Genomic DNA, 72,089 nt, shown 5'->3' with positions numbered 1-72,089 from the left:
TGCTTTTTCTCTAAAGGTTTATCGTGCCTATCCTTGTCCTGACCCAATGTTCTGTTTCAGGCCTGTGATTGGTCAACATCATTGTCTTGCATACTCCATTTCTTGTGCATATGTTTCGGTCCTAGTTTCTATATATGTCTTTCAGATGTGCATTGGGTGCGTCCCCCTTGTCATGATCAATCACTAGAACTTTCGAATTGAAAAATGTCCTGAAATAAATCCAAAAAAAAATTGAAAAATGTCCTGAAATAAATCTAAAAAAAAATTGAAAAATGTCCTAAAATAAATCCAAAAAAATTGAAAATTGTCCTGAAATAAATCCAAAAAAAATTGAAAAATGTCCTAAAATAAATCCAAAAAAAATTGAAAAATGTCCTGAAATAATCCAAAAAAATTGAAAAATGTCTTGAAAAAAATGCACAAAAAAAAATTAAAATTGTAAACACTCGACAAGCAAAACACAAAATATCCCCTTTGTGCATAGACAGATTGCTGAGCATGCATCCAACAATAATTAATCACAAAATTGTGCTTTAATGAAATCATGCGTTAACAGATGAACTTTTTTCAATCAAACCAGACATTCAAACTGATCACAATTGTCATATCAATCGATCAACATCAATATCATTTGTCCTTGGCACACTATCATGGGTCTTATATAGGGTGTGGTATGCTTGAAACCAGAATATGTCCTATCTTAGACGGGGTACCACATTCCCTGAAACCAGACAGCATGATCGTCCTATCAACACTTTCAACTTTTGACAATAAAGATCAAGATGTTTGTTTGACTTGTTGGAATTAGCGAGTCTTATCATTTACTAATTTATCTTTGATCATGTTCCTATGTTGTTCGATGATGTCACTGAGTGATTTAGAGTGACCGAGATGGTTCATGGTCCCTTTCTTTTTTGTTGTGATTGCTGTTTGTGGAATGTTTGTCACAAACTGGGGCAACTATATCATTGGGTGTCAGTGATAAGTACGTTCGCTTTGTGAACGCCGCACATACCTTGACCCTTGATGTATGCACCCTAGGATGCCTCACTCATTCCTTGTGTGCGATGTGTCTATCTTTTGCAAAAAGGGTTGCGTTTCAGCTCTGGCCTTCAATGCCATGATGCTCTGCATCCGGTTTGCTACATTAAAATAAAGGTTCTCACCTACAAAGTGCATTAGTGAAAGCAAGTTTTTCTTCGTCTCTAACTATCCTTTGTCTCATTTCTTCTTACTAACATTTCTTCCATCAGTTTGGGTAGTCAATTTGGTCTTGTTCTCCGATCTCCACACACATAAGCTACATCCTGCATTCATTGGTTAGTACATTTGCCCATATCAAGCATTTTATCCATTTCATATTATAAATGCATCAAAAACTGCATAAAAATATATCCATACATGTTCCACACTGGTACATCAACAGTGCATAAGTCATCCATACATGGAAAAAAACCATAAGTCATAACACATTGCATCCCATCATATCGATGCATATCATATCATATATCAAAATAATATCGGAGTACAAAATTAGACTGTCTGTCCTCAGTATGGCCCGCAGGCTGACTACATAATGTCAACTGTATGTCATAAGGAGTACGTGCCTCTATCACTAGGTTCTCCCTCTGTCCTCCTCATCCCTACCATGTCTCGAGGATGATGTCCCTCCTGTCCTTGGTCCTGGCTGTGGTGGTCTCATAGGTCCACTCACCCCCATGCTGCTCACTGACCTCCGAGAACGTGCCCTCCTCTCTGTCCTCGATCGTGCCTGATATGAAGTTGCTCTCTGCTCTGGTGGAACTACACTCTCATAGAGTGTCCTCTAATGGTGTATCTCCTCTCTGGTCTCTACCAACATCTATGCCATCTCTCATGCACTGACATCCCTAATCGACCCAATATACTCGGTGACTCTTTGTTCTTCTCGTTGTGCTTGAGCTATTGTTGTATCTCAAGCTGCTGTAAGTCTAGCTATCTCCGCTCTGAACTGATCCTGCTCTATCCTCAAGATAGCATTCTGTCTCTCTAATGTCACAATGTGATCATGCTGACTCGCTATGGTAGCCCTGCACATCTCCATCTCCTCTATTCTAGCTATCTCTGGCTCTATGGGTATATCTTGCAATGACTCCTGATCGGCTGAGTCTGGCTCATAATCGTCATCCCCCTCATCATCATCTCCATCCTTGTCATCCCCCTCATCCTCATCACCGCCCTCATCTTCCTCATCCTCATCTCTATCCTCATCCTCTCCTGCGAGTGGGAAGTCCTCTTCTCTCCTAGGACCTGGAATATCAGGATCTGTCAATGGCACTGGCCGTCGTCATGCAAACCATCGCTCATACTCCTCTGTCGTCCCGGTGTCCACCACATCTGATCTCTAATCCCACTGTCTCCGTTGTAGCTATGTGAAGTCAGCATAGGCTATGTGTGGCTAAATCATCCTCCCCCACTGACTCATCTCTTTGTGAGATCGGGCAAAGTGTGCAGTCCCTCTAGGTACATCCTGCCTCTCTCCAAACTGTCGTCTGACTCTCTCTGGTGATTCACTAGTCGCCCAATCAGGTATCTCTCCTATCTGCAATACGGTAGCTCATCACTATCATCTGACCATCCAGGGCAATCAAGATATGGCCTCCATGTGAACTCTCTCAATCTGTCTAGCTCATGTCACCAATACAATATGTATCCAAAAGGACCTTGTCTCAGTGCTCCCCCATAGCAGTACACATATGGTTGGTGTGGTAATACCCGTCTCTTTGCAATCAGTCGACATATGGCTATGTGCTCAAATGCCCATACCTGTAAGAGTGTGACTCCACAGCTCAAAGTCTGAACTCCCTGATATGCTATCTGATGCAGCTGAAAATATAGCATGGCAAGCACACATGGTCCCCATGCGTATACCATCCCCTCTATCGCCATCTGCTCTAGCACTCTTCCCCATCCAATAGGGAAACCATGTCCTCATCTGTCCCCTACTAATAGGCATGCTATAACCACTGCTATCACTACATATCGTCGATCATACTCTGATGCCATGGTCTCCCAACCAATCTCCCTCTATACGATATCCAAATCATCTATGTCACACTCAAATAATCTGCACAATGCGTCTCTCCTTGTCACTGGGTCATACTCTATCATCTCCCCATGAATCAGAATGCGGAGGATATGCCATACATCCTCTAGTGTCACAGTCGCCTCTCCAGTCGCCAGATGGAATGAGGAAGTCTCCGAATGCCATCGCTTTGCCAATGTGGTAAGCAGTCCTGTGTTTGCCCTAATCTCGGGCATGAATGTGATATAGTATATTCCAAGTCCTGTTAATGTATCTGTGTCTGTGCTTCTGAGTCTATGTTGTAACATGAAGCAGTCAGGTCGGTTCTCCCACGTGATCAATGGATATTGTCGACTCTACATCACAATTGGGGCACATTTTGTCAGTTTTAGGGTTTGCTCCTACGGGCTGCATTTCCTTGTTTCATGTCCAAATTAGGGTGTTTTCTAATCTATTTTGACCTATCCTACCCTTCTACCCCCTTTTCAGATCATTCACATGCTGTTTTTGACCAAAATTGAGTTCCCAGTGAACAACTGCGCCTGTGTGTTGTATCCTACACCTGTGTTGCATCAACTTGCGCCTATGTACCCTACACAAGTATAGGATACCCTACACAAGCATAGGATGCGCTCACATGGGCACAGAAGTCACTTTCTGCATCCCCTGTGGGCCCCGCAATGTCTCGCAAGCAAGTCCAATTCATAAAATTGACAATATGGGTTTTCGAGATACATACCGCTGCTCCCGCGTCGTCCGATCATCTGTAGGTGCGTACATGTTCCCCGAGGTGATCTGCCATTGGAATGTTCACCATCTCTCTACAAGTGTCCTTTTCCAGAGCAACAAATTCTCCTCTTTGGCTAGTGCAAATGAGCTCTTTTCACTCTCTTTGTCTCATTTATAGATCTTTGTCAGTGCATAGATGGACGTGCACTCTTTCCATCTTATGTTGGTCACAGTCTTTTGCGTCTTCCTTTGCTTGTCATTTGTGCATCCGATCTCCAATTTTCAGTCTGTTTGCTCCTATCATTTTCTATCATTCTTATCAATCAATTGGCCTCTTTTCTGGATATTTCCAGCCAATTCCTCGAGGGGGCATGCATATGTCATCGTTATTGTTTGGGGCATTTTCATTATTGTTCTTTGAAACAACACTTAAATCGCATTGTCTCAAAGAGGGGCAAAATGTAGATGTCTAAAAATGGTCAACACTTGTGGAGTCGTACTTTAACATTTGTGCATTGCCTTATTTTAGGGTTTTTGCTTCGCATTAACATTTCTCCTATGTCACACACTTGGTTTTCATCATTTGCGAGCATCGAGTCCTTCTTCTGCATTCTTCATTTATCTCGCTTTCGAATTTGGTCTTGTCGACAACAATCTTCAGTCATGATTTTGGTCAATCTTATCCTGTCGCATCAATGTGCATGCTCATTTGTCATATTTTGGACATCATCAATCCTAATCGATGATGGAATTAGGGTTTTGTCCTCTTATCAATCTTGTCATCTTGCGATCAATTTGTCATCGATCGTGGTCATTTTCAATCTTGTCATTTTGCAATCTATTTTGTCATCGATCGTTGTTGTTTTTGTCATTTTGTGACTGATTTGACATCGATCGTCGTCCTTCTCAATCATGTCAATTTGGATCAATTTGTCATTGTTCCTCATTAATTGGCGCATTTATCAATCAAATCATTTATCAATTCAAAATCATGATCGAATCGACATCAAATCAATCTTACATCAAGACCTAATTGTCGTCCTTGCATTTCTAATTTATCTTCTAGGGTTTCATGATTTATTCATTTAACCTTGTTTGTCATTTTCTCTCCATTTTCTCTTTAGGATAAATGATTTATTTATTTATCCTAAGTCTTCTTGTCACAATTAAATGTTTATTTAATTGGCTAATTAATTCCTCCTATTTTTGTAAATTAATTAATGAATGAGAAATTATTAATTAATTTACCTAATTTTCATCAATTTCCTAATTTCCAAGTCATCATTTCTAACCTAATTTTCTAATTTCTCCTAAATTCCTAAATGTCTATTTCTATTTCAAATTCTTGTCATAAATCCTTGCATAGCAATTTGTCATAAATTGTCATAAATTGTCATAAATCCTTGCATAGCAATTTGTCATACACTTGTCATAATTTTGCTATTCTTGATTTGAATTTCCATTCGAATCACTTTCATGCTAATCTGATCTTTTCTCCAATTTGTCTATAAATTGGATGAACTTCTTCAATTAAAGGGTCGAATCAATCACACTTGTAGTACCCTTATGCTATCATGCTATCTTGTCAATCTTGCTTTCATCTCATGCGTATGCACTTGTAGGTGAGATCCACAAAACTAAGCAATTTGAAGGAGAAAGAAGGACAATGGAGCCACATGAAGGAGACATCTACATTTAGTTTGTTTAGATTTCATTTTGAAATGTCTTGTTTTCATGTTTCATTGAATGTTTTTAGGATTCTTGTCATTGCATTTAAGTTTTCGTGATTGAGCTAGTCTAATGTTTATCTACTTGCTCTGATGATTTCCAAATTCCTATCTACAGGATGCATGCCGCCTACTCCTAGGTAGGCATTGGCAATTTGATATGAAAGAAATACACCATGGGGAGAATAATTCATATACCTTTCAAAAAGATGGAGTTACCTATAAAATTCAGTCCATAGTGGATCAAGAAGAGAGCAGATCTAAAGGTTCCAATGTGCTACTAGTTGGTGAGAAGGAGTTAATAAAGACTCTCAAAGAAGGTGAAGGACTGGGGTTTGCACTTGTTGTGAAACCAAGAGAGGAAAAGAAGGACAAGAAGGTTTGTATCCCTATTGAAGTGCAACAAATACTCAATCAATTCAAGGAGATCATAAGTGATGGAACACCTGCTACTTTACCTCCTCAACGAGCCATGTCATCAAATTGACTTCATACCTGGAGCCTCACTGCCTAATAAAGAAGCCTACAAAATGACACCGGAGCAGAATAAAGAAGTGGTTAAACAAATCCAATAAATTTTGGACAATGGTCTGATAAGAAAGAGCATCAACCCATGTGCAGTTCCCACCATTTTGGTACCAAAGAAGGGAGTTACTTAGAGGCTTTTTACTGATTCAAGAGCCATCAACCGGATTACTATCAGGTATGATAACTCAATGATGAACTGATAGTACTAACCCGGTACTGAGAGGCGGGGGGTGAATCAGTACAGACAAAAATACAGTCCTAAACTGGTTTGATGGTAGACACTTCAAATGACTGACAAACAGTGACACTGGTTTGAAACAGAGTGCAACCAGTAAAGCTAAGAATGACTGAGACAAGCATTAACCGGTTACTCACTTAGCTTTTCACTCAACTCTAGATTACACTACCTTTTCACCCTTATGCATAAATAGGTAATCTATCATCAGATCATAATAACAGCTAGCTCAACATGTTTTATTGACAGGCATAAAACACAAAACCATCATATGCTTGACAGACATTAGCAAAGCATCACAAGATTAAAGCATCACACATGACACACATATTTTTCACATGGAAACCCAATTGGGAAAAACCACAGTCGGGATGAATACCCACAAGCTATTTTTGAACTCTTTAGAAGTCTACTCTGTTAGAAGCCTTGTCTAGTTAGAGACATTACAATAGGTTCTACTGGGAACCAATCCTATTAGAGATCACCCGGTTAAGGGATGGCTACAATACCCGATTAAGGGTTAAACCCTGTTAAAGGTTACCTTGTTAGAGGATTTCAAGAACTCAATAGCTAAAGGATTTCAAACTCAATAGCTTTGAATTACCCTGTTAAAGGATTTACAGCAAGCCGGTTAAGGCTACCCTGTTAAGGGATTTTCTAACTATTGAGGTGGTTAGAGATCAATAGGTATTACAATGATCTGGTAACATCACTCAATGCCAATGCAAATCCTCTTAAGCTCCTCTTCACCTTCTGCACTTACACTCTGCAGGTATCACTTCTCTCCTTTTGGTCTGGCAAGAATCACGTATCGCTTCTCTTGGATACTCACACACAACTTTTGCCAACAACCTCAGAAAGAGACACAACATCGACCTTATAGGAAAACAGATAGATTGGTAGCATAAACCCTAAACCCTAAACCTATTAGGTTAAGGAATTCAAACATTTCAATCCTGACCATTGATCACACTGCATTAAATGCAACAGTTCTTGATCCAATCTCAAGACATTCTCCATCGTCCATTTCCATCGATTTTATGGCGGTTGATAACCCATCACACGTTATCACCGTTTTACAGACTTCTCACATTCCTGAGGTAGATAGGAACAATCTCCTTCATGCAAGATCCTTCATGCACACAAGGCTTATGTGGAAACATGATCTGCTCTTTGTTATCATGCTAACTTATCACACAAAGTCACCGGTTGAGCCAGGCAGGCTTGAAGTACTTCAATTGGAAACCCTAAAGTTGAGACTACCAACCGGTAGTCATACAATGCTTCCATGTGCCGGTTCCCATAACCATATGTCGGTTCACCTTGAAAAAGCACACCACTTCACTTTGGCACACATGTCGGTTCATAGTGTTATACCGATTCTCTCATATGTCGGTTCTCACCTCTTCAACATATTGACATCAATGACAACATACAATGTCATTATGTCCTCATACCGGTTCACATAATGCGAACAAGGTATACATTTCCTATTCCAAGAATTGAAGATTTGATGGATTGTTTAGGGGGTGCTAATTATTTCACCAAGATAGACCTCAAGAGTGGCTATGACCAAATTAGAATCAAGGAGGGAGATGAATGGAAGATAACATTCAAAACCACAAAAGGTCTTTTATGAATGGCTTGTTATGCCATTTGGACTCACAAATGCCCCTAGAACATTCATGAGACTCATGAATGAAGTGCTCGAGTATTACATTGGTAAATTTTTTGTTGTTTATTTAGATGACATCTTGATTTTTAGTAAGTTTAAAGAAGAACATCTTAAGCATATAGAGACTGTATTGAAGCAATTATATGATGAGCAACTAACTATCAATTTGGAGAAATGTGAGTTCATGAAACAAGAGTTGGTATATCTTAGGTTTGTAATCTCAAGTGGTGATTTGAAGATGGATACTTCAAATGTGGAAGCCATAATCAGTTGGCCTACACCTAAAACATCAAGTGAAGTGAGGAGTTTTCATGGTTTGGCATAGTTTTATAGGAAGTTCATTAGAGGGTTCAGTGAGATATGTGCACCTATGCTTGATACAATCAAAGGAGGTGTAAAGACTAAATTCCAATGGAAAAAAGAGGCACAAAAAGGATTTGAACTCTTGAAGACAAAGGTGGCTACTCAACCCATCCTTGTTCTTCCAAGATTTGACAAACTTTTCACCATAGAATGTGATGCAAGCAACATAGCGGTTGGAGCAGTCCTCAGTCAAGAAAATAGACCAGTTGCATTTTTCAGTGAAAAGCTCAATGAAGCCAAGAAAAGGTATTCTTCCTATGATTTAGAGTTATATAAACTTGTTCAATTACTTAGGAAATGGAGGCATTACTTATTACCTAAATAATTTGTGGTTTATACTAACAACCAAGCTCTTAGTTTTCTCAACTCTCAAGAAAAGTTGAATCATAGGCATATCAAATGGGTAGAGTATTTGCAATCCTATACTTTTACCATTAAGCATAAGAAAGGTCAATGTAATAAGGTTGATGATGGATTAAGTAGAAGGTTGCTAACAGTTCAAGAAGTGCAGCTCAAAAGCATTGGAGTTGATAGTTTCAAAGGGCTATACCAAGACGATGAAGATTTTGCTGCCATCTACAAGGTTTGCCAAGAGTTTAGGAATCATTTTCATAGTGAATATGCAGATTTTACTCTACAAGATGGTCTTTTGTTTAAAGGAGGACAAATTTGTGTGCCAAGAGGGTCCATGAGAGAGAACTTGATGCAAGAGAAGCATAATGGTTGCTTAAGTGGTCATTTTGGGTTGAATAAGACTTTGGAACTTGTTCAAAGATTCTACTATTGGCCAAAGATGCAAAGGGATATTAGAAAGTATGTTGAAAAATGTGTTGTTTGTCAAAGAGAAAAGGGAACCTCTTCTAATGCTGGACTCTATCAGCCATTACCTATCCCAAACCGGCCATGGGAGTGTGTAAGTATGAATTTTGTTGTTGGTTTACCCAAGACCAAATTTGGATTTGATAGCATCTATGTTGTGGTAGATAGATTTAGTAAGATGGCCCATTTCATTCCATGTAAGGTGACTCATGATGCTATTCATATTGCTCATTTGTTTTTCAAGGAATTCATTAGGATTCACGGTTTACCAATCAGTATAGTGTCAGCTAGAGATACCAAATTCATTGGTCATTTTTGGAATACTTTATGGCAAAGATTGGGTACTAGTCTTTTAGCTCAGCCTATCATCCCCAAACGGATGGCCAAATAGAGGTGGTAAATAGGACACTTGGGAACCTTCTCAGATGTTTGACAAAGGAGTATGGAGAAACTTGAGATCAGATCATCCATCAAGCTGAATTTGCTTACAATGACAGTGTGAATAGATCAACCGGTAAGAGTCCTTTTGAAGTAGTTTATGGGATTCATCCAAGAGGTGTGTTGGAGCTTAGAGACATTGAAAGTATGGTGTAGAGGAGTGGGCATGTTGACATGGCTCAGTCCATGAAGGAGATTCATGAGCAAGTTAGGCAGGCTTTGCAAGAAAACTCTCAAAGAATCAAGGACAAAGTGGACGAAAAGAGGAAGAATGTACAATTTTTTGTTGGTGACTTGGTAATTGTTCACTTGAACAAAGCAATTTAACCATGCATACGTGTCATAATCATTACAACTCAACATTAGATCATAAACCAATATAACCAATTCACCAAACTTAATCGGTTAGGGTTTATCAAATGAATAGGTAGGGTTTATCGGTTTAAGTTTCCAATACTTAGCAATACTAGTTTACTCCACAAACTTACCTACCAGTTACAAAACAATATTATAACAATATCATTACCAGTTAATTAACATCAATTACAACATAACATATCATTAATGCAATCTAAACTGTCTAACACCCATAATATCTATCCACTGGCCAATTGAATAAATATTACAAGAGGGGCCTAAACATGCAGGAAAATACACTGCTCATCACAAAAGGATCCTCAATGACTACAGATCCAAATACTGGATTACAAATAAAAACTAAAATCAGAATGTGCATCTGCTATGCTCGATGAGTTCTAGTTAAAGAACTGTCTATATCGGTTATACTATAACCTCCCTTACCGATATCTTATATCGCTTCCCAATCCTGTAGACCAATAATCAAGACCGATTGCAGATCTTTACATTCACATTCTATAGATCAATATAACATCACAAAAACTTTCACATCACTTATATGTTGTATCTCCCATATAGCAACATCATACAAAATGACTTAACCTAGACTGACTTATATATACATTTACATGAATAAACACAAATGCCTTATGTCAGCTTACAAACATATCACAAAAGATAAGACACATGTCAGCCCAGATAAAATATAAACATAAAACAATATGATCGTTGCCACTTTCATGCTTGCTGGATCAATCTCTTATGTCGGCGTTAGAATACCAGTTCTAAGTTTGTCAGTTCCCTAAATGTTGACTCTCTGAATGTCAATTACCTTGATTGTTGGAACTCCAATGAAGTATGTTTCCATCAATGACAACACTTATAACCCGGATGAGCATTAATTGCCAACAAAAATGGAGGTCTTAAGCATCATGTGAGGGAAAAGGCCAATGCAAGAGCTGAAATGAGCCTACTCAGGTGCTAGGGGAATGGACACCAAAGTGGTTACAAAATATGTAGGTTGAATTACAAAGGGGTATGCAATTTTTGATACTACATTTTTTCCCCACTTTAGCAGACTTATGATTGAACATGAATATGCACACTAAAGGAAATCTATTGAACAAGAAATAACATCATGATACCTTAAGGATACTATAGAGGAAGTAGATAAATCTCCAAGCCAAGGAAGTATGCCCCCAAGCTAAAGACCTACAAAACAAATGCATTAGATAGAAAAACCTTCATGTGAGAACAAGGTTAGATAATAAGGGAATCCCAAGACAACATGATTAGAACATAAAAGCACAAAACAAAGAAACTACAATCTTGAGTCAGCAAAGTAAAATAGATCTCGATGTAAAAGGTTGTCTCAATACCATGCATTGTCCCCAAAATAGAAAGATGCAACAAATAGAGGAATTCTAAAACGAAGAGAAGAAAACAAGCATTGATCACCTTGAGGAAGAATGCATCCAGAAGTCAGAGAAGCAATCAATGTCAAAGAGATAGTACATGACCCAGACACTAGCTTGATGCATCACTAGCAGTCATGGTGGTGATAAAAAAGATAGATCTATAAAGTTGTGTTATGCTAGATGATCAAATATGAGTAGCACCAACCTCTCTCTGAAGGAAGGCCACTACCAAAAGATAAGATAAATAAGATAGTCACGATAGGGAGGCAGATTTTTCATTGATCAGACAAGGTTGCCCCTAGCGAGATGAAGCTGAGATTTGGAATAGATATTGTTACTCAATACATCACAAACACAGTAGTTGCAGACTAACATGTCAGATGATAAGATAAAGGATAGAGATAAATGATAGATAAGACAACATAATGGAAATGAGCCTCACTTTGGAGGAAGCCCCTTGTTACGAAAAGATACAAGATAAGTGGCCACCGTTGGTATGAGATACGTCAGTATGGATAGAAAAGTGCATTATGATAGACTTCCATATGATAGGGTGATGAGACATGCTGGTATAGATAACCATACAATAGGGCAATAGGATAGATAGATTTTATCGGCATGGGTATCGATATGATAGATAACCATGCGATTAGGAGATCAAAGATAGATTTTGTAAGTATTAGATTGGCCCCTACAAGGCAAACAAAAGAGATAGATCAAATGGTTTGGCCCCCATCTAGGCAAAGAAAATGATAAAGAAAAAGATCAGGTGGTTTGGCCCCCACCTAGGCAAACATGGAAAAGTGATAAAAGGGTAGCAACCATGCTAGGTGAGAGATAAACATGGACCTCTGTGGGTGAGAGATAGAGACATCATAAGAATTAAAAGTTCGTTGAAATATGATAAAGAACAAGATAGAGATTGGTGCAGGATCACCTAGTTTTCTTGGTGAATTTTCACAATTTTGGAGTGAATGATCCTCAATTGGATCAAGGAATGAATAAAAAACCATTGGTATGTCCAAAAGTGTGTTTTAAGGTTATTTTTGGTTTGTTTTTCTCTAGTGTTAACTTGTTTTCTCATTTTTGGCCAACATGCCTTTGTAAGCCTAAAATGGCATCATTTAGAAAAATTGGATAAAACTCCTTGTAAGGCCTCATAAGGATTTTGGACATGTTGGTTTGATGTTAGGGAACCATCCTAGGGGGTTTAGAGTGAGTAAATATGTACAATTTTCAAATATGCATGATGGAGCAAAAGTTGTCATGTTTGCTTAACAACTTTTTGCAACTTTTAGAACAATTTTTGAAAAAAATGATCAAATCGGTGGTTAGAGAACCGATGGGTGGTTGGTTATGAGTGAATAGGCATATATAATTCTTTTAAAATGATTATAAAAGGGTTGGAAGGTCCAAAAGAGAAAAAATTGAATAACAATTTGAAGCAATTTCCAGATTTTGCATAAAAACTTGTAATTTGCTTATAGCAATCCATACTAAATGGATTGATCTTGGTACTATTATTTCATGGTGACTTAGGATTCATTTTTGTGGTTCTATAGAAGTAATTTTACTCTTTCATTGTGCAGGTTTAGTGTTGTGTTTGAAAATTTTCTTGTTTGCACTGCTCTCAGCCTGAGCAAGGGGATTAAGTCCCCTAGGGATGGCTCCAACTTGAACTCCCATTGTGTTTTCTCAATGGCCCTCGGGATTAAAGTTGTGGATCCTATGTATAGTGTAAATATTCATTTTAATGTCCTGGAAGTTGCATTGAAGCAATTTTCTATCATGACCTACGTGATCTCTGCCATAGCCCGGCTAGGGAACATGACTTTTATTTGCATTATTACTTGCAGGGATGATCAAATGTGATTGAGCCAAATATTTGGCATGGAAGATGGTTGTGTATTAGAGCCTTAGTGTGATTATGTAGGTGTGATAGGTTGTGGATATAACTAAACCCTATTGGAGAAAACTCTTAATCTTTAAACCCTTAAAAAGAGCCTTTTTGGGGGTCGTACTAGTATGGACGTGTCAAAAAATATAACCTCCTAAAACTCAAAGAGTGTCCAAAAGGGTATTCATATCACTAAAGCTTTTAGGAGGTATTTTGTGAGTTTTCTGAGCAATTGAGCAAAAACCGTGAAGGTAGGGCTAAAAGGGGCTCATAGGGCTACTAGGCCTTGAAAATAGGAACTTGTGAAAGCGATGGAGAAATGAAGGGAAACAAGCCACAAAACCACATGTTAGGAGTTATTACACACGTCTCAGCATCCTCCTAGTCCCTTGCAAATGAAGGTTAAATATAGCATCTGGGTGGTTGAACTTACTCTAGTGAGTTCTAGCCTTGATCTTGAGTAATTTGAGCAAAATAGTTGGTAGAGAGTTTCCCAAAAGAGTTTAGGTGTTGGAATTGATTTAAGAGAAGAGAATTGTTAAAGAAAACATGAAATCCCACTATGACACCTCTTCCTAACTTTCTAACCTTCAAACCAAATTGCAACTCTTTTGTGAGAGCCTCCCTATCAGAGATACATTGCAGTATCACTTTCTATGCAAAGAAGAACAAGAAGGAATATCAATACATGAAAGATTGATGACACCTGATTGATGAAGTTGTTGAATCTTGTCATTTAAGGCCTTACATTCACTAGTGGAATTGCCAAGCACTTGATGGTACACACAAAAAGAATTATTCTTAAGAGATTTCTTATGTGTAGGAGGAGGAAGAGTAATCAAGTGAGCTTTAAGAAGCCGCAAAAAGACACGTTCTTGCTTAGATAAAGGATGAGGAACATGAAGTAACCCTTTCTCTTGAGGAGAAGAGTTCAATTTCTCATAAGAAGAAGACATAGTAACATTAGAGAATGAAGGGGATAAAGACAAAACAGAAGCTTTGTAACCTAAACCCAATGTAAAAGAGTGTGGTTTTGATTCCAAAGGGACCTTAACTCCTTGAACCATGTGCCCAAGACCTTCTCCTTTGTATCCATACTTGGAAGCAATATTGAATCCTAGACCATAATGTGACTGCAACTCCTCCAAAGGGGGAGGATCACCCATAATGGTGTAGTGAATGGTGTTCACATGATCCTGCAATGCAAAAGAATAATCATCTTTGGTAGCGGGTGTGAATAATACTTTTGTAAAGTTAAGGTGGATAGGGTCGACTTTATATTCTACAATGAAGGAGCTTGTCAAGTCTAAGGAGCCCCAATCATTACCAATAAATGAATTCGATTGAGAAGAAGTAGACTTAGGACTTTCTATTTTAGGAGAATCTTCTTGAGAGACAACCTTCTCATGGGCTTCCTCTTTAGGAGGGTCCATGGGAATAGTTGTTGGCATATTAGAAGATAAAGATGGATTATAGTTCTGAAAGGTAGGTGTAATTGAGGCATGACTAGCTGTTGCGATTTGACATAAGTGCATAGCCTCAGGATCAACCTTGATTTTAACTACTTGATTGTTAGCAACAAACTTAATGGAACCATGAAGGGTAGAACTGATTGCTCCTAAAGTATGAATCCAAGGTCTACCCAAGAGAAGATTGTACGATAAAGGTCCTGGCATAACATGCACCAGGATTGGAATAGTAACTGGTCCAACCTTTATAGGCAAAATAACAGTGCCTAAAGTGGTTTTACTAGTATTATCAAAACCACAGATGAACATAGAAGATGCAACAAGAGAATTAGAATCCACTTTGATTCTGGGCAATAGGTGTTGGCAATTTGGCATTAAGTTGTCATTGATGTCAACCAGTTTGGCAAGGTCACTGGTAAGTAAGAAGGGGTGCTTGATATGATGGAAATACACATGAGAGTGAGAAGACAAAAGGATGGCTACCTGTATAGATGACTTGGGTCATCTACTAGTAAAGAAGGCTTACCGGTAAGGTATAAACCGGGATGAAGGTTGTTTGTGTGTTATGAAGGCACAACAATCGGTGAACAAAAAATAAAGGATAGTTGATGGTCATACCAGTAAGATAAGCTAAACCGGTAGTCAACCTTGGTCGACAAAATATGTCAAACTGACATAGGAAGCCAAGAAAAGGTGGATATCGACAAGCATGTCAATTGGATGCTAGGTGGAGGTATTGCACAGGTCGGTGGAGTGTGCATCGAGGTAACAAATCTGCTGGTAGGTCAGATTTTATGAGGAACTCGCAAGTCATGGAGGATGCCAAAAGATTGCGGCTCGAGGAAGGCAAGATGGAAAAGCAATCACACTGATCTTGCAAGAATATTTGATCTTCGTCCCTATTAGGTGAAGGAAACAACAAAGCCATTAATGGCAAGTGACAAAGAAAAGCAGAAAAGCATGGTGCAAACCTCTCGATTTAGAAAACACACATTGGAATGCGAAGTTCTACTGATGATGGAACGTTGTCATAAAGATCATATCCCTGAAAAGAAGATCTAATCAAAGGGGATTCAGATTGAGATGGAAAAGGAAAACCTAACATGACAGTGTTTGAATTAATTCTTGGTGGGAATCCATGAATATAAATACATGAGCTCGAAATAGAAAATATTGATGCTTGAGGAGAAAAATAACATTGAAGAGAGCTTGAGTGCATAGAAGAAACATCTCCTGTAAAATCTATTCTAAGTAAGTTGCAGAGTGAATCAACAAGAAAACCAGTGAGAGGGTTTGCCTGGCAGTGATTGAGTATTGGTATAATTGTAGTAGGTTCAACAATTGAGAAAATCAGTGAGGTGTGGTTGAGAAAGGTAGAATCCAAGTGTGACACAGTGAGTTGTGAGACTATGTGAGAGAGAAAGAGAGAGAAGAGAGGCCAAGAATTAGAGAGAGTGATCTCATAACTGATAGTGTGAGATCCAGTAAAGAAGAGAAGACTGTCAACTATCAGTAACATTTTTGATCAAGAGTTGCAGAACTCATTTGCAACAAGAAGCCATAACTATATCAAAATAGTATTTCAATATACATCACCAATTTGGAGCTTGGTGCATGGGTTGGTGCCCTAAATCAGTAGGGGTTGGTGCTCCTTGGGTTGGTGCCCTAAATCTTTGTAATTCAGTGTTTCACTTGTGAGGCTTGATTGGAGTAGTAGTCTCTAGCAACATTTCTCACAGAGGTTTTTCCCATATTGGGTTTTCCTTGTACATCTGATGTTATGGGTGGTATTTGTGTAATTGTCTTGTTTGGTCTCCTCATTAGCTTTATTGGTTTGATTGATTAGTTCTTAAGAGAATAAACCATATTCTGATTTTGCCTTAAATGAGGAAAAAGTTTAGGAACCACTGATTCACCCCACTCTCAGTGGTACTTTATGTTTAACAATTGGTATTAGAGTCTAGGTTCCCTGTTATTTATAAACCTTGGGTAGATTCTAGACTAAGAACACAATGGAAAGAAATGAGTCTGCTTCCTCAAAAGCCCCCATGTTTGATGGATCCAACTATGCCTTTTGGAGTAGAAGAATGGAGACCTATATTTCCTCCCTTGGTTTTGATGTGTGGATGTCTGTCAAGAGTGGGTATGTTGTCCCTATTGTTCCTCCCACTGATCCAGATGCCAAGAAGGAGTATGAGAACAATGCAAAGGCCAAACATGATATTTTGAGTGGATTGTCTGATAATGAGTTTGTCAAGGTCATGCACTATGCATCTGCCAAGGAAACCTAGGATAAAATGCAGAGGTTATTTGAAGGAGATGCAAAAGTCAAAGAGGCCAAGCTACAAGCACTAAGGGGCCAACTTGAGGGCATCAAGATGAAGGATGATGAAAATATTGTAGACTACCTTCACAGATTTGATGAAACTGTGAATACCATCAAAGGACTCGGAGAAGATATTGTAGATGAGATCCTTGTCAAGAAGGTACTTAGGTCTCTTACACCTAAGTATGATACAAAGGTGTCTACCATAGAAGAAGCCAAGGATCTGAAGATCGTTTCAATGGATGAACTATTTGGCTCACTAACAACCTATGAGATGAGAATAGTCAGTGATGCTTCCTTAAGGAAAGAAGCAGTGTTCAACACCACGCAAAAGGGCAAAGTAGTAGCTGCTCATAAAGGATCTAGTGAAGACTCTAATGCAGAGGTAGCAAAATTTTTCAGAAATCTTAAAAGAGGATCCGACAAGTATAAAGGAAAGCTACCACTCAAATGTTTCAAATGTGGTAAGGTTGGACACTTTTCTGCAAAAAGTCCTTACAATGAAACTGGTGGAGATGTGTCAAGAGAGGTTAGCAAATTGGCTAGCAAAGACTGAGAAATAAATGTCTACCAACAAGGAAGAAGAGGCTACTAGAAGCAGAACAACCTCTATACTATTAAGGATGATGACACAGATGAAGGAAGTGCATCAAAAGATGACTACCATAAGAATGACAAAAATTAATCTCTTTATGGCACTTGATGAATCAGTTGGTGAAGATGAGGAAGAAGAGGATATTGAGGCTGAAGTGGATTTAGAAACAGATCTTATAAGTGCTCTTGAGGAATAGGGTAAAACATGAAGAGAACTCAAGAAGGTCAAGCATGTTGTAGTAGATGAACAAGGTCTCTTGAATCAATCCCTAGATGAGTCCAGTCAAGTCATATCTGACTTAAAACTGCAGCTAGAAGAAACCAAGAGAATATGTGAAGTTTCATCCTTTGATCTGATGAAGAAGGAAAAGGAGCATCAAGACATGGAAGAAAAAATAGTGAAGTTTAGAAAGGAGCTTGAAGAAAGTAAGGAAGAAATAAAAGTAAGGAGCAAATATGAAGGCAACACCAAAGCCTTAGACAAGATGTTGAGCAAACAGAAGCAATCCAAAGATACTAGTGGCTTAGGCTTTGGAGAAGGTCAAAGTTCAAATAGAAAAGATACATCCGCAAAGAAATAAAGTTCGCTTCTTCAAATGAAGGTGAAGAAAAGAAGACATTCACAATAGGCAAGGATACCGATAAAAAGACATATGCAGATGTTGTTGGAAACTGCCTCACAAACTGGTATACACAAGCAATGAATCAGAGGCCACACTCATTGTATCGACATGCAAATCCAAGGAGAAATGCAAGAGTTGACCATGAAGGATTCACTAGAGTCAATGACATGAAGGGAAGACCTTTGATGAGGTAGTCCTTTGCAAGATGAAGGCAACCTAACCAGTATGTTTATAACTTTCATGGTTACTGTTACCGGTGTAACAAATTTGGGCTTAAAATAGCTGACTGTAAATTAACCAATAAGCCCTCTATGAGTTATGAAAGTAGAAATTCATTTAATGCACTCTGGGATATGCATGTTGTCTACTATCAATGAAATGGATGTGGTCATAGGAGTTTTGAATGTAGGAAGAATAAATCGGTGCCCTACAATAATTTTAAGGATTTATCTTTAAATGAAAATGTGAAATGCTATAACTGTCAAGAGTTTGGACACATAGAAAGGTGGTGTAAAAATAGGAAGATCAAGCAGAAGAAGACAAATCTTGATCAAGAACCGGTAGCTAAACCTGAGCACAATATAGCAGCTGACAAGAGGAAGGAAACCAACTGGTATGGGTTGAGAAAGAAAAAGAAAAGGTAGAATCAAGTATGATAGTGCATAATGCCTTACATGCTGAAAGGAAAAATTTATGGGTTGTAGATAGTGGTTGCACCAACCACATGACTAGTGACAAAAAGAAATTCATCAAACTTGAAGACTGGAATGGTGGTTTAGTAAGATTTGGAGACAACTCATCCATCAAAATAAAGGGAAAATGTACTCTAAGTATTGATGGAAAATTGAAGGCACCTGATGTATATTATGTGTAAGGCCTAAAGAACAATCTGCTGAGCATGAGTTAGATGTGTGACAAAGGTTATAAATTCACCTTTGACTCAACTAGTTTCCAGATAAAGAAAGACAACACCGGTCAAGTTGTGGCGGAAGGAAAGAGAACATATGGTAATGTTTATAATTTGAAAGAATGCTATGAGTCCCAATGCATGTTAGGTCAGGTTGATGAAAGCTGGTTGTGGTACCGATGATTAGGCCACATAAACTTTGATAACCTAGTTGCAGTAAGAAGAAAGGGGTGTGTGAGGAATATTCCACCCATCATCAAATCGGTAAGCACATTTTGTGATGAATGTGTGAAAGGAAAACAAATTAAGGTGAGCTTCAGGACAAAAGAGCACAACACGTCAAGGCCACTTGATATTATGCATACAGATATGTGTGGTCCAACTAGGACAAGGGCACTTGTAGGTGAAAGATATTTTATGTTTTTTATTAATGCTCACTCAAGAATGACATGAGTCACCTTGTTGCAAGATAAGTCACAAGAATTTGACAGATTCAAGATCTTTAGGAAGATGGTGGAGAAAGAAAGTGGGTGCAAGCTAAAGTGTTTAAGATCAGACCGGGGTGGAGAGTTCAAATCAAATGAATTTGAAGATTATTGTGAAAAACATGGAATTAGAAGGCAATACTCAGCCCCTAGGACACCACAACAAAATCATGTCGTAAAAAGAAAGAACAAGACAGTCAAGGAGATGGCCAAAACCATTTTAAATGAGGCTTGTCTGCCAGACACATATTGGAAGGAAGTTGTTCATACTGCTACTTATACTTTGAACTAGGTTCAATTAAGAACAAACAATAGAATGAAACCTTATTAGTTGTGGTATTACCGGAAGCCATCAGTCAAATACTTCAAAGTATTCGGAAGTAAGTGTTTTATCAAAAGAGATATGGATGGTATAGGTGGTTTTGACTCCAGGAGTGATGAAGGAATCTTCCTTGGTTACTCATCTAATAGAAAGTCCTACAAATGCTACAACAAAAGACTAAGAAGAGTCATTGAGAGTGTGCATGTAAAAGTTGATGAGGACATGTACAAAGGAAGTCAACCACGAGTTAACCGGTATGATGATTCTGGTGAGGAAGCTCAGTCAAACAATGAACTAGAAGAAGCATCCAAGAAGGCTCCCAACCGGTATGTGCAGTTGAATCACTCGAAAGAGAAAATTCTAGGAAATAAGAGTGATGGTGTGCAGACTAGAAGAAGACTTGCTCAGAATAATGAACAAGTCAACTTTGGCCTCATGACTGAAGTAGAACCTAAAACATTCAATGAGGCCAACAAAAGACAAGAATGGATGGATGCCATGGAAGAAGAACTGCAATAGATTGAGAAGAACAAGACTTGGGAATTAGTCCCTAGATTGGAAGATAAGAACACCATTGGCACTAAATGGGTCTACCGGAATAAAATGAATGAAGAAGGTAAAATTGTTAGGCATAAAGCTAGATTAGTGTGCAAAGGACACTCTCAGGTAGAGGGATTTGAGTTTGAAGAAAAATTTGCATCAATAGCTAGATTAGAACAAATTAGAATGTTTCTAGCCTTCTTTGCCTACAAGGGTTATAAAGTATATCAAATGGATGTAAAATCTGCCTTCCTAAATGGAAATTTAGAATAAGAAGTATATATGGAGCAACCGGAAGGGTTTCTGCTGCATGATAATAAAACATTTGTGTGCTAGTTGAAGAAGGCCCTGTATGGTCTAAAGCAATATCCTAGAGCATGGTATTCAAGATTAGATCAGTACTTGAAGGAGCAGGGATTGAAAAAGGGAAGTGCTGATAATAATTTGTGCATAAGGAAAAATGGAAACCACATGATCATTGTGGTTGTATATGTAGATGACATTATCTTTGGAGGCAATAAGGACACCCTCTACAAAGAATTTGCTGATTAGATGCAGTCAGAATTTGAGATGTCAATGCTTGGTGAATTGACATACTTCCTTGGTTTGCAGATATTACAACAAGATAAGGGAATATTTATCTCACAAACCAAGTATGCAAAGGATATGTTGAAGAAATTTCAACTGGAGGATTGGAAACCGGTAAGTACCCCCATGGTGACCAAAAGAAAATTAAGCAAGAATGATGAATCATCGGTAGTGGATCAAACATTGTATAGATCCATGATAGGAAACTTATTGTATCTAACTGCCTCTAATCCAGATATAGTGCATGCAGTATGTATGGTGGCAAGATTTCAAGCTGCACCAAAGCAGTCACATATGAATGTGGTCAGCAGAATTTTTAGGTACCTACAAGGGACACTCAGTTATGGATTGTGGTACCCTAAACAAGGGGCATTCATCTTGGAAGCATATACTAGTGTTGATTTAGAAGGTTACATTGATGATCGAAAGAGCACAAGTGGTGGTGCATTATTCCTAGGTGACCGGTTGGTCTCCTAGCATAGCAAGAAGCAAGACTTAGTCTCTCTATCAACTATTGAAGCATAATACATTGTTGTTGCTACATGTTGCTCACAGGTTCTTTGGATGAATCAAACCCTCAAAGACATATAGGTGGACATCACTGATCCTATTCTCATCCGGTGTGATAATTCGAGTGCAATCAACATAGCAAACAATCCGATGATGTATTCCAGAACAAAGCACATTGCTATCAAGTATCATTTCCTTAGAGAGAAGGTTGAAGGACATGAAGTAAATGTGGATTATGTCCCTACTCAAGAACAAGTAGCAAACATTGTCACCAAACCATTACCGGTAAGCACCTTTGAGTACCTTCGACACAAGTTGCGAGTTGTGTCATCTGCCTTATGCACTTAAGGAAGGAAGGAGTTATAAGGTTCAGGGGGAGTGTACAATACCCTTTGTCATTGTGTCAAAGGGGGAGAAATGTACTGGTATGAAGTGTCTTACGATAAGTTGACATCAATGCCAAAGGGGGAGATTGTTGGTAATTTGGCATTAGGTTGTCACTAATGTCAACTAGTTTGGCAAAGTCACCGGTAAGTAAGAAGGGGTGACTGATATGATGGCAATACACATGAGAGTGAGAAGACAAAAGGAAGGCTATCGATACACATGACTTGGGTCATCTATTGATAAAGAAGGCTTATTGGTAAGGTATAAACTAGGATGAAGGTTGTTTGTGTGTTATGAAGGAACAACAACTGGTGAACAGAATAGAAAGGATGGTTGATGGTCATATCGGCCAGATAAGCTAAACTGGTAGTCAACCTTGGTCAAAAAAAAATGTCAAACTGACATAGGAAGCCAAGAAAAGGTGGATGTCAACAAGCATGTCAATTGGATTGTAGGTGGAGGTATTGCACAGGTCAGTGGAGTGTGCATCGAGGTAACAAATCTGTAGGCAGGTTGGATTTTATGAGGAACCCACAAGTCATGGAGGATGGTAGAAGATTGCGGCTCAAGGAAGGCAAGCTGGAAAAGAAATCGCACTGATCTTGCAAGAAGATTTTATCTTCATATCTGTTAGGTGAAGGAAACAACAAAGCCATTAAAGATGAGTGACAGAGAAAAGAAGAAAGCATGGTGCAAACCTCCAAATTTAGAAAACGCGCATTGGAATGCAAAGTTCTGCTGATGATTGAACATTGTCATAAAGACCATATCCCTGAAAAGAAGATCAAATCAAACTGGATTCGGATTGACTTGGAAAAGGAAAACCTAACACGATAGTGTTTGAATGCATTCTTGGTGGGAATCCATGAATATAAATACATGAGCTCGAAACAGAAAAGGTTGATGCTTGAGGAGAAAAAGAAGATTGAAGAGAGATTGAGTGCAGAGAAGAAACATCTCCCTTAGAATTTATTCTAAGTAAGTTGCAGAGTGATTCAGCAAGCAAACCGGTGAGAGAGTTTACTTGGCAGTGATTGAGTACCGATATAACTGTAGTAGGTCCAACAGTTGAGAAAACTGGTGAGGTGTGGTTGAGCAAGGCGACATCCAAGTGTGACATAGTGAGTTGTGAGACTATGCGAGAGAGAGAGAAGAGAGGCCAAGAATTAGGGAGAGTGATCTCATAACTGACAGTGTGATATCCAGTAAAGAAGAGAAGACTGTCAACTGATAGTAACATATTTGATCAAGAGTTGCAGAACTCATTTGCAACAAGAAGCCATAGACGTATCAAAATAGTGTTTCAATATACATCACCAAGTTGGAGCTTGGTGCAAGGGTTGGTTCTCCTTGGGTTGGTGCCCTAAATATTTGTACTTTAGTGTTTCACTTGTGAGGCTGGATTGGAGTAGTAGTCTCCAACAACATTTCTCACTAAGGTTTTTCCCATATTGGGTTTTGCTTGTACATCTGATGTTGTGGGTTGTATTTGTGTAATTTTCTTCTTTGGTCTCCTCATTAGATTTACTGGTTTGATTGATTAGTGCTTAAGATAACAACCTGTATTATGAAGTTTCCTTAAATGAGGAAAAAGTTTAGGAACCACTGATTCACCCCCCTCTCAGTGGTACTCTATGCTCAACAATAGGTCTAGACTACAAACATTGAGTGTTGAACTAGTATCAATGAGATTCCATCTAATACCGACACTGTTAACATAAATGATTATTATTAATGGATCTGTTTGATTTCTTACTTCTAGAGGGAGATTTCATGTAGATAGAATGTAATATTTGGCGAATTTGCATGAATATGATCCATCAACGCATTTACATCCAAAGGAATAGTAGAAGAAGGCAATGAGATCTTCTAGAGAGCTTCCTCTAGCATACCTTGATAAACATGAGCAATCTGAAGCAAATCCCATAGTGAGATCTTAATGGGAGTAACATGAAGTTTCTCAATAAGATCATAACCACTAGGTTGCTTAGCCACAGGTGGAGGTGCTTGAGGAAGACTTGGCTGAGAAGATGGTATAGAGGTATTTGATTGATCAACATTTTTCTTATTTCTACAAGTGTTATAAGTATGGGCTACCATTCTATAAGAAGGAGCCTTAGACTATGTATATCTCGTAAAAAGATCCGGTGAATCATTTTTAAAAGGAACACCATGAATAGATTTTACCTTCTTTGGAGAAGGACTAGCTATAGTCACATGAATGATTGGTCTCTTAGGCCTTTTAGGGGTGACAGAGACATAAATGGCATTCACATACTCATTATGATATGTAGAAAATTTAGATGAAGGAATTTGCTCAACATTGACCTTTGGAAGATCAAATATGAGTCGAGACTCGTCATTCACTAATGCATCATCTCTAGAAGAGAGTGTACTAGAATGAAGAGATGGTAGAGTAATATTAAGAAAGGTGTCAATGATTTCATCCTCTTGTAACAAAATATCTTTTGAAACAAAAGATATATTACGAGAGGGATCAAAGGTATAGAGTTACATAGGCAGAGCTAAGTCACCATCACAAGCATGAAAAGGAACATCACTAGCACTTTCAATAAAGCTATAAACTAAGTTAATAAAAGAAGATAACATATACATTTTGAAATTAGTAAAATTAAACTAAAGAAAGAATGCATAAATTTTTCGATCGAAGGCCGACGAACCATTAAATGGGGTTAAAGGCACTGCCCCAAAAAAATTTTATTTGGAAGAAAGGGAAAGATTTAGAATTATCTTTTTTTTTTAATATATAGGGGTTTATTGAATGACGAAAGGAATGATAAACAATTCTCTAAAAATATTACAGAAGAAGTGTTCACGTCAGGCTCACCAAAACGTAGAGGGGGAAAATTGAACCCCTTTGATAGGCAAATAACAACCTCTCAAAGAGTCACTAACCGACCTCTCCACTCAAGATGTAGTATGTCTATGTACATCCTCTGATAGCTCTCTGCACAAGGATGCGCATGTGGATTATGGGGAACAACGCGATGTACTATTGTCTTGTACAAACAAAATGCAAAGTTCACACAAAAGGCCACAATGTAATAGATATGTGTTGTAAATTAATTTAAATACGATAAATGTACATAAAAGAAGGTAAAACGATTATATAAATGGAAGGAAATCCACAAAGGAAAGGAAGAAGATAATCTCACAAATGATCCACGATATGAAGCCTCCAACCAAATGAATCTTCTTTAATGCAACCTGTGCACAAGCTAGAACGGAAAAATGTTTGGGGCTGCTTGGGGACTTGCCTCAGTCAAATCCCTATTTTGGTGTTTCCACCTCCACAGACAGCCAAGTAGATTGATAGAATAAAAGATAAATGACAAATGATTTGATAGATAAGGGATGTGATTAACCCAAGATGCTCAAAGATAGGATAAATAGATAGATAGAAAGATATTACCAAAGAGTCTTGAGAAAGACAAGAGAGTCGCAAGAGATATTGTGAGAGCTTGAGAGTGTTGTAGAAAACTAGGAACTATTGTAGCAAGAGCAAGAACAAGAGAAAGTTGTGAGAGCCGAGAGAGAGACCAAGAGAGTGTAAGAGAGTCTAAGAGAGGTTGAATAACTAGGATATCTTGAATGGAGAGAAAAGATAAATTTAAAAGAGAGAAGGGGAGGGAAAAGAGGGTTGGTGAGCCATTTAGAAGATTCGAGTTGTTTCCACCGACATGCGTAGGTGACAAGTGGAAAGGAACTCTAAAAAATGACATTCAAACATTAATATGTCCTGGGAGGAATGCAGGGTGCGCGGATGTCCATACGATGTGCTAGCATCCACATGAATCACACTCGAAAACAATATGAGACAAGGGAGACACGTGGCTAACAAGATTCATGCCACGATGGAGCTACTGAAAAGGGGGTCTTGAGCATCCTGTGACGGAAAAGGCTGATGCAAGGGCTGAAATGAGCCTACTCAGGTGCTAGAAGAATGGACACCAAAGTGGTTACAAAATATGTAGGTCGAATTACAAAGGGGTATGCAATTTTTGACACTACGGGAAATTAATAATTATGCATGAAAGAAAAACATGAGCTATCATCATAAGCACAAAAGGGAATATTATGAAGATCTTGAATTAGAATTGAAATTTATTTAGAAGGAAAGATAAAAACTCCATTTATCCAGTTATCAAAGCAATGATCACTCAATGTGTGTAATAAAATTATGCAAAATCAGATCTGAAAACACAAGTGAAAAATTATGCCACTCACAAATGAAATTTAGCAAAATAAATTAGGGTTTTTTATGAATTTAACCTCTAAATTTATGTATTTTTATTAAAATAAGATCTATGGATGTAAAATTGAAAAGTAAAATATTCTCAAATCAGATCTGATACAATTAATCCAAATTAGGCAAACCACAGGTTCAATTTTAGAATTATAAATTAGGGCTTGCGTGAATTTAACCTCTAAATTTATGTAATTCAATTGAAAATGAAACTTGTAAATTTAAATTTGAAAATGCATAAACAATCATATTTGAGAACACAAATCTGAAATAAGGGTGTAAGGAGTTGGGTTCACCAAAATGTAATGTGGTGAAAAATAGGATTTCCACCGCTAGGTGCAGTAAAACCACTATTTTTTCTTAGGGACCAATTACATTAGGGAAAGATAGGATTTTGATAGATCTAAATCTATTAGGTCTAGATTCTGATTAGATTCTAGGGGTTTTAGGTGTGCCTCTTCCTTCCCTTGAGTTGATTTGATTTAAATTTCTTGAAGATGTTGAATAGGTTAAATGTGTGTAAATTGAAGCAATTATGCATAATTAGTGAGCTACAATTGTCAAATGGAGCCACAAACCTAGATCTGAGCAATATGTGAGTTTCCGGATTTATTACCAGAAGGTCAACTTGAATTATCAAGACCATAATGTTGGTCACTCTAGTCCTTTAAAATTTTCACCATCCAAAAGGGAACCTGTTCATCTCTGCAAATAATGTCGATCCTAAAAAATTACAGCTCTATAACTTCTCCCTGAACACAGAAAGAGAAGGGGAATTGTTGGGAATATGGATTTTCCTAAGTCGAACCTTGGTTTAGGAATCAACCTTGAATAAAATAATGCAAATACTGAAGTAAATAATGGAAAGATATAGCTTAGATCTGCAATTTTGATGATGATTCTTCGCTTCTTGAATGTAATCACATATGTTGTATGAAATGGCATGAACATGACAAAACTCTAATCACACACACATGCTAGCATATAAATGATGTAATTTTTCTCCACAATGGTTGAATGAAGAATATGCAGCCTTGAAGATCTTTGAAAATACTTGATGATGAATGCCTTCATGGATGCAAGAATGCTTGAGGATGGATACTTAGAATAGATAGATCATATAGATAGAATTAGGTTGATCAAATATCCTTATATAGGGGTATCTAGGTCATTTGCTGATTAGGCTGACCTCCAATGGTCATGCAGAGCCACAAAATTGAATTCTTGTTGCAGAGATAACACCCTTACCCCATTTCAAAATTAGGCTCAACTAAGATGGACTAGGATGTGGGAGCCTTGGTCCTCAGAAAGAGACCATAATTAAGCCCTAGGGAGAAGGATACCCCTCTAGGAAGCTCATTAGTGGGTGTACATGGCATCAAAATTGGAGTTTGGGCACAAAATGAACCTATATAAGAGATGAGGATAGGACACGCTAAAGTAGGGGCACAAACATGAGGTGTAAATTGGCCTGGTGATAATTTACGACACTACACCATCTATTAAGAAATCAAGTTCAATCAAGATGAGAAATCTGTAGGTATCGGCGAGGCCTATAGTGTTCAATCAAGAATAATCTATCTTTTATGTTTATTTTTTAATTATCATGTTGTACTAGCATCTTGTAGGGCTTCATGAGAGCAATTCATCACCACCTTACATGATATGAAACCAAGTGTTTTTATGCCTAAGGTAATAATTGTTTTTTATGTTACTTTTGCCTTTGCTCCAATGAGAGTACATAATTTCTATTTTGGAGGTGGGAACAACAACATGAGGATTGACATGTAGGAAATCCTCTATACAACACAATATTTTCATCTCTTTCATGTGTGAAGGTACGGATTCAAAAGTTTCAAACTACAACAATGGCACAAATAAATAGAGAAGAGAGTGACAAAGAGTTATAGACTTTGGATAGAGAAAGCTCCTAAGACTATAGTACCCAATGTTAGTGCTCTACTAATCTATCTCTAATTTATGAGGACAACTTTGTAGATCTCTGCTCAGACTATACCTAACACTAGCTCATTCTTACATAGTTCTTGGACACTAGTGCCCAAGAATTTTATCCTACCTAGTTAGCTCTATATTATAGTTATAGGTTCTTCTATTTACCTCATTCTCAAATTTGCCTTTCTCTTTCTATAGTTATGTTCTATATTTTATGAACTCTATCAAAAATTGTTCAATTTATTCATCTTTATCCTAGTTACATTGCACACATTTGATCAATCCCCAATTACTAACAAAACACCATTGAACATACCATAGGGCTAATAGGGGGGTGAATCATTCCACAAAACTTAGTTTCAGATCTTTAAAATTTAAACCTTAATTATATAATCATAGTAGTAATAAATCATGAAAACACCAAACACATCAAATACATGAACACCAGATTTATGTGGAAAACACAAGAAAGGAAAAAGTACGGTGAGAATCAAACTCACAATATGAATATAATTTAATACAATGTTGCCTCCAAAATTCACTACTCCTTGGAGGACTTGCAGAACCAAGGCACACAACCTTATGGCAAGATACAAATGACTTACAGAGCTAAAACACATTATTATAGGGCAAGATATATAAAGCTACAAAGAGACTCATTGTCTTCTGACAGAGAAATTAATATAGCTGAATTGAAAGAAACAAGATCTCCTAATCATGAAATTGTCCTTGACCCACTGTGTCGAGTGACCAAGATCATGGCAACCGCATCTAACTTAAAACTCTATCTCAAAAATCTGTCATACAGAAGATATTATCAACAAAGCTCTTCACAATTGACTTTCACACAACCTCAATATCAAACCTACTTGTAAACCACCAATATCTTCTACTTTTCAATCCATGCTCCTTCCATACCTTCACTCATACATCCACACTTCTTTATATAGAATATTAATCATTAAAACCCTTAACTAGCTCAATCATAGATAGAATAGACAAAATTAGATAAATTGGGTCACCCAAATAAATAACAACCATAGTGTTCCACTCCAGGAGATAGAGAGGACCCAAAAACATCACAACATATCATTTCCAAATGATTCCAATGAGCCACAGATGCTAACACATCTTCCAAATTCAACATCAAATAAAACGTGTAGATAAACATTAAAGAACATTAACTTAGTTGGCTCGAAAATAAATCTCCAATACAAATTGAATAATATGGATCCACACACACCATAGTGAGACCCAAAAAATTGACCAAACTCATTCTTCAAAGAAAACCCAAAACAAAGGAATATGATCCAAGTAGGATACAACACCATAGTCAACTGAACAACAAACTACTTGATAACATAGAATCCAGAACATCATAACTCTACTTGTCAATCAAATCATCACCTAAAAATTGAAGTGGAACATTGCATCGAACTTGTTGCGACAAACAACCTTATTGTAAAAAACAACAATCAACTTTTCCATTTGAGCAATATTGGACATGTAAATCTAATAATGTAATACATAGAACATGGATATTATATTTATAACCATAGCACAAATTCTTCACATGTTGGAGGAATGCAAAGCATTCTCCCACTTGGACGTTAAAAAATCTTTCCTTCATAAATATTATTTCCTGGATATTGAAACTTCTACTATATCATCCTTTCGGAAGCACTTCAACATCTCCTTAAGATAACTCAACAATACTAGAACACTCACATAGTGATATTAAAGACAAAACAAGACAAGTCGACATAAATGACAACACAGGATAGGTTGACATCAATGACAACAAAGAACAAAAACTCAATTTTCCAACACACATAAAAGATTAGATGTGGATCTAGAGAAACTTGGATCTCTCTTAGGAATTGTAGTCAAACCCATTTACACCTTTTCTAATGATTTGTACATATGAAAAGGAATTGATTCTAGGCTAGTGTATGTTAGTCTAGGATATATTTTATGCATCTCAATTATGAAGAGTATTATTGAATTACAGGAAGAGATTAAGTTAATCTAGAATGCAAAGACTATGAGAATAGGAAGAAAATAAATTTTTGATCTTGTTATTTGCCCCTGAAAATCCCCATCGAGGCGTGAACTACCCCTTGGACCTCTTGCTAGTCAAGGGACTGGAGCCCACAAAAGGGGTAGCCCACTTGCAACCCCTCGCGCTCACATATCAACACTAACTGATTTAGGGGGAAAATGTGACTAAAAAAGTCATCAAAATTTAAGCCTAATACCATGATCAATCACTACATACCAACACCTAGAGAACATGGCTATTTGTTATGACGAGATTGAAGGATCAAATATTTATTATTTTAGAGGAAATTTTTTGATAGATTTTAGAGTGTTGATATTATTTAGAGACCTTAATATGTACAAATTAGAGCATGGTCAAGTGTTTAAAGAGATCTCTCAAACACAAAAAGATAGATATTTTGTCAGTTAGTATGATTATATAGTGGTTCTCTTTTATTATGGGTAGGTGATGGGGTGGCTCACATAGGTATTGCGAGTTCTTATGGATGTAATAACCTATGGGCACTCACATGTTATAGGAGTGGGTGAACTACCTTACCTTACCATTATAAAAGCTACACCGAGTGACTAAGAGAGTGAGGAAGAGGATGCACACCTAGTTTTAGAGACAGACAATGTAGGGGCTCCATGCTAATTACTTGGTGGTAGACTACTAGACTAAACCTTATGTTTCTTAGCAACAATTTCTTAGTAGATTGTGGTGAATAGGTGTCAAATGAGAGCCCAATAGAGGCAAGGCCCAAAGTATGAATGAGATTAGAAACACTACCTGTACAACAAAAAATTCATATAGCCAACACAAAGAGCAGATTCAAGCAAAGCTCTTTCTATGAGAGCCTCTACTACCATCGACCATTATGAGCATAATTATTGTGAGGCCACCTACCTCATGAGATCCATACTAAAAAAATAGTGACCCAAGTGATATATTATTTATGTTTATGTTTATATACATAGTATTTTTAAATTAAATTTCCTTTCATGCATTGGTTTATGATATGTGATGTATTGATATAGATGTTTATTTGTATTTTTTAGTTAGGACACAAGATTGGGTCAACTTTTTCTAATGGTTCATAATTGAGATGGTCTTTACTATCCAACTAGAGGGGGTAGTGTTTATTTTTATAGGCCATGACAACAATTGGCTATTACTTGTAGGTTTTTTATCCTATTGTGTAGATTTGAGTGGCATATGAGGTGTCTCCAATGTGAGAGAGTTAGAGGTCTATATGTTGGTAATTGACACTCAATTGGTTGGTTTCACTATGTTGTCATTGATGGCAACATGGCAATTTATTCCGGCTTCATATTTTGGATAAATTGTGCACCGACAGGAACTTCACCAGCACCGACATCGACACTGATAGGTTGAAAGGAATTCTTTGGTTACCGACAATGCAGGCTGACATGGTTTAGAATTAGGTTATCAGTATTGGAGGCCGATGTCTTTTGGATCCGACATCAGCAATTGGTTTTAATATTCATGTATTTATGCTATCTAGCTGACATGTATATTGTCATTGTAAATATATTTGTAAGCCGACATAAGGCATGATGAATTGTAAAGGGTATATAGGTCAGTTGGTTAGAGCATTTTGATATATCATGTGAATATATATTAGGAAGGAAATAGTGAAGGAGATGCGAAACATATGAGAGAGATCATGTATGTGAGGATATTTATGTAAGGGGTATTCCAGTAAAGGGTTTAGGGTTTCAGACCGGAACAGACAAAGCTTAACCGGAACTGTATTCGAGCATAGAAGATGCTATCTTTGCAATTCAATCATTTCTCTAGATTATAGTCTAGATTTGTATGTAGTCAGTGAGGCTCCTTTTGTGATTGAGTAGTGTGCTCTAAGCTATAAGCCTTCCTGCAAGTGCAGGCCCCTATATTTTATAGTATCTCTTCATATGGCCAGTGAATTGATATTGTGGGTCACAAATCCCACTGTGGTTTTTCCTCTTTGAGTTTTTCCATGTATAACTCTGTGTGTTATGGTATTCATTTATGTGATTGGCTTATTAGTTGCTTTACTTCTTTCAATTCCATATGTACCGGTATACCAGTTGGTGTATGCATGTTTTAATAAGGTTAAAATTGATCATTCTGGTAGAACACTGATTCACCCCCCCTGCCTCTCAGTTTTCTTGGATACCAAAAATTGGTATTAGAGCCTTGTACCTCAGAGGAAGTTTAATAGCTTGAGGAAGATCCTGAATCTGGAATCCATGGATATGGGTTTGGAAAAGCAACTTGAGATGGCACTTGAAGATTATGATGTGTTACCTTGTCATTCGTCCCTCATAACAAGAGTGAGTCGCCTTGCAAAAAATTTAGTTGAGTCCTTTTCTCACTCTTTTTCCAAAATCTTGTTAAAAGTTTGTTGGTTCAATCCCTAATCCTCTTGTAAATCATTTCTAAATCCTTAGCATTATGTTTCAATGGTTGGTTTGAACCTCTTGAACCCCTTGAACCATCCTAAAAAGAGTTCATAGTGTTCATTAGGTACCGCAGGTTCTAAGTTGTGTCTAAGACATTTTTAGGCTAACATTCATATCAAGTGTTTTGCAGCAGCTCTATTTCATGGTCGCGGATGATGTTTCATATAGTCTTTCTCTAGACTGTGAACCGTTTGAACCTAGTTCAAACAGTTGCAGTGATGTTCAAAATGTTCAATGAAATTCAAAGGTTCAATGCGCAACCAAAATGGAAAGGCAAAGAAATCAATGAAGCATATGGGTGCAGTTTGTGTTTTTGAACCTTGCAGGTTCAAGGTTCAAGCTCTGTAGGTTCAAAGTTCAAGCAGTTCAACTGTTCCCCAGGTACAGATGGTTCGACAGGGCCAAGTTCAAAAGTTGTCACGATAAGACAACTCAAATAATTCAGATGGATTTAAATCCCATATGAATTATCATTGTTCATCTTGACTATATTTATAATTATCAGAATCTATAGAAGGTCGATTCTAATTTCAAAAAAATCAGTGCATTTGAGAGCAGAAGATGTGAAAATCACTAAGAACATTATTTTGACAAGTCATATTTTATGACAGTCATATAGAACCGCACACAGTAGCACATATCTTTTTACTTCGACATTATGTTCAAAATCGCTTCAATCAAAATGCAGAAAACTAGGTTACAACCAACATATCCAAAATTGAGAAAGATCCAACGGTGCAAACAAAAGTTACGCCTCCTGCACCGAGACTGATTTTGACTGTCACAAATATTTTCAGTCCACCCAGCATAAAGAATATTTTCATTTTGGGATAAAATATTCAAGTGCCACCTGTCCAAATATTTTTATAAAATTTAGAGAATTATATTTCTAATGTTTACAAATATTTTATGCTATAAATAAGAGTAATGGGGAAAGTGAAAAGCATAAGTTAAAAGGTTTTTCAAGATTCAGTTATAAAACTGAATAAAGATCTCATGTAGCTATTTATTGTGAAAGGATTGAAGGAGGCAGGGTTCTTCTTCTTTTCTTTTCTTCCAACAACCTGTGGGTGAGGGGGAGTAGATTTTTATTTGTAAGGGAGGAGTTGAAGCTTTTCTAAGCAATGTTTTGTACAGAAAATATCAATCTTTGAGTTGATTTTTAGACATGAATAGAATGCAGATGATATCTTCAATCTTTGTGTTGTTGATATTCTTCTCATGACTGTAGCTGGACTTTGAGCCTTTGCAGTTGTTTATTAATGTCTTTTCTGCTATAATCGATTGTGTATGTGGATTTATTAAAAGATTGTGTGCTTGAAAGTAAGCCATATTGGAGCAACAACATTCTCTGTTAGTTTTTAGTCCAAATGTTATCCATAAGTGCAGACAATTAAACTTTGATTTAATGGTCTTCATTTATATCTATTTTGTAAATCTTTGGCATTCATTTTCATGGCTATGGATGAATGTTATTTTCCTTTATTGCTTTCTGGTTAAAAGCATATCAGCAATTTAATTTCTTGTAAATCTTCTAAGAGGGAGTTGTACCTCTCAATTCAGAGGAAGATTATCACTTCAATGATAATCTATCCAATTGTTAGTTCTTTTTGTCTTGGGCATTTTGAGTTTATTTGTATAGTTATTTTAGAAGGACAAATCTGTTCACTAACATGATGTTGCAAGGATGAATAACTTAAAGCTACAAGATGAATTGAATTCTACTAAGCAATTCATTCTTGTCCTACAAGAGAGGTTGTCATTTGTTCAAGCTAGGAGGAAGGAACTTTTGCAGAATAAGGATGATAATGAGAAAGATGCACTTAAGGAATAGTGTCAGAAGCTGAGTCAGGAGAACATGGTCATGAGAAATGAAATGCAAGCTATAACTATGAGAATGTCTAAAAAGATTGAGGACCAGAAGAAAAATGAAGAAAATCTTGCTATATCTCTGAAGAAAAAATTTGAAGAATGTGGTAGGTTGGTTCATGAGAATGATATGTTGAGAACTGATTTAGTACAATCCTAGAGTAATGAACAAGAGCTTGAGAGACAAATGATAATTGTGAGATATGATCTGACTATTGTGAGTGAGTATAAAGAAAAAATCAAGATTAGCTCACCACAGCTAGATGAGTTATTGAAGAGGCAAAGGCAGAATGGTGATTCCGGTGGACTTGGATTTGAACAAGGATAGAGTTATGGTACTGTAAATGAAGATCAAAACCATAAGGCACCAATTTGGTAGTTTAATGCTTATAAATTTAATGGTAGATTCTTTGTTTGTAATAAATTTGGTTAAATGGCTAGGCAATGCAGAAATAGAGCAAATTAGAACCCTCTCCCGGTCAATGTTCTAAATGTAATAAGTATGGTCATAAGACAAAAGATTACAGAATGATTGTAAAATGTTATGCATATGGAAAATTTGGACATATGGCTAATCAGTGCAGGTCAAGCAATTATACCAATTTTACGAAAGCAATTCAAAAGAACAATGTTACATGTTATGCATGTAATGAGGTTGGACATATTGCTAAGTTATGTAAAAGTAGATCCATCGGTTCATAATGGAGGATCAAATGAGAAAGGGAAAGAAAAGGTTAATGAAATCCGTCAAGATCATACCCACAGATGGGTCAGGAAGTCAGAAGATCAATCTGCAAATGGTAATGCTCTAGTTACATATCCGACAGAGGAGGTTGCTCCTACACTGGCAGGTAGCTCAATCGGTAACTGAGGCAGATGCCTTAAGGGTAGGAAAAATTCATGAAGATGTTTCATATGCCCTGGGAAGAGATTTTGGAAGATGTTCTAGACATTGGAGATGCTTATCCGGCATGGAAATGTTTTTTCGAGATCCGATGTATTTCACCGGGAGTCATTGATGTCAATGAAATATTAGGATTTTTCTTGGAGGATAAAAGGTTGAATCTAATTCATTTTTTATCACCTCGCATTTAGAGCGATAAAGAGTGATTCAAAGCGATTAAGAGCAATTCAATGCGATCAGATATCTTCTTGAGCAATTTCACTGACGATTGGAAGAGGTCTTGAGGGTTTTCCACTGGCAGCAATTCACGGGTATTTATCTTCAATCATGGAAGTGGGATCATCATTTGTACCTTTCTTTGTTGCAAATCCAACTATTACTGAGGTCAAGGACCATCCCAGGCTGATTTTCAAGCGATATCCACATGTGGCTACCCTGGATGATTCGGTTGGCACTTTTTCTTGTGTCCCGGAAGGAGTTGTGTATGTCAAAGATGTAAGAGCTTATATTCACTATCATATTGAGGATTTGGGAATGATTGATATCAAGAGCATGTACATGAATGATTTAACGGGAGATTCTAGAAATATTAAACCTGAATACCAGCATATTGTTGATCTAGGGTTTACCGACATTCTGGATATTCTAGAATTTGAAGATGAAATTGTAAGGTATGTTTTGAGTAGAGTGCATCGAGAGTTTATCTGGTTAGATATACCATATAAGATTACAAAGGAGTCCATCGGAGCAATCACCGATTTACCATTGGTTGGACAATGTCCGGAGAAGAAAATTTCAAATGATCAGATTAACAAGATTATCGGTGCAACATCAGACAGACGGTCAATGAGAATCAGTACTATCACTGATACAGACATCAGATTCGAAAGCATGATCATCGGTTACAAGGTAACATAATCAAACTGACTGAATTTTGTTTCTAGCTCTTGCATCTATGTAGCTTACAAAATGATGAGGGAGAATGAGATGATAGATCTATGTGGTTGGATGTTAGATGAACTGTTGATAAACCTAGGAAAGATTAAAGGAGAAAAGAAGGGGAATTTATGGTATGGTAACCTAATTGTCTGTTTAATGCTATTTTTCATCAATGAGGATTTGATATCCCGGTAGGGAGGCAACTCAAACAGTCTATTGCTACATTAGGTAGTCAAAGAGATGACAAAGTATGGGGATATTTTAAAGCATTTGAAAAGGCTATGAATTCTAGGATGAGGGTTCCTAAGCAAATTATTAAGAAATACTTAACTGAAATATGCTTCATGGTTAAGAAAGATGAAACACTCATGGAAGCGGTCAAACCCCAGAAGATCTGGATTGAGGAGTGATGCTCATTTTCTTGATGCTTATGCACAGATGTTAATTGATGCATCGATGGATGAAACTGTAAAAACCTTTGGTAGTGCTAAGTAGATGACACGAGAGGTTGAAACTGATTTCAACCAGAAGAAGAGAGAGAAGCGAGAAGGAAAGGAAAGTAAGTTTGTTGAAAAGGTTTCACAGGACATCAAAGAATTGATTGATGTTGTCTGAGAGAAAGGTGGGAAGAGAAAAGAACTGGAAGTATTCATTGAGCCTATTGCAGCAAAATCTATATCTGAAGATGACACACCCCTGGCATTCAAAAAGGTAATAGGGAAGAAAACTGAAGAAACTAAGGTAGAGGCGAAGAAGCAACTGGTTAGGAAATTTACTATCAGGGTACCTACGTAGAAGAAAGCACCAAAAGTAACACCTTCAGCCCCATCCAGTACTGGAAGGAGAAAGAAGAAGGATGACATTGATCTGGCAATTGAATCTGGTAATGTAACTATCATTCCACCAAAGACTTGTGCAGAGTTAGTTGATGAGATTACTAAAGATGGCGTGTTAAAGAATGTACAATTTTACTATGAACTTTTAGAGGATGATGAACAAAGAGAAGTAGAGGAAGCAGTTTTGTTATATTTAGATATTTATAAGAAAGCCTTGATAGAAATTGAAAACCAAATACTGGAACAATTGTATGATATGTTAGATTCTAGAAGACTATTAGCAATGCAAAAGGACAAGCATATAAAGATACAAGAGTTGTTAGTTGTTTGTGTTTCTATTGCTCCAAAGGAGATGGATAAGACACTTGAGGTTGTAGATAGGAAAATCTTTAACATCAAACATAAAATAATAAGTCTTATGTTAGGGAGAGTAAATGAGATAATCAAGGAGACCCACAATGTATGGGTTAAGTTCTTTGAAGAGAATCATGGTTTTTATACTTCACCAGAATCTAAGACAGATATTGCAGACATCCCGGTTGAAGGAAAAGGAAAGGGTATTATGGGTACTTCACCCTCAATTTTGAAAAACATTAAGATAGTGGAAATTAAGCCCTTGGTAGATACAAATGTACAGGAAAATGTTGACATACCGACAAATATAGAGAGTGTAAATGTTGATAATGTACAAGTTACTAATGTTGAGGACAACAGTCCTCCGGATACAAATGTACAGGATGAGGTTACAGTTCCTAGGGAGGAACTGACAATTACTGAGACTGCACCAAGTGGTGAAGCCACTGGTGCAAGTGAGGAAACTATAAAGGTTAAATCATCAGAGGAGAAGAAAGAGGAATCCGACAGGGAACCAACAGTGAGTCCATCATTGTTGTCAATTGACACCTCGCAAGTTGAGAAGAAAAGTATAACCAAGATGAGTTCTACTGAACTCATGATGATGGCTATACAAAAAATGATGAAGGACGGATCTATGGATAAAGGGATTATTGATTAGTCTATCATTGTTTTGCATAGACTAGTCCCAGAGTGTATGTTTGGCAATGAAGTAAGCCCATCTGAAAAGCTTAAGATAATCACTAAACATATTTCAAAGGATTTTCAATCCTTGCAGCAGATTTTAAAGCGACAAGCACTGGAGAGGTTCACACAGGCGAAAAGAGATACATTTGATCAAGTGATTGAGTCTGAGAGGAAGAAGATTAATGAAAAGTTGAAATTGATAGACAATTCTTTAAAGCAGTGTACAAATATTTACAGAGTATGTTGTAACACAGATTTACTTACAGTCAATTTGGATAAGAGGATTAAGGAATCTCAGGAGAAAATTGCAGATATAGCCAATTCTTTTGAAGGATTGAATTCATTGACTACATCCATTAATGGTCAGATTTTGGTTTCGGAAACCCAAGTTTCTGCTCTTGAAAAAGAAAAAGACAAAATTATAAGAAGAACTCAAAGTCTTAGAGGATTGGTGAGTCCCTAGTTGGATTCACTTAGTGTACATAAGAAGGAGTGTATAGATATGGTTGGTAAGCCCACACTGACAGAGTTAAATGAGAAAGAGTCATTTTCCCATATGCTAAATGGACTTGTATCTATTTTCGACACTTTCAAATTTGGTTGGGATACTTATCTAGAGCTTTTGGAGAAGGCCTATCCAAAAAATTTCAAATATATTAAGCTCCGATAAGGTATTTTTGGGATATTCATTGTATAGTATCTTTCATTCTTTGTCCCGGTTTTGGATTTTTTGTATTCTTTTTGGAAATTTTGATGGCATTGATGTCAAAGGGGGAGTGATATAGATGTGAAAAATAAAAAGGGATTTGTATACATTAGGGGGATATATGGAGTATTTTTTATTATGATCATAGATGAATATTCAGCTCAAGGGGAGCAGGTTTAGGATGCAACCAACAACTGGAAACCATGACCATTTTTCACATTAGTGTTGCCATCAATACCAAAGGGGGGGATTGTTGGCAATTGACACTCAATTGGTTGGTTTCACTATGTTGTCATTGATGGCAACATGGCAATTTATTCCAGCTTCATATTTTGGGTAAATTGTGTACCGACAGGAACTTCATTGACACCGACACTGACAGGTTGAAAGGAATTCTTTGGTTACTAGAAATGCAAGCCGACATGGTTTAGAATCAGGTTATCGGTATTGGAGGCCGACATCTTGTGGATCTGACAACAACAATTGGTTTTGATATTCATGTATTTATGTTATCTAGTCGACATGTATACTGTCATTGTAAATATCTTTGTAAGACGACATAAGGCATGATGAATTGTAAAGGGTATATAGGTTAGTTGGTTAGATCATTTTGATCTATCACGTGAATATGTATTAAGAATAAAATAGTGAAGGAGATGCGAAACATATGAGAGAGATCATGTATGTGAGGATATTTATGTAAGGGGTATTCCAGTAAAGGGTTTAGGGTTTTAGACCGGAACAAACAGAGCTTAACTAGAACTATATTCAACCATAGAAGATGTTATCTTTGCAGTTCAATCATTTCTCTGGATTGTAGTCTAAATTTGTATGTAGTGAGTGAGACTCCTTTTGTGATTGAGTAATGTTCTCTAGGCCGTAAGCCTTCCTGCAAGTGCAGACCCCTATATTTTATAATATCTCTTCATATGGCCAGTGGATTGATATTGTGCATCACAAATCCCACCGTGGTTTTTCCTCTTTGAGATTTTCCATGTATAACTCTGTGTGTTATGGTATTCATTTATGTGATTGGCTTATTGGGTGATTCACTTCTTTCAATTCTATATGTACCGGTATACCAGTTGGTGTATGCATGTTTTAATAAGGTTAAAATTGATCATTATGATAGAACACTGATTCACCCCCCCCATCTAAGTGTTCTTGGATACCAACACTATATAGTTTCTTACACTCAATACTAATAGGTACTAGAGGGTATTAGAGATGTATTCATTGACTACACATAGAATCAACTAGGAGTTGAGGTTTCTATGCTCAAAGAGTGAGACTAGGTTGTGACAAGAGTAGAGAGTGTTGAGATGGTAGATGTTTCTTTATAGATCCACATTAATAAGATTTGTAGATATCTTTATAGAGGTTAGACCGCTTCTTGAGATCATCCCATAGTACAAACATTAATAGATCAGAATATGACCATGAGAGATCATATGGAAATGATAAGGGAGTGAGAGGCAAGCCTTAAGAGAGGAGATAGTGGGCTTGATGGGTAAATTGAGAGGCTCACAAAATACATTACAAAGTGTATTGAGGATACACTCTTAATTGATGGCCTCCATAAGGCAACTACCATCTTATCCAAATGAGCCACTGACACCAAAGGAGTTAAGCATGCACAAACCTTGATGCAAAATTTTGTACATGATATTATTTTGATGTAAATGAACACCACATTTGATATAGTGATATTTTTTGTACTGATGAGACATTGTGTGTGTGTGTGTGTGTGTGTGTGTGTGTGTGTGTGTGTGTGTGTGTGTGTGTGTGTGTGTGTGTGTGAGAGAGAGAGAGAGAGAGAGAGAGAGAGAGATTTTGTACTCATGAGACATTGTGTGTGTGTGTGTGTGAGAGAGAGAGAGAGAGAGAGCTTTGAATTTGATGTTTTTGATCTGTATGTGTGGATGTTTCATAAATTCTTCTATGTATGATACAAATTGTTCAATTAAATACAATTATGATTACATATTTCAATAAATTTTCTTTATTAAAATCACAATGATTTAATTCAAGAGTAATGTATCATAAATGAATTAAATGCACTAAAGGAACTAATTAATTACTAATATGTAATGATTAGTAAGCTTAATAAATTTTACGTGAAATGATGGAAATAAAATTTGTTTAAATTAAGGATAATGTTTGAGCTAACTGTGCAATGCAATAAAAAAATGTGTAATGTAGGGAAATGGAATCAGGTATGACTAAGACCAAGACCCACTTTCATACAAGCATTAAAATATGAAATCACCTAAAGGAGTGATTGTATTTGACTAACTCTTGTAAAAGAGAGTCAAATGATACTTCTAGGTTTCTATTCCTTTTGTTGCTTTGGAAAGTGAATGAACTATGGATATATGTTGAATCAATGTGACACTATGATTAAAGTATGAAGTAGATGAGAACTTAAAATGTTGCAATTGACTAATAATCAAACAAAGATTCTGCAAAAAACACAAAAATGGATAGGAAATCTAATTGTGCATCTGTATCTGCAATATGGACCCGAATCTGTGGAACTGGGATACCAACAACACCCTAGTCTTCTGAGTGCCACTATCTAGAAATATGCTCCCTAAGATTGTCTAGAATTTATCTGCAAAATCTAGTGAAAAAAGCCTACGGACAAGGGTGCTCCAACCACCCTAGTCTCAGACAAGGGAATCCCAACCACCTAGGTCCCAATAAATTAGGTCCAAATTTCAATAACAGGCCTACACCATCTTCTTGATGTTGTTTTGGGCTTCTTAGCTCCATTGGGTACCTATAGCTACACATAAGAGGAAATGAAGGATTTTGTGGATAGGGGTTTTCCTAGGTTGAAACCCAAGTTTGGAATTAACCCTAATTGAAATAGAAATTTAACTTGAACTAAACTGGAAAAAATTTCCGTTAAATACTAGATCTAAAATTGAAATACTTGAATGTAGATGATTATACCTTCAATAAGTGATGCAATTCTCTTAGGATAATTCCTCCATGTTTTGATGCAATAAAATAATAAATCACATTAAATCCATCATGAAATCATAATTGAAACATAATATGAAGATGTCTTGAAGTAGTTTGTTGCTCCTTGAATCATATTTTCTCTTGAGGGAGAAGAATTTCTCTTGAATTGGATGATAATGTTATCATGAGATGAGATGTTCTAAATGTTTAAATAAATTGAGAGGGATGCCATATTTATGGATCTCGTAATTAAAATCACCTTTAGACCGGCTTAGATTTAGTGTATTTTCACACGAAGCTAGATTTGAATAGAGTAGGACCATCTTATTATCCTCTTGAAATTTGGGGAAAAAAGTATGGGGCCAAGGGGGTGTGACCATCTTGGTCCAAACAACTTTATCTCAAATTTTTAGGGATGCAAGATAACAGGTTTCTAAAGCTAATTCTAGCTTGGTGGCTCAAACCATGATGTATAGATATGTGAAATATTTTTTGGAAGTTGAAATTGGGGTAGGATCAAGGATAAATTAGGATAAAAAGATAAAGGGCACACTTATATTTAAGGGCCAAAATAATAATGTGATGATATAATAAAATAGAATAAGACTCATAATATTGAATTAGATATCAATTAATTAAAATAAAGGTCCTATAATGCATAGAGGAATGGGAAGTACTAAAATGAGTGCTAAGAGAGTGTGAAATTGGACACACTAATAAAGGTGTACAATTTACAACACTATAAATTGATTAACTTAAATAACAACAAGATTTACTTTAAACAATACAATAATCAATATAGCATAAGAAATTAAGTAATTCTCACTACAAAATCCTTTACTTTTGATCCGGAGTTATGAACAAGTTGGATCACAAATGGGGGACCTCATTCCCATTTAAATATTCAACAATACCACCCTAGAGGGGTTTGAACTTTGACGACAAGGATATCAACACCACAATTTAACCATCACACCATACCACTACGCACATTTACACTTAAAATTTTAATCATGTTAATAAAAAATATTTTATTTTTAATTACATCAAAAAACTTTACTTTGATTAAATATATATAAATAAAAATAACTAATTAAAATAAATATTGACCATCACAACATATTAATAAATATAAGATATTAGAAATAAATTAAAATATTATAAACAAAACATAAAACTAAAATACTAAACATAAATATATTAAACTAAGCAAATTTTAACAACAAATTAAAAGCAACACTATTCAATATATAAAACTTATTTTTATATAAACTAAAACTTTTCTTTCTTATTATTCAATTTTGTTTGAACTCTAATAAAAATAACTAATGTGCAAACAAAACTTTGCATTCGAAAAAGAGCCGAAATATTAAAAGTAGTGAAAATTTTAAAAACAACTCATGGAAAAGAAGTTTTTTCCCTATCCAACATTAACCTTCACTGTTTTAACACAACCGTGAAAAGTGTTTTAGAGGTATGTTGCTCTTTAAGTTGAGAATGGACCGCCTCGTTTTCAGGTGGCCGAGCTTCCAATATAATAGAAAAAGGCTTTGAGAGGTTAATAAGTCAGGAAGCAAAGGTATCATGCATGAACTTAAAATTGTAAGAGAAGAAATTTTGCTGTTGACCATATAAAAAAGTTTTCGACGCAAATAAGAAATTTACAAACCGAGCATTTATTTAATTTTCGCTTAACTTTCGTATTTTTAGGATGATCAGGCCTTTTGATGGCACTCATTTCTTAGGTGAAGCTTTACGCGCTACTGATATACACAGATTTGTAACAAACCTAAAAGTTCTGAGTTTTAGGATGTATCTGATATTTCACACGTATTTGAACAATGTCTGGCATGGTTCACAGGCAAATTTACTCTCATGTTAATATTAACTCTAGACTGCTGTTTTTTAATGAAATAGAACAAAACAAAACCTGCCATATAACAACTTTTGCTTGTCACCAAATAACATGTAAGGATAATATGTATATGGACATGATAGATATGTACATCCTTATTATTATGTTGGGGTTTGCAAAATACTCATCAAAATCCTCTCGCACAAGGTTTCTATATCTTCTTCTTCACACCTGCAAACGATTTTCACTGCAAAACATACAAGATAATAGCCTTGTTACCATTTCAAATAAGCGCTGAAATTTGCTTAAAATAAGAAGGGGAAAAAATAACTGAGTTGTGAAGAATAAGGGGAAAAATTGCAATATTTACGCCATGGAATCATAGGAAACTCCGATCGTCCTCTGGGAACCGTCAGAATGTATGCCACTACCTGGAAAAATACTTCAGTTAATAAATCATTTTCTCTAAACAAAATCAAGCCTAATTACACGGCTACTTACCAGAATTGCGGCCGCAGCAACAATGTCAGTTGACAGAAACGTAGAACAAAGATCTTCCGATTCGTACATTATATCCAGAACATCTAAGCATACACTGGACTTGAGATCTTTCGCGGAGACCGCTGTATTCCTGCAGCCAAATTGGCCTTTAAAGTTTTAGCATATGTTTCCGTGTGACCGAGCTCAAAAATTTGTTGGCAAAACCCTAGAATAAATACAGAATTTTACCTGAACTGTATAAGTAAATCCTCGAGGCACATGAAGATTATATTGCCAGTTCTTAGATTAAAGTGTATCGTCTGTATTTAATTTTATGTATAAATACAGTTACAGTTTCAATTTTTATTTGTTTCAGAGAAGAAAGTGAGCGCAAATTCTGTTTATTTTACGATTTACCTTCATAAACACAAGTTCCTGCAAAATTATCAGATTTATTCAGAGTGACAGGTAAATTGCACAAATTAACTCAAGTTAACCCATTTTTTGTTTCTATAAATGTGCAAATGCTTTCAAATCTCACAGCTTCGATAAAGTCTCTAATGGTGAAATGCTGCTCTGTGATGAGTTCGTCGGATATTGATTTGAGACTGCCTACGTATATTGGTCTCGTTTCATGAATCTTTACAAAGAAACACAAACAATTAAAAAAATACACCGTTGTATGCAGTAAATTTAAGAATTAGAGTTAAAGGAAGGAAGCTTGCCTTGCTTGCAATCCAAACAGAAATCAGGGCAAATAGTTGCAGGTTGCTTTCTTTGCAAGGTTCGATCCAACGAATTTCTCGATCATTTTCCCAAGCCCGGCCGCGGCTGTGAAAATACGAAGAAACAGATAAATGAAACGAATGTTTTAAAATAAAAACCAGAAAATTAAATAATCGAGTTGAAATGCACATAAAGAAAAAGATTTAAGATGAATAATGTATGTAAAATAAGTCAGTAGATACGCAGGTAAAGCTCTTAGGAAACGGTCTCCGAAAAAGCATAAAGCTGTGTATTTTGTAAGCGGACGACTTCGAAGCTCCTGAGAAACAAAGCTATTTAAGATTATCGAGCCGTCTACTTATGAATAAAGATGGATTTATTGCGATGCTATTTACCTGTGTAATATGTATGAGAAAAGCTAGTGCTGCTCTGCGATAAGAAGATGGTGGCGACGCCATGACCTGCTCTTTTTTTCTTCTTACAATTAAGCCTTGGGAATTCGAACGCTGCATCTGCACATTCCTTTCCTTCGACTGTTTTTTGATCTGTCCTGAAAGTTTGTGCTATTCCATATTTTATACAATATGTAAGACATATCTTTAACCACAAATAATTTTTGTCTCATTCATTACCGATGATAATATTCATTGGCTTCAAATATGGCTGTTTCAATATTCTATATATCATTACTATTCTCATGGTCTACGACAAGGAAATGAAAATAAATTTCAGCAATTATTTGTTCCAATATCTTATAAATCATGGGGTAGTTCAAATATCCTATATATCGTATGATTTACTTCTATGCCAAGAAATGGAATCATATTGACATTAAAATTATTATCTTTTTTTTTTTTTTAGATATTTTTTTAAAATTAATTGAATTAAAAAATTAGGTTATAGAAATATTATTAATAAAAGAGTTATGCCATAATCATTATAGCAGCAACAAGCTTTTTGTGTAAATTCATAGAGTAAATTATAAAAAAAATGTTTCCTTTTAGGAATCGGGATGGCTCATTCATATTAAGGAATGAGCGGGAACTGGAATGGGCGAGCAAGGGGGAGTAGCCGAACTAGGGTTTCAGTGAGCGATGATACAGGTGAAGGGGAGGACAATGGAGATGCAAATGCTATGGGAGGCCCTGTTCGGTGCTTTGTTCTGTGCACAATCTTTGATGTTGTGCTCGTTGCCTTGTTCTGCATGGTTGATGGTGTGGGAGAGGCCAGGGCTAGGTGTGGAGGGGAGAGGCTTTTTTGTTCCTAGTGAGATCGAGTTTGGCGATGCTGAGGGTGGCTCTTGTGGCTTCTACCTTTCTGCAGACCCTTTGTCTGTTCCTTGTTTTATCATTGGTGAGGGTTTCTTCTGCTCTTTCTCCCTGTTTTCTTGGATCTCTGTCGGTGGTGGTTTGCTCTCTTATAGAGGTGGAGAGGATTCTTATGTGTTGGGTTGTGAGAGGGTCATCTGGGCAGTCAGCCTGCTCTCATCTTTGTCTTATTGAAGTGGCCCTTTCTCCTATTGAGGTGGAGACTAGGTGTGAGGGAGTGGTTCGACTTTTGTCAACTGCGAAAGGGCTTTCTGGGCTATCGATCTTCTTTCCTCCTTGTCTTATTGAGGTCGCACTTTCTCCTATTAAGGTGTAGAGAAGGGGTGAGGGAGCATTTTGGCTACTATTGTTTGTGCTGCTAGTTTAGGTTGTCTGTCAATACTCTGAAGGTGCTCTTCACAGAAGGGTTTGGCTTCCCTATCAAAACCTAGTTCCTTAGTTTGTTTTGTGGGTTGAGGGAGCCTGTAAAATCCCTCTTGGTTTCTTATGTAAAAGGTTTCGGGTGCCTTTTCAAAACCTTGTGTCCCAGATTGTACTTTCAGGTTGTGTTGTTGTGGCCTGGGCCTTGTCTGGTTGTGGGAGCCTTGTAAAACCCACATTCATGGTTGAGGGAGCCTGAAAAAACCCTGTTGTCTTTGTTTCTTTCAGGGGCTTGTTGGATGCTAACAATTTTCAAGGGCCCAGTTTGGCCAATGTTTGTTTTTGGTTAGGTATGGGTCTTGTGGTGTTTTGTGGCTCGAAGATTTTCTTATAAGTTATGGGAGCTTGGGAAAACCTTTGTTGGCTGAGGGTGCCTAAAAAGCCCTTGTTCTCTATTTTTCTAAGGTCGATTGTTTGTTGACCCAAATCTGTTCCTTGCTCCAACCTATTCTATAATATCTTTATTATGATGGTTGGTTGGTGTTCGCTAGTGGTGGCTGCATTGATTGATGTTTAATTTTTGTTGCAGTCATTGTGTCTTGGGCTTTGGATGCCCATAAGTCTAGAAGGTTTCAAATCCTTTCTAAAATCTGTGTTTTGTGGCCAGGTATTCTTGATCATTATTCGATGGCAGTTCTCTAGTTGTAAGGGTATCGGGGCCCCTTCAAAACCTATTTTATCCTAATAAAAAATAAAAGAGTTATGCCATAGTTATTTATAATAGAATAGTTATTCAGAAATAGTTAACAATATAGCAATTGGATCACACTAATATTAAAAAGATGACTCCATAAAGTAACCAAGCAATTTAATTATCAAATAAGGGACATAAACGACTATAAAACATGGACAAATTCAAAGGAATTAGAGAGTACATGAACACAAGGTATATAACAACAACTATTGTATTAGCTTCACAATGTTATTCGAAGTTTGATTCTATTGTTATAGGTGTTTTATAATTTATTTAATCATGTTGTGATTATTACTTTGGAGATTCTTGATTTCGAGGTTAATTTGATTTGGAATTGGTGTGTAACTTATTTTTTCTTTGACAATAATTATAACTAAAATGATATCAAAGCAATTTGAAAAATATAGTAGAGTAAATCCTTGAAATTTCACATGTCTAATGGACATAAACATTAGAAAATAATGTTATGCATATGATTCTCCAAATATGAAAGAGAATTACATGTCTCATTGAATATGCAATTATAATACTATTTCTATTCTACTAAAAGTCTTTTCTAAACTCAAATGATAGCCAAATAAAATAGGCATATCTTAACAAATAAGCAACCTCAAAATAAACATTGTACTGTTGTAGATGCATGAAAAAAGGGACATTTAACTACTTAAAAAACAGAATATATTAATCTCAAAAACTAGAAATTTATATAGTAATAAGAATAATTTTCAAACAATTTTTTTTAGCACGACGCTCAATTTAGTTTAATATTTATGACAATATATACACCTCTTGTTAATATTGAGTCAAGGAACTAGTGGCAAAGTATATAGAAGGGGATGTATCTATTTCAAGGGAAAGAATGAGAAGTAATGGACATATAGCCAATGCCAATCCTTGAAGAAATTGTAAGTTATTGGATTGTATAATTTTATAGCTAAATTAGAATGAACTAGAGATTACATAGAAGTAATAAATTATTTTTAATTATTGCTCAAACAAGACATTTCATTGATTCTTAGCCAAAAAGATCATTGCAAGGAAGAGAAGCCCCATAAATATTTGAATTTTTTAACACTTTTCTTGAATAAATTATCAACTTCTATTGGAAATATAATGAACAATGGCTTTCTTTGAAATTGGATATGCTTGTTTAACCAATATAATACAATGAAGAAACCCTCCAATGTAAAAATTCACACACTTATTGTTATGTTTTCCAAATGGATTAAATGGGAAAGGAGAATAGTATACATTTTCTCCTTTCCCTTTAACAATAATAATAAGTCTATGTCTTAGAATAATTTTCCATGGGTCATGCTTTGAAGCATCTTTAGGGATCCTTATAGAAAGAAAACATGTTCCTTGAGTTTTAGAATCTATAATACTACACCCATCTTTATATTTAGGATGGATGCATTAGAGCCAAGTGATGATTCTACAATTAGAATTACCAGCTCATTTAGTCCAAAGGAATTGTTGGATAAGATTATATACATCTTCATATCCTAAAGAATTTAACCTCAATTTTGTCTCTCATAAAGAAATAAAAGGACAAGTTGTATTCAATTAGTTAGTTTATGCCCCTTCACCATACTCTATTCCTAATATTAATTGCTTTCACGATGATCACATCCTTTCTTAATTGATGATCACCAATGAGAACTATTCTTTTATGGATCAAGTAGTTGAGCTAGCTCTAGAGCAAGAGTGATATTAATTCTCTCCTATAGTAAACCACTTCCACTCTCCTTTCCTATCTACTTTCCACCTACAAATAATATATTTGAGTACAAAGCCCTTATCATTGGCTTATGTTCTTCTCTCCCATTAAACATTACAAACATTCAAATTTATGTTGACTTTCATTTATTCATAAACTAATTTATAGGCTCTTACAAGGCTATATATATGATAAAATTTCTTAATGTCATGATTTAGCCTTATCTTTACTCAATAAGTTCTCTTCATTTACTATTGACACTAACGTGCATAAAGAAAATTATCATGTGGATGTAATGACTAGCATAGTTTCCCATGCACCCTTTGATGATGTAAAAAATGAAAATAATTTTGTGATCCATTTGCTTTCTTCACCTAATATTGTGAGTAGCCCCACTCCAAAAAGTCTCTTTTGTTCTAATGTAGACTTGGGGAATGGTACTCACACAAATTTATAATTCCTTAAAAGATGGTTCATTTCACAATAATTCTTCAAAAACTTCTTGTATCCATATTTATAGCTTGCAATGTGTTGTATTATACTTTTTACTTTTTTGTATCAAAGATCTTATAATGGTTCTTATTATGTTACTTAACTAAGCCCTAAATACCTCACGAACTATAAGAATCCCATGCATTCTCTAATGGTGGACAATTTGATGTTAGACCCTTAGTGTAAAATGTTTTACAAATGAGATATTATTGGAAAACAATAGAACAAGATTCATTTTCATTTATCAAGAAAATCTTGCAACCCAGCAACATGGCAACATAAATCAAGATCTAGCATAGGAACATCATGCCCAAGCATCACCTTGGCCATATTCCATATGTGGTTTTGATATTAATGTTAAAATATCCCTATCTTATAAAGGTCACACTTTCATTATCACAACCGCTGATTACTTCATGAAGTGAGATGAAGATATTCTACTATATTCCACTACTATTTCAAGGTAATATGTAGATTTCTTCTATATAACATAATTTCTCATTTCTCATTTCTCATTTTGGATTACTTTCACTTTTATTTCTAATAATGGTCCATCATTTAAGAATAATTAAATGATGCAATTCTCAAATAAATTTCATATTCGTATTGAATTTCATTAGTTTTTATTTTGTTATGAGAATTACTTAATTTCTTATTCTATGTTGATTACTGTATTGTTAAAGTAAATCATGTCGTTATTTAAGTTAATCAATTTTTTATTGCATTGCTTAGTTAGCTCATACATTATCCTTAATTTAAACAAATTTAATTCCTATTATTTCATGTAAAATTTATTATGTTTACTAAGCATTTTACCTATTAATATTAATTAGTTCATTTAGTTTATTTAATTAATTTATTATACATTGCTCAATTAAATTGTTGTAATTTTAATTGAGAAACTTTATTGAAGTTTGTAATTAGAATTGTATTTACTTGAACAATATGCATCATACATATAAACATGCATAAAATACATAGAAGCATTCATGAAATATTGACACATACAAATCAAAAACATCAAATTCAAAACTCTCTCTCTCTCTCTCTCTCTCTCTCTCTCTCTCTCTCTCACACACACACACACACACACACACACAAAATGTATAATAAGCACAAAACAACATCATTATATCAAATGTGGCGTGTAAATCAAAATAATATCATACAAAAAATTTCATCAAGGTTTATGAATGCTTAACTCATTTGGTGTTAGCGGCTTATCTATATAAGGTGGTACTTATTTTATGGAGGCTATCAATTAAGAGTGTATCCTCAATACACTTTGTAATGTATTTTGTGAGCCTCTTGGCTCACCCCTTAGCTCCACTATCCCCTCTCTCAAGACCTGCCTCTCACTCCCTTATCATTGCCACTTGATCTCTCATGGTCATAACCTAATCCATCAATGTTGTACTGTGGGATGATCTCAAGAAGTGGTCTAACCTCTCTTAAGATCTAAACAAATCTTCTTAATGTGGCTCTATAGAGTAGCATGTGTCATCTCAACACTCTTAACTCTTGTTACAACTTGGTCTCACTCTCTAAGTGTAGCAACCTCAGCTCTTAATTGATTACATGTGTAGTAAGTACCTACATCTCTAAATCCTTCCAATCCTTATTGGTAGTGAGTGTAAGAAAATATGTAGACCTATAACTCTCTCGCACTGGGGACTCCTCATATGCCACCCAAATATACACAATAGGATATAAAATCTACAAGTGATGACCAATAGTTGCCGTAGCCTATAAAATCACACAATACTCCCTCTAGTTGGATAGTAAAGACCATCTCAATTATGAATCAACAAAAAAATTTGACCCACTCATGTGTCCTAAATACAAAATACAAACAAACATCTATATATATCAATACATTATGTATCATAAAACAATACATGAAAAAAAATTTAAAAATACTATGTATACAAATATAAACATAAACATTATATAAGTTGGGTCATTAATTTGTTAGTATGGGTATCATGAGGTAGATGGAATCATAAGAATTGTGCTCATAGTAGTTAATGGTATAGTAGATGCTCTCATACCAAGAGCTTTTCTTGACTCTTCTCTCTCTGTTTGGCTAGATGAATTTGTTGTTGTAGGTAGCATTTCTAATCAAATTCATACTCTGGGCCTTGCTTTTGTTGGTCTCTCCTCACTAATTTTTCTCTACCCTCATCTAACACGTATGCACCCCAATTTGTTCCAAAAGTATTGTTGAGAAACATAAGGGTTATTCCAGTAGTCTACCACCAAGTAATTAGCATGGAGCAACCCCCACATTGTCTATCTCTATAGTTAGGTGGGCATCCTCTCCCTCACTCTCTTAGTCACTCAATGTAACATTTGTTATGATAAGATGAGGTAGGTTACCCACTCCTACACTATGTGAGTGCACATAGGTTAGTACAACCATAATAACTTGAAGTGCCTATTGTATACACCAAAAAATGACTTGAGAAAAATTTATTAAATATTAATTATTTAATTAATATTTATTCTTCTATTACCAAATAAACTATTTAATGTATTTAAGTGATTCATGTTAGTTTATTATTCTAATGGTTAAATAAATATTAATTTATTTAATTAATTCCTAAAGTCCTCTAAAGTCTTCATTATTTAAATAATTCTAAAATTATTTAAAGGCGAGGTCAACCTCCTAAAATCCACATCATTCTTCCACATCACCTTTCCACCTCACTTTCCACCTCATCCTCATGTGGATATTAAAATTAAATATTTTTAATATTTAATTCCCTAATTATCTTCAACATCCTTCCCTAGTCAAAAGGAAGTAGAGACTTATGTATCATCTCATTCCCTATTCTCATGATCTTGGTCTCCACACCTCATCATGGTCAAAGGTGACTCATGAGACACATGTCTCATGAGGCCTATCTTCTCTCTCACATTCCAACAACTTGGAATGTTTCTGGAAAGTGAATAGAAAGTACTAAGAGGGGGGGTAGGGGTGAATCAGTACTTTAGATGATAAAGACTTAATGACCACAAACTAAAAATAAAAATAGAGAGACAAAGACACAACATATATCACATGGGAAACCCTTCGGGTTAAAAACCACGACAACAAGCTTTCTTAAAAACAACTAGGCACCAACCAAAGTACAACAGTGAGCAACAACTCACATACAAAGCACCAATATCATATTGAAAGAGACTTCAACCCCTAAGATGAGCTCCAACTCAACAAAAACAAACTTCCACATTTTTAAAGAAAATTACAAAATATGACTTATGTTTTATACTGAAATGTATAAAACTCTTAAGATTCATATCACATTCAACAAGACATTTTACTTCTGCAGATTCCTATTCTTTATAACATGAAAGAAACTTCAACATAGTTGCATTCACACATTAACATTTCAATCATCACGACACACTCTTCCAAACACTGCAACCACTATCATGCACTCACTTCCACACATAACAGTAGTCGTAATGCATGCAACTCATCTTTCACACATAACAACACCATAGCATAGTCAATTTTTTGTCTACCAAGTCCAACTATGTCCTCACACATAAATTTCTTACTTCACATCATCTTTGACAACACCCAAATGCTCACGACTAGAGAAATGTATTATGCCACTTGTAAATTGACAAATTTAGTTCTTGAGAAAAGACCCCTGAACCTTCCTACTCTTCTCACCCCAATCACACCTATCTTCAATAAAGACCAGTAAAATAAACTTCACTCCAAGTAAAAGAAAGAAACACTTGGAACATTAATAATGTTGATCCTCAGCACTTAGTTTGCAATAACTACAACATACCGCCACTTCCAGCAATACAAGCCTATAAACCTCCCATGGAAATAGAAAGACCCATCCAAAAATGAAAGAGGACATGCACTCAAAAAAAATAATCTTTCAAAAACAACTCCACTTTACAAAAAAAAAAACGTCTTACATCAAATATGCCCAACAAACCATTAGTAACTATATTTGAATCATATGATTTTTTAAATCTTTATTTCCCACTTCACCAAGATCGCACAATGGCATATTCAATTCAAATGTTCAAGAAAAAAAAAAGAATAAGAATAGAAGGTGCTATCAAAAGAAGCAAAATGTCTCTGACAAGATGAACTGACAAGCTACCACATTATGAAAAACAATCCTCTAAAACTATCCTTGCAAACCATAACTAAAACTGTGATTCAGAGAATATAAAATGGCCACACATAATGTAACATCCCTGACACTCTCCAACACTCAGAAATAACACTGAGGAAAATAAGAGAATCGTTGATTCTACTGCAGACATCCTTTGTATTCCCTGCAACAACATCACATACATAACATATACAAATGGCACTTGCTGAAAAAGAAAGAAATGGCAATCAAATTGATCACCACTTTCGTTCAGAAAATACATACACAAGCCACATATCATCAGAGATGTCATTGAAAGAGAAAATATTGGCATCAATGACAAAATTGCAACAATATCCCCCTATCATTGATGGCAATCAAAACTGAAACAAAAATGAAACAGAAAGCTCCTCCTTGACATCAATGAAAAAACTTGAATCAAGGCATGAAGTAAATCAGCAAAAAGAACTCCCCCTGGGTTCAATTTGAAAATCAATGTAGAAACTTGATAACACTCCAAGTTTTATCTTAAGAATTCAAAAGTCTCTTTGGCAAGCAGATTGGTAAAAATATCAGCTACCTATTCTTTAGAACACACATATTCCAGCTTGACAATCTTATTAGCAACTTGTTCTTGCAAATAATGATATTTAATGGGAATATGCTTAGTATGAGAGTGCAAAACATGATTTTTTGAAATATCAATAGTACTCATACTATCACATAAAATAGAAATAGCTTGAGCATACTCAACCTTACAATCCTGCAAGGTGTGTTTCATCCAAATAACCCGTGTACAACAAGATACAACTGCTATGTACTATATTTCAACTATGGATAATGAAATACATGCCTATTTTTTGCTAAGCCAAGAAACAAGACAATCACCAAGAAAGAAAGCACCATTGCTCATGCTTTTTATGTCATCTAATGAGCCTCCCCAATCTACATTAGTATAGGAAGTTAGTGTAAAATTTATACATCTAGGATACCATAGACCAAAACTCATAGTACCCTTCAGATACTTAAAAGTCCTTTTCACTACCTGCACATGTGTGTCTTTAGGAAAGGCTTGAAATTGTGCAACATAACCAATTGCCTGCATAATGTTAGGTCTAGTAGTTGTTGTTAGTAGCAATCAAGAAGGAAGACTGAGAGGGGGGGGATGAATCAGTCTTCTCCGGATCTCAGCAGATTAAACTTCAAAACATAAACTGATAAACTGCAGTAAGAAATAGATAAGAAAATTAACAGCACAACTCATAACACCAATATTTTGACATGGAAAACCTGGTTAAGGGAAAAACCATGGTGGGAACCTACCCATGGTAATATGATACTCTACAGTAGTATGTGAAAATATTACACTGAGGAATGCACATGCATTCAGGCACACTGCCTAGAGCTCACTGCTCAAAAGATATATGCCCAGAAGGCTACAACCCTCAGGGAAGTCTCACTAACTTACAATATGATTTGGACTACAATTTGGAAGGAATGAACTACAGTGATAGCATCTACAAATGCCCGATGATAGATCTGGTTAAGTATAGTTGTCTACTCTACAACACCAAACACACCTCAACACTTTGTTGAATGATATATCCTTGTTCTCACATTTACCTCTCTCTGAAAATGCAGACACAATAGTGATACCTAAATTACATAAGAATATCACCTATATATACAAATCATCAACCTTGATAACAAGGTCGGCTAAACCCTCAACCCTCAACTCATAATTATAAAAATTATGTTACATGATATAAAGATCGACCACCGGACCAATATTATGATTTATATTACATAACATGGACCTAATTCAAATTCCCAAATGATTACATCCATCGAGAATCCCGCCAAGATCAACTGCAATACGCTACACCCCCAGAAATACTGCATAACACGCAAATCATCACTGGTTCATAGAAATCACCAAAAACTCGCACAACGATCAATGGGGATCTAAAAAAAATAGGATATGACTAGGAAACACCAACAATCATGTTAGAATCATTCGGAACAGTTGCACCAATACCTCTTTTCTAATCTTCATCGATCAACGTCTCAAAGCTCAAGAACACAACCAATAAGCATCTGTCGAGAGGAAAGATAACTTGCGGAGCACCAAATCTTGAACCATCTAAAATGAAGATACAAAAGATCATCCCAAATAATAATCCAAAGTCTCAGCACAAGATCTGATCACACCGAAATATACCGAAGGAAATACCAGATTCTGCAAAACAGTGATCAGCACAACCAAACTACAAACCCGGACCAAAAAATCTTCCCAAACTCACTGGAATAACTCACAAGAATATGTTGACATAAATGAAAATGACATATCCTAGCAGCAACAATGAACAACCAAATCCAACAATCTCCCCAATAATCCAGTAATCTCCCCCTTTGGCATTGATGGCAACATATGAATGTGAAAAACAATCAATGCAAAGAAAGAAGATATCACTAGCAAACTCCCCCTAAGATCAAGATAGATAAAACAATTTTTCACATGATCTCTCTCCCCCTTTGACAACAATGTTAAAGATCACCAAAACCAAAAACCTATTAGGCAATTCAAATAACTGGAAGACAACTGAGAGGGGGGGGTGAATCAGTTGTCACAGATTACCAGAACATTTAGCAATTAAAACTTTAATACCAAAACCCAAAACATTAATACTAGAATTCTTAAACCAAATGCCAGAATAGCAGTTAAACCAATTAAGCATAACAATAACCATAGAATAAATACCATCCACATGACACCAAGATTTATACGTGGAGAACCCAGTAAAGGGAAAAACCATGTTAGGAAGCCTACCCACAGTCAGATAATACTTCTGCAGTAAGTATGTGAATTATAATTCAGGGGCCTGCACTTGTAGGAAGGCCAACAGCCTAGAGCGCACTGCTCATCACAAAAGGAGTCTCACTGACTACATAGAAATCCAAGCTACAATCTAGAAGATGGAATGAACTACAAAGATAGCATCTCCTATGCCTGAGTACAGTTCTGATTAAGCTCAATACTGGAGGAATAAATCCTCTTACATAAACCCAATTCGATCTCCAATGATCAACCAAATCCTCTTTCTGAATGATATTACATTATTCGCACATTACATATCCATATCCCATTCCTTCACCTTAAATGTATGTTCCTATTCCATGATGATCTATAATGAGATCTTACATCATATATATACAAACCCTCGACCATAAACAATCAGGTTGGCCACCAGACAATAAACCAATTAGATAATTACAAAACATGTCGGCCTTAGACCAAACAAATAATATCCAACACATAAGACATCCTAGAAACACATCGATATGTCCAATCCACACGTTACATTAAGCCGATCCATAACCTAGATCAATCGGGACCCAATATAGGTCCACATGCTAAATAAATGATCTCCATCCATCAAGTCTTGAACATGATCACCAATAGAATCCTAAATCTCCACCAGAAACTGTACCAGCACCACTTATGCATATCATCAAAAATCTTCATCAAAAGCTCTGTCGGTGAAACCTCGCAAGAACTACAAGCCAAGCTTTCAAGCAAACTTGATAGCATCCGATCACCAAACCAAAACCAACTTACTGAATATGAACATGAGTATCATGAAAAAGCCAATTCCATAACCAAACCATATCGGAGCATACTGGATCATGCTGAATCCAAACCAGCTAGAAAATACTCAACCTACCGGGAGCAGAAGGGTGTCGGTAAAGCATCCAAACAGCTAGTGTTGACATCAATGACAAAACATCAATGCAACACACAATCAATTCCTCCAAATGGCCAACAATCTCCGCCTTTGGCATTGATGGCAACACTAGATGTGAAAAACATCTAAGTACCAAGAAATGCCAAACAAGTCTCCCCCAATGGAAGATAGCCAACAATCTCCCACATAAAGATATAGCAATGAAGTTCTGAAACAAAGACCAAACTCCCCCTATGAATGATATCTCTATAAAGCTCTGAATTACACATATATCTCCTCCTAATGTATACAACTCCTTAAGTTTTTCTTTTTCACATCAATATCTCTCCCCCTTTGACATCAATGGGGCAAATCTGACAAAAATATCAAAGCAAAAACATAAACCATTGAATCACAAAGTTGACGACTCCCCCTGAGCAGTAGCATCCCCACATCAGTGTCAAAATGAAAAATATCTTTGATAATGCATACCAGACTGATGCCAAAAAGCATCAATTAGTTCTATGCCGGAGGGGCAGAAACCCCTAATCTATCTCTCAGGTACTCAAATGGTTCTTTAGGCAAAGTTTAGTGAAAATATCTGCAATCTTCTCTTTAGTGTTCACATAAACCAATTTGAATTCATTTTCTTCCACCTTCTCCTTCAAAAAGTTATACTTGATAGATATGTGCTTTGTCTTAGAGTGAAATATCGGATTCTTTGATATGTCAATAGCAACAAAGTTATCACGAATAACTATTGGTCTAGTGCAATGCACTTTGATATCCTTCAACATTTGCTTCATCCATTAAACCTGTGTACAGTTAGTAGAAGCAACAACATAATCAACTTCAATAGTAGATAAAGAAGTACATGATTGTTTCTTGTTGATCCATGAAACCAAGTTCTTTCCAAGAAAGAAAGCTCCACCAAAAGTACTTTTCTGGTCATCAACATCTCCAACCCAATCAACATTTGTATATGCACATAAAGTAAAGTCGTCATCCTTAGGGTACCACAAACCATATTTTGATGTACCTTGTAAGTATCTAAAAATCCTTTTCACCACAATCCCATGATTTTCTCTAGGATCACTCTAAAATCTAGATATAATACAAACAACATTCATTATGCTAGGCCTAGTCTGAGTCAAATAAAGCAAACCTCCAATCATAGATTTGTATCTTGTAGGATTTACTGGTGCAGAAACATCTTTTCTTGTCAATTTCTCACTTTTAATCATAGGAGTACTTACCAGTTTAGAATCTCCCATACCAAATTTCTTCAACAATTCCTTAGCATACTTAGTTTGACAGATGAAAATACCTTTGTCAGTCTGAGTAATCTATAAACCTAAGAAAAAATTCATTTCCCCAATCATAGACATTTCAAATTCCTTCTCCATATTCTTAGAAAATTTCATGCACAACTTATCTTCACCTCTATAAATAATGTCATCAACAAATACTTTAATAATCAGTGTATCATTATCAATGATCTTATAATATACATTACTGTAAGCATTACCCTTAGTAAAACCAATCTTCAAAATATATTTATCCAACCCTGCATACCAAGCTCTAGGTGCCTATTTCAATCCATATAAAGCTTTCCTTAACTTGGAAACCATGTTTGTATCATCTAATAGTGAAAAACCATCAGGTTGCTCAATATAAACTTCCTCATCAAGATCCCCATTCAAAAATGCACACTTAACATCCATCTGATAAACTTTATAATTTTTGTGGGTAGCATAGGCAAGAAATAATCTTACAGCTTCAATCCTAGCTACAGGTGAAAAAGTCTCTCCATAATCAATTCCTTCCTTTGAGAATATCTTTTACAAGCCAATCTAGCCTTATTCCTTACAACTTGCCCATCCTCATTCAATTTATTTCTAAAAAGCCATTTAGTTCCAATAACATTCTTATTTTTAGATCGGGGAACGAAAGTCCATGTGTTATTCTTCTCAATCTGATCGAATTCTTCTTTCATATCTTTCAACCAATATTCATCTTTACATGCCTCAATTACTGATACCGGTTCAACTTGAGAAATTAAACATACCTCATTAGTTGCTAGTCTTCTTCTTGTCATCACTCCATTGTTCTTATCCTCAATGATCTGATCTTCTGAATGATTCTATCTCACATACCTAGGAGTCCTCTGACTCTCTGTTCCTCTTCCCGGTTCTTTAGTTATTGTATAATTTTTTGATACTTCTAGAGTAACTGGTTCAACACTTTGTTTCGGTAAAGGTGCTACCGATTTAGATATAATCATTTCCACCACCGGTTCCTTCTCATAAACTTTGATTTGACCTCTATTTAGCTCATCCACTTTGACATTAGCACTCTCCACAATTCTCTACAATCTCTTGTTATAACATCTATATGCCTTGATTTCATTAGAATAACCAAGAAATATGCCTTCATCACATCTAGGATCAAATTTTCCAATGATATCATATCTCCTGATATAACATTTACTACCAAATATTCTGAAATACTTAACTGTAGGTGTATTTCCAAACCTTAATTTATAAGGTGTCTTACTGGTTTCTTCTTTGATATGTACTCTGTTGAATATATAAACCGATGTGCTCACTGCTTCTCTCTAATAGATATGAGGTAGACTAGCTTCCATCATCATTATTCTAGCAACATCCAAGATAATTCTACTCTTCTTTTCCACAACTCCATTCTGTTGAGGTGTCCAGGGAGCAAAAAATTGTCTCCTTATACCATGCTTCTCACAAAAGTTATTAAAATCATCAGATGTAAATTCTCCACCATGATCTGACCTCTAACATTTAATCTTCAATCCTGACTCAGTTTCCACTTTAGCCTTAAAGATTTTAAACTTTTCAAATGCCTCAGATTTTTCCCTTAGAAAAGTAACCCACATCATTCTAGAATAATCATCAATGATTAGCATAAAATATCTATCACCTTGAAATTTTTTAACTCTAGCAGGGCCACACAAATCAATATGAATAAGATCAAGAACATCATCATATTTATCTTGTATACTCCTAAAAGAGGTTCTGACCTATTTACCCATTTGACATTCTTTACATACCGGATTATAGGGCTTCACAATCTTAGGTATATCTCTAACTGCCTTAGTTGAATTGAACTTCACAATGCAATCAAAATTCACATGACACAATCTTTTATGCCATAGCCAACTCTCATCAATTTGTGCAATCAAACATGTCTTCTTACTAGAATTCAAATGAATTATATTACCTTTTGTCTGTGTACTGGTTGCAATCTCCAAACCAGATCTGGTAATAATTTTGCATTTTCCATCCTTGAACTATAATTGAAATCCCTTATCTACCAATTGTCCTACACTCAAAAGGTTATGCCTTAAACCTTCAACATAATAAACATTATCTGTATTGTTCTTACCATCCAATGATATTGTTCCTTTTCCTTTTATCATACATGCTTTGTCATCTCCAAATCTAACAAGACCGCCATCAAATTCTTGCAAAGATAGAAACTTCCCTTTATCTCCAGTCATATGATGTGAACAACCACTGTCAATTACCCATTCATCCTTGTCTTCAATTTTAGCAGCAAGTGCCTTCTCTTTAGATACATTCTCTTCTAGTGTTGGAACATCTTCCTTGATAGCCAGGAACACCCATTCCTTCCCATTGTCGAAACCACTAGCAGAATCTTTTGTCAGTTCATCATTAGAATCAGTAATGCCTTCCTCATCCGCTATGTAGCATGATTTGTCTATGTTTTTCTTGTACTTATACTTGTTCTGATATCCAGGGTTAGGCTTAAAAGATCATCTAACTCTTTCTTCAAATATTGAATTCCTTTTAGAACATCTAGATGCAAAATGACCAATCTTATTATATGCAAAATATTTAAAAGGTGATTTTCCTTCATACTTACTTCCTACTGGTCCTTTAGGTATTCTTCTAGCAAATAGTGCTTCAAGTTGCTCAAACTCATCATCTTCTCTCTTCATGTCATCCAATTCCTTTGCATATAAAGCTTTCCAATCTTTCTTACTGGTTGCTGATGCAGATGCATGAAAAACAGGTTTAGTCTTCACAGTTCCAGAAGGTCCAAATTCTTCAAGCTCAAAAGAAGATAATTTCCCAACCAAGGTATCTCTCTTGATAGATGTATTAGCCATTATTCTCAACTCATTAATAGTAGTAGCCTTCATCTTGTAAGCTGGTGGTAGGGATCTCAAAACTTTAGAAACAATTTCATCTTCACTCAAAGTTCCACCACAACATTGAATTCTCATAACAATCTCATTTACCCTTTCCATGAATGTAGTAATCTTTTCATCTTCTTCCATCTTTAGGTTTTCATATCTCACCCAGTAACCATCAAGTTTAGCAATCTTCACTGTAGGGTCACCTTCATTAAGAGTCTCCAACTTATCCCATATAGCCTTTCCAGATGATTTGTCAGTTAATCCTATTATTTGTTGATTATAAAGTGCACACAAGAGGGATTCTCTTTCTCTACAATCATTCTCAAGCTCCTTATCCAAGTTTGTCAGAGGAGGATTTCCAGATGGTAGATTATGAGGTGTAACACAATTCTATGTGATCTCCCAAATATCCTTACCAAGACATCTCAAATGAGTCTCCATCTGAATCTTCCATACTATGTAATTTGTTCCATCAAGCCTAGGAATATCTCTCTGAAAGATAGCTCCAAATAAACTAGATGAACTTGAACTGTTAGTTGCCATAGGATATTCCTCAAGTGGTTAAGCTTTCTACAAAGAGGACCAAATCTTTGATACCAATTGTTAGATAGTTCAAATAACTAGAAGAAAACTGAGAGGGGGGTGAATCAATTGTCACAAATTACCAAAACATTTAGCAATTTAAACATTAATATTGGAATGCTTAAACCAAATAATGGAATAGCAATTAAACCAATTAAGCATAAACAATAATCACAGAATAAATACCATCCACATCACACCAAGATTTATACGTGGAAAACTCGGTAAAGGGAAAAACCACGGTGGGAAACCTACCCACAGTTAGATAATACTTCTGCAGTAAGTATGTGAATTACAATTGAGGAGCCTGCACTTGCAAGAAGGCCAATATCCTAGACTGCACTTCTCATCACAAAAGGAGTCTCATTGAATACATAGAAATTCATATTGAAATCCGGAAGAAGGAATGAACTACAAAGATAACATCTCCTATGCCTAAGTACAGTTCCGGTTAATCTCAATACCAAAGGACTAAATCCTCTTACATAAACCCAATTCGATCTCCAATGACTGACCAAATCCTCTGCCTAAATGATATTACATTATTCGCACATCCATATCCCATTCCTCAACCTTATACATATGTTCCTATTCCATGATGATCTACAATGAGATCTTACATCATATATATACAAACCCTCGACCATAAACAAACAGGTTGGCCACCAAACAATAACCAATTACATAATTACAAAACATGTCGGCCTTAGACCAAACAAATAATATCCAACACATAAGACATCCTGAAAACACATCGAGAGGTCCAATCCACACATTACATTAAGTCAATCCATAACCTAGATCAACCGGGACCCAATATAGGTCCACACGCTAAAGCAATGATCTCCATCCACCAAGTATCGAAAATTATCACCTAGAGCATCCCGAATCTCCACTAGAAGTTGCACCAACACTACTTATATATATCATAAAAAATCTTCATCAAAAGCTCTGTCGGTGAAACCCTCACCAGAACTACAAGCCAAGCTTCCAAGCAAACATGATAGAATTCAATCACCAGACCAAAACCAACTTACTAAATATGAACATGAGTATCATGAATAAGCCAATTCCATAACCAAACCATACTGAATCATACTGGATCATGCCGAATCCAAACCAACGAGAAAATACTCAACCTATCGGGACCAAAAGGGAGTCGGTAAAGCATCCAAACAGCTAGTATTGACATCACTGACAAAACATCAATGCAACACAATCAATTCCTCCAAATGGCGAACAAAACCAAACTATCTACCAAAACAGAAACATGAATCTCTTTCCCCCTGGGATATACGACCAAATCAACAAACTACTCCAACAGAGGAGCAACACCAACTCATTAATCCGGATAAAAGAATAAGGCTCTGAATTTCACTGGATTGATGCAACACAGTGCATCTAGTCCTCATCAAGAGGGGTGGATACCCCTAACTTTTCTCTCAAATAGACAAATGTATCTGCAGGCAAAGGTTTAGTGAAAATATCAATAATTTTTTCCTTTGTAGATACATATTCCAGCTTCACCTTCTATTCACTGATTTTCTCTCTCAAGTAATTATATTTGATGGATATATGCTTAGTTTTTGAATTTTTCACAGAATTCTTTGACATATTTATATCATTGGAATTATCACAATATATTATTGGCATTGTGTTGTCATTGATGTCAACTAGTATAGGATGTGATGTCTTTGATGTCACCTATCTTAGCAGGTCACCAATAAGGAAGAGAGTGTCATTCAACATAATGATCATTGGTGTCACCAGTACACAATTTAAGTGTTGACTTGTGTTGAAGACATGGACTAGGGACCGGTATGGTATAAGACCGATAAGTGACATGTTGGCAGTGCATTGTTGCCAACCAACAAGAGAGAAAGATGTTGGGATGTTGATTGTGATGAAGAGACAGAATGCTACAAAATCACATCAACACTGGAGGTGATATATGTGCAGGCCAATCGGTATGATGTTGGTTGATTAGATGTGAACAACGGGACTCCCACCGAATAAAGATGCAACCACTAGATTAAAAGAAGATTCACAAAGAGCATGCCCAATAGGTTTATATGTGGTTGTTTGTTGATATGCCTACTCAAATAGGAAAGCCACATTGGTGCAATGTAGAATGTAGATGACAAGGATCCACTCCCACCAGTAAGTGGAGCCTATCTCCTATTCTGCATGGAATTCATCATAGTCTTCCGGTATAAGACAGAAGAATAGAAGGCAAATGATTGAAGGCTCACACTGGATCAACCAGTGAACACTAAGCTGCCTGAGGTGCATGTGATCAATGATACTTACTGGATCAGCCAAGTAGACATGATGTGTTGTCGGTATGGAGAAGGAAGGATATGTTTGTCACTTTAACAAACCAATTGATAGGTGAACCGGTCTATTGATGAAGAAGGCAAGTTGGAACAGTTGCAAACAGAGAATGTTGTTGGAAAGAAGATGAAGTTTGGTGCTACCGGTGTGCATGGTATCTTACCAATATACATGCAAAAGATACTACCGATATAGATGTCAACCGGTAAGCTGACAAAGTGAAGATGCAAAAGTCTCCCATCTATTGAAGATGTGCATGAGGAAGTTTGGCAAGAGTGCTGACCAATTGAGGTATTCTACTGGAAGAGAAGAAAATTACTAGGGAGAAGATAGATCGGTTAAGGTATAACCGATAGGGTGTGTGAACCGGTAGATGAACCCGATTGTATGCTTCTGGTCGGTAACCAAGTCAAACAGACATAGTGAGCCAAGGTGGATGTCAACAAAAGTGCCACGTGAAGGTGAAATGGCATGCATTCACAGGTTGGTGTGGTGTGTCATTAAGGTCATTGGCAGTTGGTCCAACATTAAATGGTGACTGCGAAGCTCAAGGAAGGATGATAGAGGATTGCAGCTCGGGATCACAAAAATATCAGAGATCTAGGACAAACTAATCTAGTTGATCAAAGTGGGCAAAGGTGACCACATCATGCACGTGATTAACTTGACACAAGGCCAAAAATCATGCTACCGATGGCTAAAGATAGAATGAATCGCAAGGTAAATAGGATGGCGATTCTCATTAATGGAGTGTTGGTCATCAATCAAGGACATGAGATCTAATCGAATATGATGTGCCACGATGATCAGAGATCAGATTGGATGTAGATTCAGTGCATGGCAGAAACCCTAGCATGCCAATATTCAAACTCACATTTAGGCAAGAAAATATGGCTATAAGAGTGCGAGCCAAAGATGTAATTGGTTTTCTAAAAAAGATAGTGAGGTTAGTGAAGAGATTAAATCAGTCAAGTGATCAACATTAATCAGAGAAGAGACTGAGTGTTTGAGGGTGAACCAATCTGAATAGTTCAACTGGTGAGAGTGAGACAACTGGTAGCCTATCTTTAAGTCTGACAGAGGAATTCACTGGTGGTGACTGAACCGATAGAGAAGAGTGACAAAATATTGAAGAGAATATTGCAATGAAGTACCGGTAAGCTAAGAACCGATAACAATCAGATAATAGACAATTGACTGAATGAAGAAGATCGATGGTGGCTAGAAGCAGTGTGACAAAGAGAAAAGAGAACCAGTAGAGAGAAGAACTGATAGAGAAGAAGAAGATGTTGAATCAGTAAGGTTGCAACACTGAGAAGGTGAGAAGTGAATTGGTAGGGCATTAGAGAGAGGAGAACCGGCAGAGAGACTTGCATGAGTGTTACAAAGTTATTTTGTAACAAGGAGACTACTTTTATATTCATCATATGATCTTGTAATCAGTGAGTTGGATCTCGTTGCAGGGGTGGGTGCTCCTTGGGTTGGTGCCCTAAAATCAGGGGTTGGTGCCTTAAATGTTGTAATCGAGATTTTCATTGTCAGGCTGGATTGGAGCAGTAGTCTCCAGCAACATTTCTCACTGAGGTTTTTCCCATGTTGGGTTTTCCTCGTACATCTGGCATTATGAGATGTCCCTTTTATGTGTGGTTGCATTTGTGTCATTCTCCCATCTAACTGGTATGTCTACTTTATGTTAGATCTGTTAACTGGTATAACTCATAGGGTATAAAAGGGAAAAAGGTTTGAAAACCACTGATTCACCCCCCCCTCGCACTGGCATCTTGTGTCCAACAATTGGTATCATAGCCTCGGTTCACAGTTGATAAGCTTTCTCTAGCTTGGGTAGACTCTAGTATTTGAACACAATGGTTTGTTTTGTGTCAATCTCTACTCATGTATTTGATGGTTCAAACTTTTATGTTTGGAGTTGTAGGATGGAAGTCTACCTATCCTCTTTAGGGTTTGATGTGTGGATGTTGGTTGTTAATGGTTGCCCTAGTAAAGTAAGTCCTCCCACCGATTCAAACGTAGAAAGAAGAAACCGGTGTAATGATGTAACAATGAAGGCTATTTTCTGTGGGCTCATAGATGATGTTTCCTCTCAGGTAGACATATTAAAGAAGCTCTATGGAAATGGGCCTACCACTGCATAACCGATTTGTGAAGACAAGATAAGAAATGCAAATCATATGTCTGCAGATGATGGAGGCAGATCTATTAGAAGCTGCAACAATGATGAAGAAGGAACCCACCTCTTCATGGCTGAAGAATCAGAAGATGAGAAACACACATTTGAGAATGATCATGCAGATCAATCGTACCGGCAAGATGTGTTTGGCAATGAGAGTGATGGTGAAGAATAAGATGAAGCAGAATTTGATCTTGAAGGAGAACTTGTAAGTGCACTCGAAGAACTTAGTAGAGTGATGAATGAATACAAGTTATTCAAGAATACTGCAGTTTCTCAGAGTTGAAGACTCAACAAGAAGATCCCAAAGAGTGTTGGTGTAATGATCTAGCATCTGAGCTAGAGGCCAAGGATACAGAATATCCATAGCTAGTAGGAGATATGGAGAGTCTCCGAAATGGCCCTGAGAAATGTCAAGATGAGCTCAAGGTAAGAATCTGGTTTGATGGTAGCAGTGATGCCTTGGATAAAATGTTGAAGAAACAAAAGAATTCCAAGGATACCGGAGGATTAGGAAGTGGTTCCAGTGAATGCTTCACCAACAAGAATGTCCCCCACAATGACATTATGTTTGTCTCCTCAAATGGAGATAACAAGGGACAAACCTTCACTATCCAGAATTCTCCCCAGAAGAAGGTTGATCTAACCACAACCGGTGAGGACATGATGCTAAGAATAAAGACCGGTGTTGCAAGAAGGAGTAACAATGCAGATCCCAAAGGAAAAGGAAATATGGGAGAAGGCAGCTTCACTGGAAGCAAGAACAGAAGAAGACAACATAGAAGACCCCCTACCGGTAGAAGACAAGTAAATGCTACCGACTAAAACACAAAAAAAGTGTGGGAAAAGAAGTGATCAGATGGAAGAACTACAGAAGGTGAACATCCCAGGATCCATCCTTGGAGAAGCAGACATGGAGATACTAAATCGGTAATATTTCCACTTGCATGGCAGAATAAATTTTTAAGTCATATGCCATTCTTTACCGGTTACTACTTCTCTTGCAAAGATTATTTTCATAGGACAGAAGAAAGAATAAAGAGGCTTAGAAATAAGAATTTCATATGTCCAAGAAGTAATAAATATGGCCATAGTATGTCAAAATGTAGAAACATGCATAGATCTGCTCCTATGCATAATAAGAAGAGTTTATTTGTTGCCTCAAGAAATGCAAATTATGTATGTTATAATTGAAATGGATTTGGGCATAGAAGTCATGAAAGGAGGAATAGGAAATTTCAGTCACATGACAATCGGTACAGAATCTATGCTCAACATCGAAATGGATATGAGCATATGGAAGTCAGAGACTTGCATGGAACCAAAAGATAAATGTCTCTATAGGATCAAGAGGTCCACCAGTTACAACATCATGACCGGAAGAAGATGGTCAAACCATTTTAATAGAAGGTCCTCCAATCATGCAGTTGGCATGAACACTGTTTGCTTCTACAACAATGCTTCTGGTCATATGGTACAATTAGGAAAATCAAGGACCAATCGGAAAAAGAAGGTAAGACCCGCTCCCAAGTTTGAAAAATGGGAAGAAGAAGGAAGAGAGTAGGACCATGGACTGACACTATGCATTCAATGCACGGGTGGTATCTGCTAAGGCTTAAAGGACATGTAGGACCTCGGGGGAGTAACATATTGATCAAATTATTCACCCCCATGCTTGATAAGGACAAAGGAAAAGACAAGATGTTGACGGTAAGAAAGAAGAAAATGAGATGGCAAGTGTGTAGTGGTTGCCTTGGCTACGCACATACAGATGAGAGATGGATCACTATTGCATGTGTCAATGGATGGAAAATTTACAATTGGGATTGAAAGAAAATTGACACAAGAAGACAGGAGTTAGAGGTGGGTGCTCCGATAGAGATGATGGACTAGTGCAAAAATTTGGTATGTGCAGTATGGTACCTGTATGAATACTAACCGGTAGTGCAGGTTATGTAAGACAATATGGTCCAAGATCATTGTACTAGCCCTGGTAGCATGGATTGAGGAGTTTATGTCTCAGGTAGTACTGAAGAAGACCTGAATGACATATGTTGGCCCAGTTATTGATCATGTATGCATGCATCCTTTATGGGATAACCGGTTTGATTTATGGCATGATAGTGATATTGTATGGCATTGTGTACACCTAGGATCATGTCATATGATGTGGTGGAAATTCTGGAGCTGATATATCATTAGATTGATCACATATGCACAACTCAACCAGTATAAGGGGTAGGTTGGTTGTGTCTTAGAACCTAACAGACAAATGAAGTTAACCTGAGATGTATGACTCAGGGGGAGTTCACAACCATGTTTTTTGATTTGCATCAGACATGCTAAACACAAGGGGAGATCAAGTGTTTATGATGTAAAACCGGTATGCTTGAACTTATGGGTGTACTAATGCATCAACTGCACAAGAAGGAAATTGTTGTAGGATTACCCAAGAGAATTTCATGATTATGGGTATCTAGTTTCCCAATGGGTATCACTCATAGTACAATCACATTTGATTCTTAAGAACAATTGGCATCAGATGGGAGTGTTACAGTCTAACCAACAGTTGATGTGTGATTCCCCCATTTCAAATAGTGTTGTGAATTGAGAGCATGCAATGTATGATGGTCAAAGGAGGAGAAGAATTTGGTAGAGAAAAAGGGGGACATAAATGTGTCTGTGCATGGTGGCCATGAGGGGAGAAACCCTATCAGTGCTCTTTGCCATTGTTGTTAAAAGGGGGGAGATATTTTGTGGTATGTCGCATACTAGATGTGTGAGAATTCATGGAACACACAAAGGGGGAGAAAGAGAATCTATAGTATGTCGGATACTACATGTGTTGACATCAATTCCAAAGGGGGAGATTGTTGGCATTATATTGTCATTGATTTCAACCGGTATAGGATGTGATGTATTTGATGTCACCTAGCTTAGTAGGTCACTGGTAAGGAAGAGAGTATCATTCAACATAACAATCATTGGAGTCACTGGTACACAAGTTAAGTGTTGACTTGTGTTGAAGACATGGACTAGAGACCGGTATGGTATAAGATCAGCAAGTGACATGTTGGTTGTGCATTGTTGCCAACCGACAAGAGATTAAGATGTTGGGATGTTGATTGTGATGAAGAGACAAAATGTTACAAAAATCACATCAACACTGGAGGTGATGTATGTGTGAGCCAACCTATATGATGTTGTTTGATTGGATGTGAACAATAGGAATCCCTTTCGGATAAATATGCAGTCACCAGATTAAGAGAAGACTCACAAAGAGCGTTCCTAATAGGTTTATATGTTGTTGTTTGTTGATAAGCCTACTCAAATAGGGAAGCTGCATTGGTGCAATGTAGGATGTAGATGACAAGGATCTACTCCCACTGGTAAGTGGATCCTATCTCTTATTATGCATGGAATGCATCATAGTCTTCTAATATAAGAAAGAAGAATAGAAGGCAGGTGATTGAAGGCTCATACCGGATCAACTAGTGAAACACTAAGTTGCCTGAGGTGCATGTGATCAATGATATGCACAGGATCAATTGGGTAGACATGATGTGTTTTTGGTACAGAGAAGGAAGGATATGTTTGTCACTTTGACAAACCAATTGATAGGTGAACCGGTCTATTGATGAAGAAGGCAAGTTGGAACAGTTGCAGACAGAGAATGTTGTCAGAATGAAGATGAAGTTTGGTGCCACCAGTGTGCATGGTATCTTACCAATATACATGCAGAAGATACTACCGGTATACATATCAACCGGTAAGCTGATAAAGTGCAGATGCAAAAGGATCCCATGTATTGAATATGTGCATGAGGAAGGTTGGCAAGAGTGTTGATCAGTTTAGGTGTTCCACCAGAAGAGAAGCAAAGTTCTAGGGAGAAGACATATCAGTTAGGGTATAACCAGCAGGGTGTGCGAACCGGTAGATGAACCTGGTTGTATGATACTAGTCGGTGACCAAGTCGGACTGACACAGTGAGCCAAGGTGGATGTCAACAAAGGTACCATGTGAAGGTGAAGTGGCACGCATGCACAAGTAAGTGTGGTGTGTCGATAAGGTTGTTGGTGATTGTTCCAACATTAAATGATGACTGTGAAGCTTGAGGAAGGATGACAGAGGATTGTGGCTCACGATCAAGGAAACAACAGACATCCAGGATAGACTGATCTAGCAGATTAAAGTGGGTAAAGGAGACCACATCATGCACATGATTGACTAGACACAAGGCCGAAAATCATGCTACAAACGGCTAAATATATAAGACGTGAATCGCAAGGTAAACAGGATGGTGATGCTCATTGATGGAGTGTTGGTCATCGATCAAGGACATGAGATCTGATCGGATATGATGTACCACAATGATTAGAGATGAGATTGGATGTAGATTCAGTGCATGGCAAAAACCCTAGCGTGCCAATATTCAAACTCATGTTTAGGCAAGAAAATATGGCTATAAGAGTGTGGACCAATGATGTAGTTGGTTTGCTGAAAAAGATAGTGAGGTTAGTGAAGAGAGCCAATCAGTCAAGTGATCAACGTCAATTAGAGAAGATACCACGTGTGTGAGGGTGAACCGGTCTAAATAGTTCAACCGGTGACAATGAGACAACCGATAGCCTATATTTAAGTCTGATAGAGGAATTCACTAGTGGTGACTGAACCGGCTGAGAAGAGCCACAGAAGATTGCAGTGAAGTACCAATAAGCTAAGAATAGATAGCAATCAGATAATAGACAACTAACTAAATGAAGAAGACCAGTGGTGGCTAGCAGCAGTGTGACAGAGAGAAAAGAGAACTGATAGAGAGCAGAACCAATAGAGAAGAAGAAGAGGTTGAACCGATAAGGTTGCAGCACTAAGAAGGTGAGCAGTGAATCGACAAAGCATTGGAGAGACGAGAACCGGTGGAGAGACTTGCATGAGTGTTACAAAGATCTTTTGTAACAAGGAGACTACTTTTGTACTCATCATATGATCTTGTAATTACTGAGTTGGAGCTCGGTGCAAGGGTTGGTACTCCTTGGGTTGGTGCCCTAAAATCAGGGGTTGGTGCTCTTTGGGTTGGTTCCCTAAAGTAGGAGTGGTACTCCTTGGGTTGGTTCCCTAAATGTTGTAATTGAGGTTTTCATTGTGAGGCTGGATTGGAGCAATAGTCTCCAACAATATTTCTCACTGATGTTTTTCCCATCTTGGGGTTTCCTCATACATTTGGC

At 36.6% G+C, this 72,089-nt stretch overlaps 1 protein-coding gene across 2 annotated transcripts; it reads right to left on the bottom strand.

The window, feature by feature from the left end:
• Window positions 1-43,657: 43,657 nt before the first annotated feature.
• On the bottom strand, window positions 43,658-45,680 carry LOC131069344 (cyclin-J18). Of its 2 annotated transcripts, XM_058004715.2 has the most exons (9): window positions 45,452-45,680; window positions 45,299-45,375; window positions 45,056-45,161; window positions 44,872-44,970; window positions 44,748-44,765; window positions 44,580-44,650; window positions 44,352-44,481; window positions 44,221-44,281; window positions 43,658-44,097 (listed from the first exon to the last, which is right to left on the bottom strand). In XM_058004715.2, the coding sequence occupies exons 1-9, from the start codon at window positions 45,566-45,568 to the stop codon at window positions 44,012-44,014; spliced, it is 765 nt and encodes a 254-aa protein (XP_057860698.2). In that variant the 5' UTR covers window positions 45,569-45,680; the 3' UTR covers window positions 43,658-44,011. The 2 variants fall into 2 exon arrangements, with proteins under 2 accessions (XP_057860698.2, XP_057860699.2); XM_058004716.2 differs by lacking the exon at window positions 44,748-44,765.
• Window positions 45,681-72,089: the final 26,409 nt, after the last annotated feature.

Source organism: Cryptomeria japonica, chromosome 10, assembly GCF_030272615.1.
Source record: "Cryptomeria japonica chromosome 10, Sugi_1.0, whole genome shotgun sequence".
Classification (NCBI taxonomy): Eukaryota; Viridiplantae; Streptophyta; class Pinopsida; order Cupressales; family Cupressaceae; genus Cryptomeria; species Cryptomeria japonica.
This window is presented reverse-complemented; position numbering and strand designations above follow the sequence as displayed.

What these genes read in the sequence shown, in the direction of transcription:
- LOC131069344 (XM_058004715.2), bottom strand. Translation starts at nt 45,568, where the DNA reads ATGCAGCGTTCGAATTCCCAAGGCTTAATTGTAAGAAGAAAAAAAGAG. An exon ending in CTGTTTGGATTGCAAGCAAG is followed by an intron (nt 44,971 to 45,055) that starts GCAAGCTTCCTT and finishes TTCTTTGTAAAG; the next exon opens with ATTCATGAAACGAGACCAAT. An exon ending in GATTTACTTATACAGTTCAG is followed by an intron (nt 44,482 to 44,579) that starts GTAAAATTCTGT and finishes ATTTGGCTGCAG; the next exon opens with GAATACAGCGGTCTCCGCGA.